Source organism: Physella acuta, unplaced genomic scaffold (assembly GCF_028476545.2).
Source record: "Physella acuta isolate Inbredline_101_S28 unplaced genomic scaffold, ASM2847654v3 ptg001545l, whole genome shotgun sequence".
NCBI classification, from domain to species: Eukaryota; Metazoa; Mollusca; class Gastropoda; family Physidae; genus Physella; species Physella acuta.
This window is the reverse complement of record NW_026733060.1, coordinates 210,964-283,052: the sequence shown is the minus strand read 5'-3', so window position 1 is coordinate 283,052 and position 72,089 is coordinate 210,964. Positions and strand designations below refer to the sequence as shown.

The 72,089-nt window shown below is 38.9% G+C and overlaps 1 long non-coding RNA gene across 1 annotated transcript; it reads right to left on the bottom strand.

The window, feature by feature from the left end:
• Positions 1–30,341: 30,341 nt before the first annotated feature.
• Positions 30,342–54,273, bottom strand: LOC131928775 (uncharacterized). Its single transcript, XR_009383837.1, has 3 exons — positions 54,051–54,273; positions 36,283–36,577; positions 30,342–30,479 (listed from the first exon to the last, which is right to left on the bottom strand). It is a non-coding gene; the product is annotated as an uncharacterized LOC131928775 (long non-coding RNA).
• Positions 54,274–72,089: the final 17,816 nt, after the last annotated feature.

Sequence of the window (72,089 nt, the reverse complement as noted above, 5' to 3'; positions counted from 1 at the left end):
AAGGGGTGGGAGGTGGGGTAAAGAAAGGGTGGGGGTGGGGTAAAGAAGGGGTGGGGTGGGGTAAAGAAGGGGTGGGAGGTGGGGTAAAGAAGGGGTGGGGGGTGGGGTAAAGAAGGGGTGGGAGGTGGGGTAAAGAAGGGGTGGGAGGGTGGGGTAAAGAAAGGGTGGGGGTGGGGTAAAGAAAGGGTGGGAGGTGGGGTAAAGAAGGGGTGGGAGGTGGGGTAAAGAAAGGGTGGGGGTGGGGTAAAGAAGGGGTGGGGTGGGGTAAAGAAGGGGTGGGGTGGGGTAAAGAAGGGGTGGGAGGTGGGGTAAAGAAGGGGTGGGGGGTGGGGTAAAGAAGGGGTGGGAGGTGGGGTAAAGAAAGGGTGGGAGGTGGGGTAAAGAAGCGGTGGGAGGTGGGGTAAAGAAGGGGTGGGAGGTGGGGTAAAGAAGGGGTGGGAGGTGGGGTAAAGAAGGGGTGGGGTGGGGTAAAGAAGGGGTGGGGGGTGGGGTAAAGAAGGGGTGGGGGTGGGGTAAAGAAAGGGTGGGGGTGGGGTAAAGAAGGGTGGGGTGGGGTAAAGAAGGGGTGGGGTGGGGTAAAGAAGGGGTGGGGTGGGGTAAAGAAGCGGTGGGAGGTGGGGTAAAGAAGGGGTGGGAGGTGGGGTAAAGAAGGGGTGGGGGGTGGGGTAAAGAAGGGGTGGGAGGTGGGGTAAAGAAAGGGTGGGAGGTGGGGTAAAGAAGCGGTGGGAGGTGGGGTAAAGAAGGGGTGGGAGGTGGGGTAAAGAAGGGGTGGGAGGTGGGGTAAAGAAGGGGTGGGGTGGGGTAAAGAAGGGGTGGGGGGGTGGGGTAAAGAAGGGGTGGGGGTGGGGTAAAGAAAGGGTGGGGGTGGGGTATAGAAGGGGTGGGGTGGGGTAAAGAAGGGGTGGGGGGTGGAGTAATGAAGGGGTGGGGGTGGGGTAAAGAAAGGGTGGGAGGTGGGGTAAAGAAGGGGTGGGGGGGTGGGGTAAAGAAGGGGTGGGGAGGTGGGGTAAGAAGGGGTGGGAGGTGGGGGTAAGAAGGGGTGGGGAGGTGGGGTAAAGAAGGGGTGGGAGGTGGGGTAAAGAAGGGGTGGGGTGGGGTAAGAAGGGGTGGGGGGGTGGGGTAAGAAGGGGTGGGGGTGGGGTAAAGAAAGGGTGGGGGTGGGGTAAAGAAGGGGTGGGGTGGGGTAAAGAAGGGGTGGGGGGGGGGGGTAAAGAAGGGGTGGGGGTGGGGTAAGAAAGGGTGGGGGTGGGGTAAAGAAGGGGGGGGTGGGGTAAGAAGGGGTGGGGTGGGGTAAGAAGGGGTGGGGGTGGGGTAAGAAGGGGGGGGAGGTGGGGTAAGAGGGGTGGGGTGGGGTAAGAGGGGTGGGAGGTGGGGTAAGAAGGGGGTGGGAGGTGGGGTAAGAGGGGTGGGGGTGGGGTAAGAAGGGGTGGGAGGTGGGGTAAGAAGGGGTGGGGTGGGGTAAGGGGTGGGGGGTGGGGTAAGAAGGGGTGGGAGGTGGGGTAAGAAGGGGTGGGGTGGGGTTAAGAGGGGGTGGGAGGTGGGGTAAGAAGGGGGGGGGGGTGGGGTAAGATGGGGTGGGGGTGGGGTTAAGAAGGGGTGGGGGTGGGGTAAGAGGGGTGGGGAGGTGGGGTAAGAAGGGGTGGGAGGTGGGGTAAGAAGGGGTGGGGTGGGGTAAGAAGGGGTGAGGTGGGGTAAAGACGGGGTGGGGTGGGGTAAAGAAGGGGTGGGAGTGGGGTAAAGACTGTAGAAATGCCTGAAAGTTTGTATGATGAACATCACTGTAAGGCTATCGCCCGCTGTGAGTCATCGAATCCAATGTATCGATGTTTTAATTGGTATCGTTACATTGGTATCGTATGGTAATTGTCATTCATTGGGCGCAGTGGCGTCGCTAGGTCAAGTGTCACCCGGTGCAGTGATTGAGGGTGTCACCTCACCCCCTCCAGCAATTTTGCGTTTTCGGTTCGGTGTCACCTCTTTCTCCCTACTAATTTTTTTTTTTTTAAATTTTAACCGGATAATGTTTTGAAAATACGTTTGACGATTGGTGTCACGCCCTAAATGGTGTCACCCCGTGAGGGCTGGACCCACCCCCACCACCACACCCGCCCCGCCCCGTAAATCATATTGTTGGGTCAGACTATGGACAGCGATACTCACATACACCATAGCAGTAGGGTATCTAAAGTCGAGGTATGGGGGTAAAGAGTGTGTGTGTGTGGGGTGGGGGTGGGGGGGGGTTGAAGTTAGAAGACGGGTGGTTCATACACGGCTAAACATATAGATCTATCTAATGTGTAACCCGTTACCGAATAAGTAGATTTATTGGATTTATAAGTTTTGAGAAGTTCATTAATTTTACGTGATGTACGCGTAGAAGCAGTGTTTCTTTCAGACATTGTTCTCCTATGATTGGGGTAGGGGGGAGCACTTTAAACGTTCAGGGGCGGGGAGGGCGGGCTTAAATTTCTTAGGGGGGGGGGGGGTGGCGGAGAATTGTTTTAGTATTTATTTTTATATAAATTATAAATTATATTTCGTTCGGGGGTTTGAGACGTCGTAAAGTGAGGGGGGGGGGGGGTAAGTTTTTTGAAATAATCTATGCTTAGGAGGAAGATAATGTTCTGGATAATCGAAAGAGTTATTGACAAAGGCGCGGCATCACTCTTTAAATGTGTTGTCTTAGGTTTGGGATGTACAGAAATGTGCCAACTGTAGAAATACATGTAAAAACATTCCCTGATGTATGGAAAATTGAAAACATTTATCGCATCTAAAAATAAATTGATTTTTTTCCCCATTTAAATTAGATTGATACCTTCTAGCAAAAGTATTATATAATCCTTAAAATTAGCAAATTGATTGCTTCTTTGTAATTTAAATTACACATACATACACTCGCAGACACACAAATATTTAACTTCAATCTTCAATCCCTCACTCAATGGATGTAGAAGAGAGTTCAAACAGTCTGTAATGCCCTTGTAGCCTTGTAGCAAAGTATTTTCTTAACTTTGATTGTGTATAATTCAGTAATGCAGATCTGAATGAGTTTTTTAATTTCTTTCTAACTCATTTGGTGCCCCTGGGGTCATCGCCCAGGGCGGCCGCCCCAGTTGACTAGCCGCCCCCCCCCCCCCCCCCCCCCCCCCGCCCACTCCACCCGAAACCTATGTAACAATGCTGATCAAAATGAACCTTTAAATATTTTTGGTGAAGAATGAAAGTATTAAAAAGTGGTTTTAAAAGTGTCTTCCTCCAGATAAATATGCCCGGCACATATGCCCGACATACACACATATGTCGGGCATATGTGCCGGGCAGATAACAGGCACTTAAATTAACTATGAGCTGAAAATAACGGTGTTAGATGTCACGTGGTGTTGGTTATTGGTGGGTGAGGGGGGGGGGGGATACGCAGTTGTAGTCCAGGGTAGTATTTGGTGGAGTTTTGGTGGAGTTTATGATGGAGGCGTGGTGGAGTTTATGATGGAGGCGTGGTGGAGTTTATGGTGGAGTTGTAGTAGAGTTTATGGTGGAGTTGTGGTGGATTTTATGATGGAGTTGTGGTAGAATTTATGGTGGAGTTGTGTTATAGTTTATGGTGGAGTTTTCTTGGATTTTATGGTGGAGTTGTGGTGGCAATGATTTTTTAACTTGCAAGAGTAACAGTAGCCATAGTAGGATCTGGGTCACTGGCCCGTTCCAATATTGCATTAGTAGGAGTGTGGTCATGTAGGAGTGGGGACAGCGTGTAGGTGCGCGCGTGTAATGAGTAGGTTACATCTGCATACACCCCCCTCCCCCCCCCACCCCCCACCCCCAATCATATATGTGAAATGCTTTTCATTTTGATGAAATATTTCACTAACATCGAGCAAAACAAGTTGACTTTTATTTATTAAAATTATCCTTGTAAACTCATCAATCGAACAAGACAATTATATCAGTGTGTAGTTTATAAATATTTATAAACACACACTTACTTACTTATTACTTGACTTGAAGTAACAAGTACCACACCGAGGTAAGACGACCCGAAGATTCGTTGAGTGATGTGACCTAGTTTTGCCAATGTGCACATCCCACCTACGTTATGCTTGTAGTTCGGCCCCCGTCAGAAGTCGAGCCACGCATCGTGTACGCCATCGTGTTTACCCGCCATGAGGCTCTGTCAGGGATACTAAAAAAATACGCCTCATCAGATATCAGAAGGTTGTGATGATTTTTTTTAAACCAGTAAAAATTGACGTAAAATCGTTTGATTAAGTTTGGGCTAGGGTTAGTTATATTTGATAAAGTTTTGAGTCAAAGTAAAGGAGATTTTATTTTAAAAAGTGACTTGTGTGTGGCATTGTGTAGTTAATGCAAACGGAAATTCGGTATGTGAATATTTTGTGGAGAGTATCTCGAATTATTTGGTACTTGTTCATAATAATCAGATAGGTATACCTACCTTTTCACGAATATATTAGTGAACAACATTCTGTCGTATATAGACTTCTACGTCCATTTCATTTTAGGCTAAGTGTTACTATTTTATACGACAAGTTTTTTTAAATTTTTTAATTTTAAACCGAAACCGTGACTTTCTGATAAATTAGTTTCACGAAACTACGTCATGTTTGCGATGTGCTGGTAGTCATAGAAACAAGGAACACCCAGTTTCCGATAGTTGCCTCTGTCAACTTTGCTCAACTTTCACATGGGACAGTCGTTAAAGGTCATTCTATTTTTAGGAACACGTGAAATGCTTTGGTAGTAGATGTAGGTGTACAGGAATTAGAATTCCGCATCAAATAATTTTAGTTGTTGTTTATTCTAATTAAACATGTATATATATATATATATATATATATATATATATATATATATATATATATATATATAAGAAAATAATCACGTTTGATTTTACTCTAAAATCAGATCCAATTAAATCTCGTTTTAATTTAGAATATTACCTTAATTTACTTACTTACAATTTCACAATTTTCATTAAATAATTATTAACTTATTTTTATTGTAACTATTCACTTCAGGGGCAAAAGTGATTAGTGTAATATCTCTGACATTATATGTTAGTTTTGTGTTTAAAGTTATGTAACATATATGTACAGTTTGTTCCTGTAAGTTTTTTTTTTTCAATATTTTAACTATATGTTTGTTATTGGATAATAAAATGATGACTGGAACCGGCGAGCATTATGTTGGATGACGTATCAGTTACTATGCTTGATGCCGTACCCAGGCCGTAACCTTACCCTGTCTTACAGGTACTATGCTGGACCCTGCATGTATGATGCCGCACCTAGACCGTAACCTTACCCTGTCTAACGGATGCTATGCTGGACCCTGCATGTATTATGTTGGATGCTGTGTCAGGTGCCATGCTGGATGCTAGACCCAGGCCGTAACCTTACCCTGTCTTACAGAGAAGTTGAAAAAAACCACATTTCTCGTTTCACAGGGTATTTTTATTGCCTGGGCACTCACCTAAGTACTGAGTACCGACAACAGTACTGAGTACTGACAACAGTACTGAGTACCGACAATAGTACTGAGTACGGTCAATAGTACTGCGTACCCTCTGGCCACACTGCTTTAAGAGCTGACCAGCACAGCCCGGAAATTACCGCCCCATACATGGGAAACACACCATTAAATGATGGGATATGACGCCAACATTGTAACGTCGTAGTGAACGAGTAATTGAGATATGACTCAACACAACATTACGTGATCGAAATCACGGAGTTTTTGGAGGTCAAGATCCCACCCTCTCCCACCTATTTCTGGAATTTACACAGGCAATTTAGTAGAATAATTCCACCATACAACAATGCACATAAAAGTATTTGTGATATGATGTGCATGGTGTGTAACTTTATGCAAGAATAACACATCTATGCACCGATTTTGTTGATACTGTGTATGTGTGTTTATGTGTGTTGTTACTATGTAGTTTTTAATTAGTCAGCTTCTATTGTGTAAGCATGTTAATTTGATACACATTTTACATTTAAATTGAAAATGCCAAGTGGTGTTAATGAATGTCATATAACATCTCAAATCATTATTTGTCGGTAACTTTAATAACAATACATTTTTCAACCGTGCAATATTTATTTTGTATGGGGTCAATATAAAGACCCGTATAGTTTTAATTGATAATTATTTAAATTAAATGTTAGATTTTTAATTACAATTTTTACTTAGTAGTTGTAACAATGTTTGCTGTTGAATAGCCCAACAAAATAATAGTTTATCTAGATTTGTTGAGACCATTGATACCGATATTTTTATTCTAAGGAGAGACGTGTTAGATTTACCGATGCTATCGGTAGTTACTTAAACAGTTAATTAAGTACGCTAACAATTTAAAAATTTACAAGCTGTACGTTTCCAAATAATTAACATCTCTTGTGTACTTTAATTGAAAAATATTAATTTAATGCGTACAGTGTCTTAATTAATTTATTGGGTCAAATTAATGTTTTTATTTAAAATCCTGCACATGAAAAAGAAGTAGCCTATATGCAGACAAACGTTTTTTTTGTTTGTCGTGTCGTTATTAGAAAATTAAGCATTGCTTTAGATCATTTTTTTGGGACTAAAATTGTATTGACCAGTTAATTTGTGCATGGAGTTTTCTGAGAAGCTTTTTTTTTTTAAATTCTAATAATTAATTGGTTTATTTGTTCACAAAGAAAACCCACTTTCAATTTTTTTCTTTCCATTTTATAAAACATTCTTATATGACACATTTTTACACATACTTGTTAAGCATATTTTATCACAATATAAATTCAATAATATTAAAACACATTTTATTACATATTTACTCACTAAACTGTATTAATTATTCATATAAGCAAAATTCAGTTATTAATTAACCTCATTTATGTGCAAAATGAGTTAAGAGTGTATTATCATAACGTTATTATGTTTATTTTTCGACAACATGTACATAACAAAACATACAGTTACTTGAACTGTGTACTTTAAAGCAAAATCATTAAGTAAATTATACCTACACGTCACCAGTAACACATTTTATTTCATCTCCATAATGAATGTATAAGTGTATGCATACACAAAAACATATTTTTCTAAATGCATTATTATATCACACATTTTTTTATACATTAACACCTTTTTAAATACATGCTTCATAAGAATAAGTTTACAAAACAATAACAAAACAGTAGAAACTTCATGTTGTTTTTACTAATTATGTAACAAGCATGACTGTAAATATAATGTTACCCGCAAAATGAATATGTAAATTTTAAACAATTTTTTGTTAAACCACTCACTGCATTTAATTAAAACATATTTTACAATTAATAAAAATTATTATCTAATAATATTGCATTGTTCTTGTGTATATATTTAATTATCGCTTCCTTTTAAATGTAGCCTATACTGAATTAATATTAACTGAAAAAACTATGGAACAAAATTATGGAAATTTGACAATGCATTACTTAAACAATTTAAGTGCATTTATTTAGCATTTGCATCTTAAATTTATTGTCGTTTGTTACTGTTGGTTTCTCTAGTTTTCAGTTATATATTAATTTAAATGAGATGACAAGATTAAAATAACTGTCTTCTCGAAAAATTTGAATTAATTCAAGTTAATTAATTCAGTTAATTTAATTTTAAGAGGCCGTAAAAGACATTTTGAAAAAATTGAGTTAGTAATTATTAATTAAATAAAAATAAAATTAATGGCCAAACAAAATGCACTAATTTGCACACTATATAAGTTTAAATAGTAATCAAATTAATGATTAATTTTAAACACTTTAATTTAATCCAACGTAATGTTCCAAGTCTGGAATACTTTAACATTTTATTTATAAATATCGCAAATTTCTTGAAGTTTGTAAGAAGAAAAGCTCATTAATTTATTGATTTGCTATTTATCTTTAGATTAGATTTTCAAAAATGGCTACATATAGTTCACTATGAAATTTCTTGAAGTTTATGAGAAATAAATCTCATTAATTTATTAATTTCCTATTCACTATTTAACTAATTTAAATTAAGATTAGATTTTCAAAAATGGCTTTATAGTTCACTTTAAAATACAATGCTTTATGTTATTCGTGCTTAATTTTAACGGCAAGTCTATAGACTAAAATCTGTACAAATGTGTTAAAATTTTTTTTATTTTATCCATTTGTACCTGATGATTTTAAATGTAATTTTGTATGTCAAAAATATCCCAAGTCTCAAAGACTCAGTGTTTGCCGGCTAAGACCTAAAACTATCTAAATTAACGCTAGTCTATCGACTGACGGCAAGCACGCAGTTAATATTTGATCGAGTTGAAAGTCAATACCCAATCTAAAAATCAAGCGTGGGGAGGGAGCCCGGGGGGATGGGGTGGTATACAGGTAGTGTGTTGCCGTGTCCTACACAGGACGGCCCTACACGCAACACACGCACGACACGCAACAACTTATCTCAGTCCACATCACCCACTGCGTGTGGCCGACCAACTAGGTGCAAAGGCGTTCGCCATTCTTTCGCCTCGTCTTTTTATGGAAATGTAGGATCAAAAAACACTCAAACCTGAGCCGCAGTACCCCCTCCCACTCCCCTCTTCCATTGGTACAACGGACCGCGCGATAGCCCCCCCCCCTCACCCCTTATTCTCAATGTTCCCATTTCCTTAGTTCCCTGTATTCGTTGATATAAAGTTTTTTTTTACTGCTAGATGAAAAGATTGTAGTCACATCCCGACCCACTAAAGTAATAGCTTTTCTCTCTAATGTTGTGTTATTGCGTGCTACCTGTTGGGTCCTGATTGGGGGGCTAGTCGATCTCTTCCTTAATCCATGCTTTCTTAGCCTGCATTAGCTACTCTATTCCCCGACGACAACTATATATATATATATATATATATATATATATATATATATATATATATATATATATATATATATATATATATATATATATATATATATATATATATATATATATACATATATGTGTATGTGTGTTTGTGTGTATCAGGGTTTCTTCCAGGCATCTTTACGGGTGGGGGCTATCCAAGCACTCACCCCCCCCCCCCCCGAAAGAAATTGAATTTATATAGAAAATATATACCTTTTTCAGTGTCCGCCCCCCCCCCCCCCCCCGTAAAATTTAGTCCGCTCCTCCGAAAATATCAAGTGACCCCCCCCCCCCCCCAACCACGGGAGAAAAAATTCTGGAAGAAACAGTGGTGTGTATTCATCAGAAAGTGTATGTGTGTTATGGACGAGACATGAAACAGGCTATACCTAAGTAGTTTCGTGTGCTGGTCAGTACTGTATTAATTTTTCCTCGAACGACCGATGCGTCATGACCTCACCTTGTGGTCAGCCATTTCATCTACTGGTATGTGGCGATGGTGTAGCTGATTCGTGGTTAGAGTTAAGCAACGCGGTTAGCCTACCATCATCAGCACGTAAGTTAATTAAGCTCGATATTTCTGAAAAAAAAAAACGTTTACAAAGATAGGCCCATCGTATTTAAATCTCGCCAGTGGCCAAAATGAACAATTTCTTCAAATTTGAGTTATAACCATAACATTTATACCATTGCTAAAACTGAAATAAAACTCAACCAAGGGCAATAATCCACATCATTCAAGGGAGGCCACACGATGTTAAAATCCACATTACCACCGTGCTCTTATAACGTTAAAAACGTTTTCCTCAAGATCCCTACCTTTCTTTGTTAGGCTTTCATCGTGACGTAGATGTAATTAATTAAGACTGGTTTATTAGCGAGCTCATGAACGAGGGTGTAGAGTAAGGGCTTTCACGATCTATTACCAGCAGCATAAAATGTCGTATGCCATTACGCTCCGGCCAACGACTTGCCGCCAGTTTATTGTCTGCGGGACTGCTTTTTGTTTTCAATAAATAGCACCACATGTACTCACCTAGGCTACTCCCCGTGGGGTGGGGGTGTGGGGGTGGGCGGCAGGAAGTGGTGGGAGGTCGTGTTAGCCCCATCCTCAATTTTTATAACTAATATTTTGGTTTTACGCTGAAAAAATTCGTGTGCTGAAACTACACAGGACCCTCCTCATAATGCTGCCCTCTCCGCGTGTATATAATACACAGATCCCTGTATTTACGACCCCTAGATCTCTGTATGTACGACCCCTAGATCCCTGTATGTACGACCCCTAGATCCATGTATGCATGCCCCCCTAGATGTATGTATGTACGACCCTTGATCCATGTTTTCTGACCCTTTGATCCATGTTTGTATGAAACCTTGTATGCCCCACCCCCATCAATAATTATATCACAATAATACTAATTTTATTTAAGATATATTGATCCCTGTATAAGTGACCCCTGAACTCACTATATATGACTTATGACCCGTGTTTGCCTCAACTTTCAAGCCAAACTTTCTGACCCATTACACTGAGACTAGTGATCCACAGACCCATATATCCACACTTTTCTTCGGTGACCCTTGGATCCCCGCCAGACAGACCCCTAGGTCCCTATACTATGTCTCACTCTCTGTGCATCCCCGTACCCACACCGAAACTACCCCTAAAGTCTGAAACTCTGGCACCGTTTGGCACTGGTCATCAGTTTCTTTCAGAGCCCCCCCCCCCCCCACGAAGAACATCTACCACCTTCCCCCTAACGAAATGCCATTTTTATAGAAAATATATAAGCCTACCTTTTCCAGTGTCCGCCACCCACCCGGAAATTCTAGTCCGCTCCCCCCCCCCCCCCCCACAATATTTCAAGTGCCCCCCACCCCCACCCCTGAGAAAAAGTCTGGAATAAACACTACTAGTCATTTCATACTTTCATCTCCGATATTGCATCGAATAACACGTTCTTTCATCTACACTGATAGTTGAACGTCTATTCTGAGGTGCTGATAAAATAAATGGAGTATGGTCGTAGTAAATTTATTATGTTGATATGTTAATAAAAGTTACATGAAGTATGATTAACAAAATCAATGAATATGTTGATATGTTGATATAATAAATCCCGTATCGTTTGAGTAAAATTACTATGTTGATAACATACAACGTTTAAAATAGTTATAAAATATAAACGAAAAAGTCAACAACATATAATAATCTAAACCAAGGACAATGAAAATAAAATACTTTAAAAAAAACTTTTTAAAAAAACCACGTTTTTCTTGTGGACTAAAAAGTAGAAAATAACTGTTTACATACATTTGATGACAAAAAACGTGGGTACGTTCACCATCAAATTTCCCGACCCATCTGCCCGACCCACGTTTTTTGTCATCAAATGTATGTAAACAGTTATTTTCTACTTTTTAGTCCACAAGAAAAACGTGGTTTTTTTAAAAAGTTTTTTTTAAAGTATTTTATTTTCTCCTTTTTAGTCCGTTGCTACACATGAAAAACGTGGTTTTTAAAAAGTTTTTTATATAGTTTATTTTCTACTTTATCTAATCACTTGATTAAGTATGACTTGACTAAGTGTTTTTAAATACACGGACTAAAAAAATCTTGAGCGACCGATACGCTTTAAACAGAGAAAGGGTGTAATTTACGTTGCTGGCGTGGAGATCTACTCACGAATCACGTGATCAAATCTCCCATAAACAAACAAATAAACGCGAAGCTGAGTTAAGGAAAAACGTGTTTATGTGTATTTTAGCATACCCAGCGTACCAACCGTGTCACCGTTAACAATGTGTTACCGTGTCCGTTCTCCTTTTTAGTCCGTTGCTACACATGAAAAACGTGGTTTTTAAAAAAGTGTTTATAAATACACGGACTAAAAATCTTGAGCGACCAGGATTCGAACCTGGGTTGTCGCGGCCACAACGCGAAGTACTAACCACTATACGATCACGGCCAGCGCGCTCACATCGATTGGGGCGAAGTAACTGTGTCAATAGGCCTCAAGTCTTGTCGGTATCTTTAGAAATCATGTCCTCAATTTTATGGTCCTTGGGGCGTAATTAAATTAAGCTAATTACGGTCACTAATTGCTAGTTTTTATGATTGCATCTGAAATTGTTAGGCGAAAGTAGCATGCATGCCAAATTTCAGGTCTCTAGAGCAATCAGAAGTGGGCTAATTTTCGATGTCAATTTTAACAACAAACATCCAAACAAACAAACAAACGCGAAGCTGAGTTAAGAAAAACGTTTTAACAAGACTTTGCCTACGTGCATATTTCTTTGGTAAAATGTAGTTCATTTTATTAACATTTTAATAACATTTTAATAACATTTTAATAACATTTTAATAACATTTTAATAACATTTTAATAACATTTTAATAACATTTTAATAACATTTTAATAACATTTTAATAACATTTTAATAACATTTTAATAACATTTTAATAACATTTTAATAACATTGTAATAACATTTTAATAACATTTTAATAACATTTTAATAACATTTTAGTAACATTTTAATAACATTTTAATAACATTTTAATAACATTTTAATAACATTTTAATAACATTTTAATAACAGAGAAACAAAACTTGGCCGACTGGGTTTAGTAATTTAGTATGAGCGATATTGTTTAGTTTTTTTTATTTATTTAATAGACAAGCAACACCGTTTGTTAACGAAACAATATGGCGATTATAACAGTTATTTAATTCTTCTCATGATATGCTGGGCCATAAGCCACATATAAACACAGATGTAATGTTACTGTAACAATAATAGTGTTTAGCACCAATTCTAGACTAACTTCTGTCTATTATGTTACATTTATAAAGAATCTAAAATGATTATAACAATATGAGGAGCCTGAAATGATTATAAAACTCTACGGAACCTAGAACTATGTAAAAATATACAGAGAACTATGTAAAAATATACAGAGCCTAAATGATTATAAATCTATACAGAATATAAAATAATTATAAATCTCTACGGAGCCTTAAACTATAAAAACTAATGGTTATAAATGGTTATAAATTATATGTAACCTAGAATTTAATTAGTATAAATCAAATTAAAACTAAAATCAGAATGTATTAATTATACATAGCTTAGAATAAATGTTAATAAACTATACGGAGCCTAGAATGACCATAAACCATCTAAAACATAGCACCAATGTTTCTACTCTACATTAAGCCAAGAGCAATGTCTAACACCAACAGTAACGTACAGAGTTTCTTCCAGGCATCTCTTCGGGGGGGCCAAACCCCCCCGAAAATTTTTTACCGCCCCCCCCCCCCCCCCCGAACGATATGAAATTTATATAATTTATATAGAAAATATATACTTTCAACAGTGTCCGCCCCCCCCCCCCCCGAAGAAAGTTTACCGCCCCCCCCCCCGAAGATTTCAAGTGCCCCCCCCCCCCCCCCCCGGAGAAAAAAGTCTGGAAGAAACACTGGTAACGTAAAACATTAATTTGTATTTTCTGCTCAAGCTGTTCTTTACACAATGTCTAGACCAAATAATTATTTATAAATTATTAAAATTGGTGTAGTTGAAAGTTTAATATAATTATTTTATTTATGAATTTTCGGATTTCTGAAAAACATTAGTCCGTCAAATGTTAAAACATGGCTATTTTAGCGGTAAGAAATGTGCCGATCATATGTTGCAAAAAAAAAAAAAAAAAAAAAAAAAAAACAACAACAAAATAGCAGAATATAACAGGCTTATTAATTTGGATATTCGTTTTGGATTACATTATCAAATCGCAACATTTAACATTATGTAACTATGCGTAAAAAAAATTCAATTTAAGTTAAAAAAAAAAGAATATCTACTAGGAAGTTTAAAAACTATAATCATCATATTAATACCACGATTTCTCGTATTAATTAATAATTTCTAATATTGCTCCATAATTCTCAGGTCTGTGTGAAGACAATAGTAAATATATTTTATTTCTATTAGTTAACAAAACCAAGTATATATTTGGCCTAAATTTATAAAAATGAAAATTAATATATTTGTCTTAAATATTTTTTCAATCTAATCAATATCTTTGCTTCTTGTGTTTTAGAAAAAAGATGTCTGATTTGGGTACCTTGTAAAAAAAGAAGAATAAAATTAATTTATGATTAGTTTGATTTGAAGTTATAATAGTAGAATAAACGTTGTATATTTTATTCCGTGTATGGTGCTTCCATATTTTTCAATACAATTTTTATTTCCACACCTGAGTCTAAATTCTAAAAAAATTATTTGCTTCAAACACTAAAACCTAAAACTAATTTTGCCAAAACCAAGCAAACAATGCATCACTTGAACGAAGAGATCAGTAGAATAACACAATTTAAATTTATATGTACCGAGACATGGACAGTGTAACCACATCATCACCACTTGACAGGTGCCATTGTTCTAACTACAGCCGATGTGTAGTTACTCAAGCATGAAGTCACGGTGAACAGGAGGGGACGTCGTTAACACGGGCTCAATGATGCGTGGTAAACCGGAAGATGGTTGGGGGGATGAGTTGATGGTTGGTAAAACTATAGGATGAGTTGATGGTTGGTAAAACTATAGGATGAGTTGATGGTTGGTAAAACTGTTGAATGAGTTGATGGTTGGTAAAACTGTTGGATGAGTTGATGGTTGGTAAAACTGTTGGATGAGTTGATGGTTGGTAAAACTGTTGGATGAGTTGATGGCTAGTAAAACTGTTGGATCAGTTGATGGTTTCATGCATCAGATTTAAGATATTTTTAATATAAGATGTTTGTAGGATGAGTTGATGATTTTAAACTAGAAGATGGTTTGTAAAAAATTAGGATGAGTTGAGGGTTTCATCCATGAGATTTCAGCTTTTTTACTAGAACATGGTTTGGTAAAACATTAGGATGAGTTTAATGATTTTATTTAGAATATGGTTGGTCAAACTATAGGATGATTTGATGGTTAGGTAAAACTATAGGATGATTTGATGGTTAGGTAAAACTATAGGATGATTTGATGGTTAGGTAAAACTATAGGATGATTTGATGGTTAGGTAAAACTATAGGATGATTTGATGGTTAGGTAAAACTATAGGATGATTTGATGGTTAGGTAAAACTATAGGATGATTTGATGGTTAGGTAAAACTATAGGATGATTTGATAGTTAGGTAAAACTATAGGATGATTTGATGGTTAGGTAAAACTATAGGATGATTTGATAGTTAGGTAAAACTATAGGATGATTTGATAGTTAGGTAAAACTATAGGATGATTTGATGGTTAGGTAAAACTATAGGATGATTTAATGGTTAGGTAAAACTATAGGATGATTTGATGGTTGGTAAAACTATAGGATGATTTGATGGTTAGGTAAAACTATAGGATGATTTGATGGTTGGTAAAACTATAGGATGATTTGATGGTTAGGTAAAACTATAGAATGATTTGATGGTTAGGTAAAACTATAGGATGATTTGATGGTTAGGTAAAACTATAGGATGATTTGATGGTTAGGTAAAACTATAGGATGATTTGATGGTTGGTAAAACTATAGGATGATTTGATGGTTAAACCCATCAAATTACAGCTTTATCCCGAATCGATCAGCAACTTTAAAACAAGCTTAGCTCTAACAATAAAAAAACCTTACATCTGTGTAACCAAGCTAATCCTTTACACAAACTAACGAATAGATTTTTTAATGTTAGAACATTATAATGTCTGCATCCATGCGCCAGAAACGGAATGTACAGGATAAATTACAAATGTGACTAGCAAAAACAGTAGAATAAAAATAAGTCTTCAGTTAAATTAAACAATAAAAGTAAAGTCGCCGCAACTTATGGTTAAATAATTAACATATCTTAACATCTAAACGAGTTAGTGATTTAACATCGGTATTGCCGGTATGGTATCTTAGATAAGGGGTCTTCTTGATGGTGTAGTGTGTAGGCTGTTTGCTGTTGTATGGAGTGTGCAGGTTCGCATTCCTACTGCGAGTGCATAAAAGACGCCAAAATAGAATAGACGTACCATCAAACACTATCTTGTCGAAATAAATGTACCATCCAACTTTAAGTTGTGTTGGCATGATAAATTCTACCGCCATCTCATTGTGTCTCACCAATGTTATATTTGTTATATTCAAGATTTCTTGAATCCTACCAAAGTAGAACTTTTGTTCTACCTCCGTTTATTTCATAGTCAAATATAATGCAGAGAGAGAGAGAGCAGAATTTTTTTTTAACGTTTATCTATTTTTATTTTTCATATGCTCACATTTATGATTGAGATTACTAAGATTATAGGTGTGAATTGCTAAATTGTGTACATTTTGAACTAACCTTCTTTAACTTCGGAAATTATTTATTTGAAATGATATTCATACACGGTAACAAAGAAATGACTTTAAATAACAAAAAAAATCGAAACCCAAAATAGGATGCCATAAAAAAAATTGACCATAGAAATATGAGTTCAAATCTTGTGCTGTGTATATCATTTAGGCCTACATCAACACTGACAGATCTAAGCCTTATGCGTTGGTACTAGCTAAATAATTCCTAAGAACTCTGATGAGGGAAACTTGTATTTTTTTTTTACTCAATGAATCATTTGTAACACACTGAATACATATGAACCGTATACAGAATTGTATAAAAGAAATGGAATGCATGAAGTGATGTTTTTATAAGATTATGTGGAATATTTTTATGTGGCTCCTCGGCTCTCATTGGCCGAGCCCTTCTATGGCTGGCCCCACACGGGGGGAGCCGCCGAATGAGGACATCCCAAAATATGATTGGGTGGTCTCCCCTCGGCTTGAAGTGGGCACAGGGGGACTTGGATTTGATGGGGAGTTAACTCTGATCCAGCGAGATAGTGCTGGCAACTGGAGCCCAGGGTGATCCCCCTTGCATTTCTTGCATCAACACACACTGGAAAAAGAATTTTTTTATTTTTTTATCATAAAATGGGCGGGCGGTATCTTTGTTTCATAGAGAGAAAAAACTGAATCCTGGGAAGATGGCGAACGGATGGCGTTAAGGGGTGTGGCTGAAAAATGGTGAAATCGCTAATGAAAGGAATTATTATATGCAAATAATCTACAGAAACTGGGAAACTTTAAAAATGACACGATTTTATCTTCTTCTCATTTGCATATTTAAATAACGTCACGTTTTCACGCATGCGCTATCGCACATTTCGAACAGCGTATAATAATTTTTTGTCACATGGCTTTTATCCTTGACCACGTGATACAATCAAAATTAATCGCCAATGCCAAACGTATTGGGTAACAATGCCAACAACTAGATCGTCTGCTCAGAGATTAAACTATTTGCATTGAACAGCCCCTGACCGTTAAATCGCGAAATTCACAGTGCAATCTTAGATTCGGTATCATCAACGACAAAAAAAAAAAAAAAAAAAAAAAAAAAAAAAAATTGTTCCAGGTTGGATTAGAACCACGGCCCCGGGAGCTGTAAAACACAGCTTGATTGTTTCTCTTTACATATCTTGTCAGGCCGCGCCATTTGACAGCTGTGGATGATGACGTTACTCTGGTTTGGCTGACAAAAAAACGTGGTTGTATATGGATACTCCATCTTGCTGTTGAGGGAGGAACTGACGTAAGCAGTCACGTGATTTGACACCCGGCCTTGATGGATGTGTGGGATGTGCTGTGATTTTTATGTGCGGGGAACATGGGTGGGGGGTCACGTGATCGGATGTGATGTATATTGATCAGTGTGTGTGTATGTTGGCGTGGTGGGATGAATTTCTAGAAGGGGTCAGGGATCCACAGCATGGGGTGGGGGGGATTGTTCATAGTTAATAAGCGTGGGGAGGGGGGGTCTATAAGGGGTCTTGTGAAAGGTAGATTGTTTTTATTGGCTTGTGAACTTTGTTAGGGTTACATTGTTAGATCTATAGGTGGGTCTCGTGCATGATAGGTGGTGACTTGTGGTAAGGGGGGGGGGGGGTCGGGCGTCAGAGATAGAAGACCCCTGAGTCCACTCAGCTTTATTGAATACCTGACATAAATTTGGGACTGTAAGGCTGCTAACTACCCACCCCTACAATACACAAGAGAAACTTATTTTTTATGATTTAACAGTGTTTTGAATTAGTTGAAAGATGAAGGATTTACTTCTGTATGTGGAGGTCTGGCAATGACTGATATGTTTGTCAAGTGGGGGTGGGGTGTGGAACAGTGTGAGTACTAAAGGAGAGGCTTAGCTTGGTGCTAAATTAATGGGGTAATATATGTTTAGCTCCATTTTGCCTCGGGAGACAATGGATGCACCCAGAGTATAGTAATTCAAGAGGCGAATACCAGGGAATAATATAAAGAGATCATTGGTAGCCCTAGCACCGGGATTCCTCTCTCGGTTTCAGAGGCGTAGCGACCCTTCCCGGCGCCCGGGGACAAACTTTCGATTTGCACCTCCCCACCCTCAAGCTTTTTATTTATTTTTCCAACCCATTTTGGCGCCCCCTAAGGTCATATGTCCTCCTGCACCCCCCCCCCCCCCCCCCCTCCGCTACGCCTCTGCTCGGCTTAGTCCATATGAATGCTAAGGAAACACATTTGGTACCCGCTTCAGTTGCAGAGGTTGCCGAAAGTAAACCAGAGTTGGTAATACTATTGCTAAAGAAGTTCCACTCTTTTTTTTCATTTCCCAGTTGTCTCTCCTAGATGGGTTGCTGTCCCCAGCTAGCAAACCTCATCTACCAGCGGGTTAAATCTCGAGAATTTCGTGTTAACAAACATGAGCTGACCCCCACCCCTCCCTCCGACCATGGTATATATTGTAAAGTCATATCAAACATTAATGGTTGTCAATGCGTCATTATAATACTGTCTAGGCAACATGTTGATTTAATTAATTTTAAGAATTAATTTATTTGATTGTTTCCCTTTGTACCAGGAGTTTTCTCCTCCTAATGAGATAACAGAGTGGAGTTACCTGTGTTTTAAAATCGAATTAGTTTTATTTCATTCATTATAATTGGATCCAACGCGTAATTAAATAATTTTAACTCATCATTTAGTTTACAGACATTTCCGATAAAAGAGCGATAATATGGTCATATACAATAATACATTCAATAAAACATGATTTAGGTGATTGGGTTTTACAGGTATAGAAACCCGTCGTCTATTGTTCGATCTTAGCCATATCGATCCTTAACCCTAGTCATAAACCTGATACTATCCTTAACCTTTGCCATAAACCAGACACCAATTAAAGCCAGTACACCAAAAAACAACCAACGATTTAACCTTACGATGAGCTATCGTTGCTAACACTGCTGCATCACATCATAGAAAGGAAAATTTTCTGCTTTCATATTTTACCCTGATTCCTTATAAATGCATGTTTAAATTAACGATTCATAAAACGGACTAGTGTACCTAAAAAAAAGTTAAAGAAAAACCACTGGTAAAATGGTACGGTTGGGTCGAGTGATAGCGCACACGTACCCCGATGCTAGAGTTTTGTGTTCAGTTCCCCTGTAGTGGGGCGCCCCTGCAGGACACCCCAGCAAGCAAGGTAGAATATGAAGGCAGTTGGCATTAGTGCTGACCACATCAACTAATTATAGAGCCCTGACCAACTCTGCTAATCCTGTCTGAAGAACCGTCATGAAATTGATCGCTTACAAAACAAATTTAGAATATTAAAATCAGGATTTTCAAGGCTTTTTTTTTAAATTTAAATTTTGTAAAAAAAATGTTTTACCGAACATTATTTTTAAATCTCTAATTCAGATGAGTTTTCCTGTTCCTCCATTTGTTTACGTATCTACACCCCCCCCCCTCTAACCACTCTTCTCCTGTCAATACATACCCCTCCTGCTCAACATATTCCCTGCATTCCTTCACCCCGGAACCTTCCAAATCCTCCTATATTTAACATATTCGCAGCGACACCTATTGGAAAGATCCGATTTCTCCAGATCTCACCTGAGCTAGGGCCGTCTTTGACAGGCGCAGACGTCAGACTTGCAGGCTTTTAGCAGGTCTGCTCGTATATTCGAGACAAGGTGTTAAACCCGGCTACAGCCCGCCTGCCTGTCTTTCAAGCCAACCCTCGCTTGGACTACAGCTCCCAGAGCCGTGCAACCAGACACACCATAAATATTCATAGGGCTGCCGGCTTTGAGATATGGTATATGGGGTATGGTATATGGCTCGTGTGTTCTTCGACTTCTTGCTTTGATTTCGGGAACGCAATGCAATTTTTTAATTCATAAAAGCTTCACCGAAGCTAGCTTCTTATTGTTGAACGAGCGTAGCTTCAAAAGTAAAGACACTATATGGGGACAATAAACATGTGGTTGGAATATTTTTTTTACCAGAAAACAAAAGAAAAAATATAATGAGCTTGTAGATTCAAATTCACTGAGGCTTAACAATTTGCAGTCTAAATTCAACACTTTCTACGGCGTTAAGCGAAATCATAGCACTAAAAATAATGGTATTAATTTACCTGTTGCTCTATGTTACGCTGAGGTCGAGTCCACCCGTTTCATGGAAATAATCGGATGGTGAGGGCTATATACAGATGTCGCTCCTACCCAAGATAGGTACCCAGTAAAGCTGAGTGGACTCAGCGAGGTATCAAGATACAACCGCTGTTAACACGAGCTTCGGGTTAGTAGTTGACTGCTCTACCACACGGCCACACTGCTTCACAAAAGTTAAAAAAATTAAAACCGTTTTTGGTTCTAAATGCAATCCCGCTCAATCAGAATATCAACCTTTAACCTAAACTAAAACCATTAAATTTACTAGATATCCGTACGGATGCTTTATGCTTTAAATATAACACTTAACATATACGCATATAGGCATATATATATATATATATATATATATATATATATGTTCTGTACCAAAAAATGTTTAAAAAGTTTAAGATTTCAAACGACACACCGACGCATCATGTGACGTTTGTGTCTTTATCTTCCTGTGTACGCGAGCTATATTTAGATACTCACTAAAACTTTATCGACACACCGCGACACATCACTCAACACACCCCGACACTGGCCTGACGTTAAAGGGGGCTGAATCTTCAAAGTCCCGGCCAGGCGTTGCCCCGGCTGTATAAGATACATTTACATTTTTAATAGCTGGAAACGTGTTGGGCTGGAATGTTGATAATGTCTTCAAACCTTTTTATTTTACCAGCAGCTGTGCATGGTGATATTTGTTTTGTTTTTTCTGTTTTTGTTTGTTTTAAATTTGACCATTTCTAAAAATAGCCATGTGCACATGTTTTTGTACGATTTGTAACATCACTTAATTTATTAGTCTCTGCACTCTGCTGTATCTATACATTTTTTTACTTATTTCTATGTAATAATAATAATAACAACAACAACAATAATAATAATAATAATAATAATAATAATAATAATAATAATAATAATAATAATAATAATAATAATAATAATAATAATAATAATGATAATAATGATAAAAATGATGATAATAATAATAATAATTATTATTATTATTATTATAATTTCCAGTCTAACTTTATGTATATTGGTGAATAAATATTCATGACAAGAGTCTCCGTTTCTACCAAATGAGCTACAATACTAAATGGTAAATTCGTAGTTACCAACATAAGCATGTATTATAATACTTTTTTATGACGCTGTGGTTTCAACAATGAGTTTTACCTAAAGCTCTGCAGCATATTTGAAAAATTGATAAAAACATGAAATTGTACTACACTCTTTTCTCCAAATGACGTTTGACTAATGCATACTTTACTGTATATATTTTTATATTTAGCAAACGATTAATATTAAGCTTGAACTAATAAGTTGAGGGGTGGCAGGAAAAAACATCAACAGTCTTGTTTAAAAATGAAATCAGTATAAGAAAATAAAGCAAGTTTAGACAGTGATGCAATTTTATACTCAGACGAATTTACAAATTTGTTGTTTTAATTATCATATTTTCCCTACCATATCCCAAACACACACTGACACACACCAGAGATATGTTTTAACAGTACATTACATGTTTTACACATTTCATTCGCCGAATTATTGAAATTTAATTCCACTTTAGAAACATGACATTGTATCATATAGCTGGAAAAAAATACATGTGTTAAGAACTTGTCTGATTTGACAGTCTCAAATTTCTTTTTTTTTTTAGAACGTTACCGGATTAAAATATTTGAAAGCTGCACGACAATTTACAACTGTAAACAAATATCGTAGCCTGCGATACTGAATTATTTAAATAAAATCAGTGCCTGCGATACAGAATAGTTAAATAATGTAGCCTGCGATACTTAAATATTATAGAAATATTGTAGCTTACGATAATAAATTGTTAAAACATTGCGACATTTTTTTGGTGAAGAAAAAGAAATAAACAAAACATGTTAAGACAGTTAAAGATACAAGACCTTGTACTTTAGTAAATGTATGAAATTATTACTTCTAAACCAGTAAAATTTGTCCCATAAAATTTAAATATGTACTTTAATCATATTGTTAAGATACAATGTACTTTTGTAAATGTATGAAGTAATTACTGTCATACCTGCAAAATTGGATCGATTTAAATATAATTATGTGCTTTATTGTTGAAGATACACCGCACACCTTATCACCGTGACATACATTAAACGCGACAAGAAAACCACTAGTGTCAGTGTACTTTAGCCTGACGTCATGTGTATAGTGTCACTCGCTCTACCCACATGACACTGTGACATACCGTTAAGGTGACTTACGCCACAAGAAACACACCCGTCCATGTAGTGGTCAACAACCCCACCTGTCTTCCATTGTCCTCCACAACAATCCCCATCCGTTTTGACGTGGCACCAACTTCTCTGATCCTGTCTATGTAACCCCCTCCCCCCCCCCCTCCACCCTTTGTCTCTCCTGTGTCCCAGCTCTCCAGCATTCTCTCTGACCACTCCAACCCTCCCCCTGACCACTCCAACCCTCCCCCTGACCACTTGTCTCCCCCCTTCCCACAACCCACCACACAATACCCGCCGTTTCTAATTGACGGTCCCCGCTAGTTCATCTCACCTGTCCGCCATTAGCGTGTCCGTGCCATCCCCGTCTTTCTCCCCTCATTTACCTGCAATTATGTCGTAAAATTTCCCCCTCGTCTTAAACTTTCTGTAGGTAAAAACATCCCGCACGGACGCCGGTCACCTGGCCGGCTAAGAAACACACCACGTGACTACACTTTATTGAGTCGAACCGGACCCGGCACTCCATTACAAACCCCTGGCCGAAACCGCTCGCTAAGCCGGACAATACGGCCGGACAATTGACCACTCGTGGTCCGAATTTGTCATGACCGTTCTAACGATTTGACACGAAGATGATACCGGCTCTAGTCCTTGAACAAGCAAGTCACTTTCTTCAGATATTTCTAATACCCCCCCCCCCCTCCTTCTACCCGGGCTCCGCCGCTGTCATAAAAGATGAGAGACTACGCCCCTAGTACCAACACAATACACATCCGGGTAACATTGTATCAGGGGCGTTTGATCTCCCCAGCGGGTTCGACTTAAACTCGCATATAGTATGTTAATGGGAATACAATACCTCGACTTACGAACACAGGAACAGAACGTAACGCAGTACAGTTAAACGTTGGCTGAGATCTTTCATCCTTTGAATCTAAAGCTTGGGCCGGTATGGAGCCGGCCTATAACTTTACACAGACGCTAACAAGTTTATCCTAGGTAACAAAATCACTGTTTGATGGTGGTTCTAATCTGGGTATAACACGAACACCCGTTATGTTATTGTTATAGGTACCGTTATACTGGACAAGTCACACGGCGCTGATGAATTTTGTATGTCAATTTGAAACAAACTGACCATTAAAGACCAACTGATTCTAGAAATAACAGATCGCATGTTCAAATCAAGGGAGTTTAGTGTTGTTTAAAAAATTATCGAGATCATTTGTTATCTGGTCATTATGTTGTTGTGTCTACATTACATAGGCAGATGATTTAGACAATAATGTTACATTTGTTAACCTAATACATGGCGAGAGTAATTGAAATCCATGTTTTTACATGTAGGGCTACTCTGTTTATTTGGGTGACAATAATCTACTGTCTACAGCAGAGGTCTCCAAACTACGGCCCGCGGGCCGGATGCGGCCCGCGATATTCTCTCATCCGGCCCGCGGAGATTTTTATGTTTAGAGAAAAAAACGTTTGTTGGTGATGGCTGAGGAACTTTGCCTAGAAAAATCAAAGACATGCCTGAAAGAACCTGGCCCCCGAACTGAAATTTGATAGTTAATGCGGCCCTCGGTCTGAAAATTTTGGAGACCCATGGTCTACAGCAATAAGCACTGATTCTCTTTGTGAGTGCGGGAGGGGGGGGGGGGTAGGGGTAAAGTGGGAACTATATAGGTTACGACAAGAAATGTAGCAACTAAGTTCTTAATTTCTTTACCCGTTTACACAAGGGTAGTTCTTTAGTTCAGATTTTTACATTTATTTGTGTGTAAATATTGTTACCCGTTTCAAATGTATTTTGGGAATATTATGATTTAATAATAGTAGATTGAATTTTTTTTAACTAATTACGCTATATGACATCATCCCTCCCCACATACATCAACTTACACCGAAAACATATGCTTCCAACATACACCTTCAATGTGAAGCTACAACCTACTTATTCAACCTACATCTCCAACCTACATCTCCAACCTGCATCTCCAACCTACATCTCCAACCTACATCTCCAATCTATACCTACAGCCTACACCCCCAACCTACACCTGTATCCTTCAACCTACTTCTCCAACCTACAACTCCAACTTATACCTCCAACCTACACCTCCAACCTACACCCCCAACTCCCCAACCTACACCTCCAACCTACACCCCCAACTCCCCAACCTACACCTCCAACCTACATCTCCAACCTACATCTCCAACTCCCCAACCTACACCTCCAACCTACATCTCCAACCTACATCTCCAACCTACATCTCCAACCTACATCTCCAACCTACATCTCCAACCTACATCTCCAACCTACATCTCCAACCTACATTTCTAACCTACATCTCCAACCTACATCTCCAACCTACATTTCTAACCTACATCTCCAACCTACATCTCCAACCTACATCTCCAACCTACATCTCCAACCTACACCTCCAACCTACATCTCCAACCTACATCTCCAACTCCCCAACCTACACCTCCAACCTACATCTCCAACCTACATCTCCAACCTACATCTCCAACCTACATCTCCAACCTACATCTCCAACCTACATCTCCAACTCCCCAACCTACACCTCCAACCTACATCTCCAACCTACATCTCCAACCTACATCTCCAACCTACATCTCCAACTTACATCTCCAACCTACATCTCCAACCTACATCTCCAACCTACATCTCCAACCTACATCTCCAACCTACATTTCTAACCTACATCTCCAACCTACATCTCCAACCTACATCTCCAACCTACATCTCCAACCTACATCTCCAACCTACATCTCCAACCTACATCTCCAACCTACACCCCCAACTCCCCAACCTACACCTCCAACCTACATCTCCAACCTTCACCTGCAACCAGAGTTTCTTCCAGGCATCTATATGAAATGGAATTTATATAGAAAATATATACTTTCGACAGTGTCCGCCCCCCCCCCTCTCCCGGAAATTGTTGTCCAACCCCCCACACACCCCCGAACATTTCCAGTGCACCCCGGAGAAAAAAGTCTGGAAGAAACACTGCCTGCAACCTTTACCACCAACATTCAGGTTCAATGAACATCTACAATCTACATCCCTTATGTGTAGGTATGGCCAAATCGATAGCACGCCTGACCAGTTGCCATCAGAAATATGATCCAGTTCAGATCTCACAACTAGATTGTTTATTCGATATTTTTACAAATCTAACCAGAAATCTGTTTTAAATTGAGATTTCAACTCACGCTTTTTTGAGTTTAAGAAATATCGACCTACCGAGTGATATTCAGACTAAAATTGAGTTAAGAAAATGTTGAACTTAATGTTTTATTACTTATTTTTTACAATTGAACCGTAAACTCTAGTGTGAGCGACGATAATGTAAATTAAAATATATGATCCTAGTTCTCATAGTAGTTTGTTGACTGTGTTGTTTTTTTTTTGACGCAATTAACTCAATGCCAGTTAAAGTATTGAATCTAGAAAAAAAATTATATTACTAATTCGCAGGAATAAATGTAAAAATAAAAAAATTAATTACAGTACGAACTTTTACAATAGTAGATTTAGAGAAAAATTACGGAAAAAAATAAAAGTACAAGAAAATGAATGTTCGTGGTTTTAAATAAAAATAAACAATACATATTTACATTAAGTAAAATTTGTTTTTGAGCTATAGCTAGTTATGATTTTAATATCTAGTGTTTCTTTCATCTTACAGTTTATTTGTATGTGTGAGTTTGTGTATGTGTGTATGTGTATGTGTTGGCAGAGAAAAGTGGTGTGGGGTGGTGTGGGTTATGATTGTGTGGCCTTTCTATTATACCCAGCGAACCAACACTGTGACACGCACATCGTCACATTAAGTCACGTGTTACGTCACATGACAAGACAGATCGATGACATCAAAAGAAAACAATCGAGTTTTCTGTTTGTGTGTGAACATTGATTTTTTTTTTTGTTTAAATAAGTTTATTCCTTTAGCTTGGTCGGTTGCTATTCTTAAATCTCTCCCATTTTTTTACCTTGTTTATATACCTTTTATTTGCATAACTCATCTTTATACATGCCTTTTCTATAATTATTTTCTTTATATCTGTCATCTTTATATATTTTTTCCGATGTCTTGTATTTATACCTCATATATTTAAATATATTTCTTTGTAATTATTAAGTTTATATCTCGCGTATATAAGTCTTGCGATGATATATTTTGAATTTTATATCAAATGTCCGTATGCATCTTGCTAGTCACCTACGTAAAGACTATGTGAAAGTTTAGTGTTCTTATTTTGACCGTTTCATCTGTAATAAAAGCCATTCTTGCCGTTTTTTAAATTTGGTTTTTATCTCCACCAACCCATATATTCACTACGTTTTCATGTGTTTTAACTTATCCAAAACTCCCCACCAACATATCCCACTACCCACTAACACATTCCCTTCCCACAAACCCATCCCATCCCCTCCCCACCAACCCGTCTCCCTTCCCACAAACCCATCACCATCCCCACAAACCCACCCCTCCCCACAAACCCATCACCATCCCCACAAACCCACCACCTCCCTGCAAACCTATCCCCACCTACCCACCCCTCCCCACCAACCCACCCCTTCCCAAAAACCCACCCCTCCCCACAAACCCACCCCTCCCTTCGAACCAATCCCATCCCCACCAACCCACCCCGTCCCCACCATCCCATGCCACACGAATCAACCCACCACAACAGATGTCTAGTGATTCTCTACGCCCCATTAGATCCCCACCACTGATCAAAGTATCAAGAAAATCAAAAACTTTAATCTCACACAAGCAATCAAAAACCTTAAATCCTCGCCGCACATGAAAGGAAACAAATTTCTCCTGATACATTTTTAACCCAGTCGTCTTTCTATGATATATTCGTTCAAAATGTAACTAATAAAGTATTTAAATCGATTAACTAACAAACAAATTGCTTATCTCATGTGTTAGTGGTATTGTTGTTTCTACTGCTAATAATCTCTCTAGTAAAGCTAAGGAGTATAACAACTAGACGCTTTGAAATTCAGTAACAAAACTATACGTAAATTATGATATGTATCTAAAACTAGGCGCTTTGAAAATCAGTAACAAAACTATACGTATATAATATGTATAAAAAACTAGACGATTTTAAATTCAAAAACAAACTATACGTATAATATATGTATCTAATACTAGACGCTTTGAAAATCAGTAACAACATTATACGTATATAATATGTATCTTCTACAAGCGTTTTTAAAGCTAAACAAAAAATACTTCAATTGCCATCTAAAAACCTCACTAAACCTCAACAAAATTCAATAAACAAAAACATATACCGTATCAATCTGTAGCAGTATGTCTATATCACGATATAGTTTAGTTATTATTCCAAAATACGTGTTTAAATGTCCTTATATGTGCCATATTATTGCTATAATTTCACAAACGTTGGAAATGAGAGTTAATCGTCACAGATCTCAACGATGTCTGTTAATAATTTCACAACCAACAAATAATAGCGATAATATATAAATACACCCCCGTAACATTAATTTACTCAACCCTCTTCTTATATTTATTATATATAGGATCACAATCACACCCGCCCCCACACACACACTCAAACAGACACAACATCTAAAATATCACCAACACCACATAATTAGTTCCTTATTTCAGTTCTTCCATCCCCCTTTACATATATTAAATACATGTAACATCATAATTATCCCCTACCACATATTCATAATTTCCTCCAACCCCCAACCCCACCACACACATACACACACACACACACACACACACACACACACACACACACACACACACACACACACACACACACACACACACACACAGAGTTACTGCGATATCACAGTCGCTCGTGTTTTGTTTTCATTATTTCTAAAACCCCCCACAAATTGGATCTAAAATAACGCAAAGAATGACGTTTTAAAGCCACAACATCCACCTCACAGAAGACGTATTATAAACAGTTTTTCTGCAAGTTATAAACTTAACTAACCCAGGAGATGGGTACAATCTAGCTGGGTAATTAATTAACAACTTCGGTATAAACGATTTAAGGTGGGTAGGATTTATATGTGGGGTGTGTGAGGATATGGTCCCAATTATCCTGATTACATGAATATAAAAGGTTAACTTCATGACGCTATGATGGGTAGTAAAAACAACGAGCTGAACATTATATTAGATTATGTTCACGGCATCCACCAAACTGCTAAACCTGGTTACACAGCCAGTTATAGCATCATTTGATTAAAACACTAGCCTTATAGATCAAACCCAAATGACCAAACGAAATGACCAAACGAAATGACCAAAGCAAAAAGTCCCGTGGGAAATAAACAAACGCGACCTACACTTCTTCCCACAACGCCACAAAAAAAAAAACACCACCAATTCTCATTATAACTGATTAATAATCAGCGAAGCGCGTCCACGTAATGGCGGTATTAATTAGAGGCACCGCATCCCGCGTTAACACAAACCTCTAATTAGAAAGAGATTATTCTCTATTTTTATTTCAATTTTCTGTAAAACGACATGTTTCATCTCATTTCTAATGCGACAATTCATAAAAATGATTTTTTACTTTTAACACAAAAAAACTAATAAATGTTTAGGAAACGGTTTTGAAACGGTGTTCCAATTGCGCAGCAAGCGCGTTTTATATACTAGATAATTATTTTAAAATGAATTTGTAATTAACATGGTTTCGGTTGCATCCAAAATCTTTCGAATTTATGATTCCCGATTTCCTACAAATTTTATTTTCCCATGTTGCATTGGGAGGCGATGCGCATGCGCCGGCGGGTGGACTGGGCGTCGAACCTGGAACAGTTGTCGATTGTTTTGTTTGGCATCAGAGGGACGACCAACAAAAGCCCCTGGCCACTTTGATGACCAAATTCTGACTAGAAACATTAAAAATATTTGCCAGTTTGGGCGTTAAAATTTTTCATCTATTCAGACAGCGGGCACAAGGAAATAAACAAAAAAAAAATATCAATCGCAGAAGAAGAGAATAATAAAAAAAAAATTAATTGCTGGAGACTTGAAGCGGGGAATTTGATGAGAACGGGACTTTGTGCCGGCAGTGGGAGATCAATGTTTCTTTTCGGTTCTTTTTTTTTTTTTCGGGTCAAAGTTTTTATCCGCTTGTTACGGTTTAATACCTTCCCTGGATTTTATTCCGCGTTCCCTTTTTTTTTTCCTACACTCCTAAAAGCTGAGATATAAAATTTTGTGACCAATGAAATATTTGGCCTGGTATGATGGCTGGTCGCCTGGGCCAATGAAACGACGGCAGACAAAAGCAGGGAATTCTGGGGAGAAAAACAAGAGTTCTGGACGAGAGGATGTTTACAATGTTTCGTTTTTATGTCTTCGTGATTGGTCAAGCCGAGGCTGGTTCGGCAAGCTGGCTGAGGGCGGACGTCCAAGAAGTCCACTAGAAAATATGCACAAATTTTAAATTGTTCTTTCTTTAGATCTACGCTTTATTAAAATAATACTAAATCTACTAAACATTAGTAGTTTAATAAAATTATAGTTTGTGCACCAAAAAAAAAAAGGAAAAGAAAACAACACAATATGAATTTCAAAATTTTTAATCCAGACAATGCACATGAAAGCTGGGAGAATACAAAAGAAGGGCGCTGTATTTTTATGACTGTCCAGGACCCATTCTTGTTGTTTCCCTTTCATGTTCCTCATCATGGAGTGTGTGACGGTCTAAACACCGGATCAAAGAAATCTAGAGAAAAAAACAACTACTGTAAAATAAAAAGTTGAGGAAATATATAATTCGATAATAAATTCTTAAATTAAAAAAAACTAAAATACACATATTACAGCAAATCCCATATTGAAATACATTTTAGTAAGCTCATAATTTCAACTCTTATGATTTATTTGTCATCAGTATAGGCACTTTCGGAAAATATAGCAAACAATTCATAAAGACACAGAAAACATTTTCCGTAGGTTTGTTATATTCCGTTACTTTTTTTTTTTTAAATTAGCTGTTAAAATAATGTTAATTATAACTAGATTTAGGAAAGTCATAAAACAGCTGAGCACATAATATGGCCAGTCAACTGTGACTTAAGTCATGTTTGTGGACCTGGTTTTATAGAACACTTTTGGCTCAGGTGCCTCTGTCGAGTCAGCCCCCCCCCCTCACCCCTCACCAAAAATACACACCCAAGACCGTGCACAGTTAAGTGCAGCTTTCACCCATGGATGCCAGAAAAGACAAATTAGATTCAGATTAATTCAGATATTCTTGTGTCTGTAATGTTATTGATGGCGTGGTCGAATGGTAGCGCCATCACGTCTTGGCTCTATCACTAGTTAGTGCTTGACGCGAGTCTGAGAAAATATGGGTGGCTTGACTTGGGGGGGGGGGGGGGAAGTACCACGACATATACATAGGCTAAGGAGGGAGATTAACTCTACTTCAGCTACTTGTATAGAGATGTACCATATCACAAGGAATCGATATATATATATATATATATATATATATATATATATATATATATATATATATATATATATATATATACGTGTGTATGTATGTGTAGATGCAACAAGTACTCAAGCGTGGAGAGCTTCATCACGTACTTCCTGTTGTATGTAACTGGACCTACAAAGGCCCCGGGCCCATATCACGTGTGTGGGGGCCTTTCGTGGTGGCAACTCGACGGTGGTTGGAGTTAGGGCTAGGGTTAGATCTGCAGGCAAGGCGAGCGCATCTATCGCGCTTGCCGATCTCTCACCTTGTTGATTTATAGCCCTGCCCTCCCGGCAACAATGGACCCTGTCGTCTTCTAAATGCACCTCGCATATCGCGGCTTCAGGTTCCTAAATATGATAGGCTTATGCTGTAGTTGGGGTCGGTGTGTTAGAGAGAATATCCTCTGGTTTATGGGGAGTTTGTGGGAGGTAGGACTAGTACCTCAGTCCCCGTGGGTCCCGGGGATGGCTGGGGATTTGCAAGTTGGTGGGAAAGTCGTGGGGCCGGGGGTAGGTCGGGTGGAGACGAGGGGTGATCGTGTTTCTTAACGGGTCGGGTACGTGTTGCACGGGTGTAACGGATATACCCTAGGGGAGGAATGTGGATGTATGGGATATTACGGGATGAATGGGATAATAGGGGATATTATGTCACCTGGGATTAGAGTGTGTTGCAGAGCCCGGATATAAAGGAGTATTTTTTTTACAAAACAGAAAATATTGGACCCAACTCCTTCACTTAAATTTTGTTTCGATATTTAGTTAATTTTTTTTTCTGTTAGCACATATCGGGCAAAGGAGGATAAGTCTCTACAGTGTTTTACATTATTACAAGTGTATCGTTGTTCTTATGTGTCTTTCTTTTTGTAAAGTAAAAACTTCACGATAAGGTGATTGATTAGAGGCCTGGGTTATGTTGTTGGGTCTATGATGCATGGGTACAGGTACACCCAAATCTGTGTTGTTATGCACTTACGACAGTGTTAGTAATAGGCTAACATTTAACCCTGAATTTAGGTCGTGTATGTCAATCAGCTTATTGGATACGACCATTAGGATATATATATATATATATATATATATATATATATATATATATATATATATATATATATATATATATATATATATATATATATATATATATATATATAATATATAATATATATATATATATATATATATATATATATATATATATATATATATATATATATATATATATATATATATATATATATATATATATATATATATATATATATATATATATAATTTTTCTATTGACTAAATTTATCAAGAAGAGCATGAACACATCAAACCAAACCAATACCAAGATTGAAGGTTAACGTGGAGATCGACTTTTGCAGACAAGACTAACTGAGAATCTTCACCAAGTAGAACCCACTAAAACACAACTAATCAAACACATTCATCGTAAACCTAAACAAATTCCCGTGTATTTTTGACAGTGACTGACAGGTGGCAATTCACGACTGACCTCTTGGGGGTTCGGACATTCCCGGACCTTATCAAACTTTAATGACCGGCCTGCAAGACGGACCATAAACCCAGCAGGACAACAAACCTGGAACCGTCCCCTCGGACACGTTGACAGGGGCACAAGATGGAGAAACAGGTTCCAGAACTCGTCTAGGCCTAAGACATAAAAATATTGTGTCTGGATACTCTCCCTGTAATGATGGCACTCAGCCCGACTTTTGAATGCTAATACGAACTTTCTCTTCCAATATTCCCGGCAATAAAATATAATAAAAGAATTTGGAATGTATCCTCAAGTTATCCTATTTCTCCAATCCCTGATTGTATAGGGAAGGGTTGGATAAAATATGCACATGCGCAATAACTCTGATATAAAATGGCCGTCATATCACGTTCGCTGTATGAGAATCCTAATATTACGACCTGAAGCTGTAATATTACAGGGAGACAACTGCGCATGTATATCCAAAATGTAAAGCATAACTTTAATATGTATCTCACCCAACGGTGTAAAGACAAATACCAATCAACCACTGATTGAAACCCGCGTAAAATGATCCAACCACAAATTATTACCCACGCCTGCCAACCCACTTTCACAATCTCAATAAACAACATCCTACAACCTATCATTTTTTACAAACACTACATTCTAAACTTTACCACACTCATATACCAGTCACTATATTACGCAATTCCACAGTCAACACATCTCACCCAATTTTACGTTACCAACAGCTTAAACACCATCTACATCCATTACACCATAGCCTACCTACCATCGACATCACATACAACATGTTATCTCCCACGCATAAACCCATGCCCCTCCTAACAGCCACCTACTTATGATTTCACAATCCTAACCTCCAATCTATTTCCTCCGAACTCTACTCCTACATACCCTCCTATCCTAGTCTTAACAACAAGGGCACCCCTACACACCCATAACTACATTTTAAAAATCCCCTAAACTTAACTGCCACAACAAGAACACCCTTACATACACCCCCTTCCCACTCCCACAACATCCCTCACATCAAGATCACCCCTACATACACCCCCTTCTTATCTTCCACCACTAACCTAACCAGCCGTTAAACTGACCACCCTACATACCCCACCCCACAACCCCCTTAACTTACCCCTCTCACCAAGATCACCCCTACATACACCCCCTTCTTATCACCCACCAGTAACCTAACCAGCCGTTAAACTGACCACCCTACATACCCCACCCCCACAACCCCCTTAACTTACCCTCTCACCAAGATCACCACTCATTACTCCAAGAAACCTCGGATACTCCCAGCCCACCAATTTCTCCACGTTTCCCCTCAGCGAGCGGCTCTAAAAGCTTCACCCTAGATAAGGCCGCGGCTCGCAGATGTACCGGGGGGAGGGGGTCCCCGGGGGTCCCCCGGGGTCTGTACTCATTAGCCTGCTCAAAGAGGACTCGGCCACAAGCGGTCTTAAAACGGACATAAAACCGGACCGGACGCAGGAGAACACATGACGTGTAGCCGTGACCTCAACGGACATTCGCTATCGGGTCTCACATAGTACCCCCACCCCCACCCCTTGAATATCCCAAAATTTCATCCATTCCCAAGAAACATCTCTCAAAAATATTTGCATCCAACTCTCTCAAAGGTAAACTCTAGAATATTTAACACCCCGCTCCCGATTCAACCTCTACTTGTTGCCTTTGACTAATCTATTAAAATCTCACCCCCCACCCTTCATAACCCCCACCCCCCACTCTTCTACTACGTTTCCGATAGCCTCAATCTACAGACAAAGAGGTTTAGGAGCAGGCGCCAAGCACTTCGTGTTTGTCCAGAGTTTTAGTACCTATTCACCAGTCCTGCCTCACGCTCCGGCCATCACCCAGACGCCCCAGTCTGGGGGCGTCGTAAAAAGTCGGCACCGGGAGATTAGCATTAATGGGGGCGCGCACGTCTCTGCCCATCTCCCCGGGTTTAAAGCGGCATACACGACCCCACCGCCGGGGCGCCGGGGCTACGGCCAAGTGCTGACTTTTATACCGAGCCGCTGATGAAGAAATAAATTGGTATCACACACTCTTATTTCATCTTCGTAAACGATACTCTCTACAAGGGGACAGGGTAGGGGGGAATCTTAGACGAAAAAATTAACACAAGAAAAGATTCAGTGAAAAGGCAGGATTAACGGCTATAATCCATACAGAGATAAACCTCTCACTTTTACGTTGACGGTCAATCTTATAATGAAGATATTAAAAATTCCAAGTCTTTTATCTTGGGGATAGACAAGGGTAGATGGTTACCATTTATGAAATAGAAAAATTCGACACCTATATTGCGTATAAAATGTATAAATAATAACTTCTTAATTTTTTTTAAATATTTGTCTTAGTATTAACATATTTAAATCAGATAAAATTAAATTTTGAAGAAAATGTATGTTCTGTTTTAACGCTTTATCATCAGTCTAAAAAACTTTAATTCTAAGAATGATGTATACGGGAAAATAGACTATTTCGTATAATAGCCTGTACTTTCAACCCACGGAATCTATAAAGCTAATTATTTCATTTCATATACATAATCGTTCTAAAAATAGATACTTATTAATCAAAGTTTTAGTAAAAGTTTTGCCCTCTCATACATGTTGAAAACACAATCTTCAAACTGATCCTTATAAATCAAGTTTTAGTACAGATATTTTTAAAAACAGAATCTTCAAATTTAACTTTCTATTTGTGTAACACAAAGTAGGTTTCAACTTGGATGTGATTATAACTTTTCGTAGCTGAAGTAAAGTATTCATATTTGATTTTGCACTCCAAAATCAACCTAATTTATGTACATATACGATTAATTTAATTTATTTTGTTTTACATAACTTTTGAAAACTGAAACAATTTTAGAAATCTAAATCTTGTTAAGCAAGTAAGATGGTTAATTTGAATAAACTACTTCTACGATAATAATCACGCGATTTCTGAGAATTCTCTGTTTATCAACACCCACCCCCGTTCAACAGGCCACACCCCACACTACACACACCATCATACTTCACACAACACCACATCCCACACAAAATGCACACAATAAATATAACACCACTCTACGCAAACCACCACACTCCCCACACACTACACAAACCACCACATTCCCCACACACTACACAAACCACCACACTCCCCACACACTACACAAACCACCACACTCCCCACACACTACACAAACCACCACACTTCACACACCACCATACCCCCACACACTACACACACAACCACACCCCACACACTTCACACACACCCACAACCCACAAACACTACAAAAACTACCACACGTCACACGCCACTATACCCCCACACACTACACACACAACCACACCCCACACACATCACACACACACCCACAACCCACACACACTACACGCAGCACCACAATTCACACACCACCACACTACCACATCCAACCCACACTACACAACAACACACCCCCACACACAGCACACACCCACACCCCACACACACTACACACCTTGGTCCTAGATTTCAAAGAGAAAACCGCCGACAAGCCGCAGACTCAGGTGACGACAGGTGAAATCTCCAGGTAAGATCTCATCAAAGACGGCCACTTTCTTCCAGAACGTTCCTGTTTGTTTCAAATTTCACCGCGGGTCTGCCCGGCGCCAGCACCACCACATTGACACCACATCCCTGCCCGGCGCCACCCAGACCACAGCGACGCCCGACAACAGCAACACCGGAGAAAGCACCAGGATTTTCTCTGCTGGTCCGCATTGTGGAGTTTTTAACCTTGACGTCACGGTTACCTAAAATAAAAGAGATTACGTTTCAATTACTAATTCCACGTTAATTACATGATTTATTTTGTTTTAAAGACGATACGGTGCCATTAAACATGATACACAAAAATGGTAAACTCAGTTTTCACTAATCATGATACCTAACCCTAACCTATCTCAAGTCCTAATCCTTATCCAAGTTTTAAATACAATACTTAGCAAAATCTTAACAATTTTTTTTTTGGTGTGGATTTCAAGGAAATAAATAACATCTGAAATTAAGGACAACGTTAATTTAAACTTGACCTTAACTTTTAAAAAATATAACGGAAGTGACATTGTGCGAGACTATATTTGTTTGGTCAAATCTCGTGCTATGTTTTATATTATTTACATTCAGTTGTGTCCCCTTCATAATGCTTGTGTATGGTGTCCCCTCATAATGCTGATAGTTGTATTTTAATGTTCGATTTAAACTGTATCACTCTTTTGGTTAGTACGATGAACATAATTTGGAGATTTTTGTGATTACCCTAAACGCTGGAAGTATTACAACAATAAAATGTTTAACAAATATTTTGAAGATTTTAACCTACGCCCAGAAATTCGCCATACTTTTCTATCAATTTAATATCAGTCTAATGATGTAACTAAAAAGTGCAAATTGAAATATAAAATCCACACTCACTTCTATAACATTTCTTGTAACAAAACATAACACCTTTTTACCATTTCCCTTAACCAGATTTTCACCACCAATATAAAATACGTGAACTTTGTTTGCATAACAACAAATACAAATTGTGAACCATCGTAGTAGGATGATTTAAGTCTATGTAGAAAGTACAATGTAATCTGGTATTTGACCATGCCAATTTTCATTAAATTTTTATTCCAAATCTACTACATAGATTATGTACACAGTCAATGCATCAACAATCAGGTTTAAAAAAAAAATCAGCTAATTGTTTTTCTGGTGGGAGGGGGCAGAAAATGACCAGTAATCAATGAAGCAAAGGTGAATTAAGTTTTCCACAAAGATATATTAATATAAAAAAGTGAGCATAGAAAATTCTACTAGTTATATTCTACTACAAAACCACTTGATAAATTCGGAAACCATTTACATTTTTCTTCCTCTGTGGTTTGACCGGAAGGTGTCCAGTTATTTGATTCTAATTCGGACACGCCGTCAATACTTAACTCTTAACTCGCCTCTTCCCTTTCCCCATCCCCATTCCCGAGGTATAAAAGCCTTTCATCGGTCCTTGGTTCCTTGCGTTTTATCTTAGTTCGCATCCTTGGAACACCCCCCCCCCCCCACGGGTTTGGTATACCGGAAAACCTACCAACCTGCTACTAAACTGCTACGGGAATCACGCTAAACAGATGTGATGTACCCACACAGCTGACCGTCCCACACGGACACCTTATGGGCCTGGGTGACTTAAGGTGACCCTCCCACACAGGTGATGAGTGGGGCACCTTATGGGCCTGGGTGACTTAAGAAGGTGACCCTCCCACACAGGTGATGAGTGGGGCAATGGGCCTGGGTGACTTAAGGTGACCCTCCCACACAGGTGATGAGTGGGGCACCTTATGGGCCTTGGTGATTTAAGAAGGTGACCCTCCCACACAGGTGATGAGTGGGGCAATGGGCCTGGGTGACTTAAGGTGACCCTCCCACACAGGTGATGAGTGGGGCAATGGGCCTGGGTGACTTAAGGTGACCCTCCCACACAGGTGATGAGTGGGGCACCTTATGGGCCTGGGTGACTTAAGGTGACCCTCCCACACAGGTGATGAGTGGGGCACCTTATGGGCCTGGGTGACTTAAGGTGACCCTCCCACACAGGTGATGAGTGGGGCACCTTATGGGCCTGGGTGACTTAAGAAGGTGACCCTCCCACACAGGTGATGAGTGGGGCAATGGGCCTGGGTGACTTAAGGTGACCCTCCCACACAGGTGATGAGTGGGGCAATGGGCCTGGGTGACTTAAGGTGACCCTCCCACACAGGTGATGAGTGGGGCACCTTATGGGCCTGGGTGACTTAAGGTGACCCTCCCACACAGGTGATGAGTGGGGCACCTTATGGGCCTGGGTGACTTAAGGTGACCCTCCCACACAGGTGATGAGTGGGGCACCTTATGGGCCTGGGTGACTTAAGAAGGTGACCCTCCCACACAGGTGATGAGTGGGGCAATGGGCCTGGGTGACTTAAGGTGACCCTCCCACACAGGTGATGAGTGGGGCACCTTATGGGCCTGGGTGACTTAAGAAGGTGACCCTCCCACACAGGTGATGAGTGGGGCAATGGGCCTGGGTGACTTAAGGTGACCCTCCCACACAGGTGATGAGTGGGGCACCTTATGGGCCTTGGTGATTTAAGGCGACCCTCCCACACAGGTGATGAGTGAAGCACCTTATGGCCTGGGTGACTTAAGAAGGCGACCCTCCCACACAGGTGATGAGTGGGGCAATGGGCCTGGGTGACTTAAGGTGACCCTCCCACACAGGTGATGAGTGGGGCACCTTATGGACTGGGTGACTTAAGAAGGTGACCCTCCCTCACAGGTGATGAGTGGAGCAATGGACCTGGGTGATTTAAGGTGACCCTCCCACACAGGTGATGAGTGGGGCACCTTATGGCCTGGGTGACTTAAGAAGGTGACCCTCCCACACAGGTGATGAGTGGGGCACCTTATGGGCCTGGGTGACTTAAGGTGACCCTCCCACACAGGTGATGAGTGGGGCACCGTACGGTCCTGGGTGACTTAAGAAGGTGACCCTCCCACACAGGTGATGAGTGGGGCACCTTATGGACCTGGGTGACTTAAGAAGGTGACCCTCCCACACAGGTGATGAGTGGGGCACCTTATGGGCCTGGGTGACTTAAGAAGGTGACCCTCCCACACAGGTGATGAGTGGGGCACCTTATGGCCTGGGTGACTTAAGAAGGTGACCCTCCCACACAGGTGATGAGTGGGGCACCTTATGGGCCTGGGTGACTTAAGGTGACCCTCCCACACAGGTGATGAGTGGGGCACCGTACGGTCCTGGGTGACTTAAGAAGGTGACCCTCCCACACAGGTGATGAGTGGGGCACCTTATGGACCTGGGTGAACCAACTTAAGAACGCGTCCGTCCTACCCGCGGTTCTTAAATCAAAATTTTTTATGACCCGTTTACGGGTTCACGTCAAGGCTAGTTTTGCTTTGATAAAACCGAGCATTGGTTAAAGCCCTGACACACCCCCTAAGATGTCCGGACGGACAAAACGAAACGAAACCAGCGCCCACAAGGCCCACAATCCAAAGCAAAAAAACGGACACAAAAAGCCCGCCTTTTACCGCGGCTAAATAATAAGGACGGGATTTGATTGCTCTAAATTGAAGAGGAAAATAATTTCGTGTTGTCGCCCTTTGTAGGCCCGGGGTTAGGGACGCGAGGGTGGGGACAGGAAGCTACGGTTAATGAAAGGGTAGGGGACGGGGAGGGTTGGTTGGGTAGGGGGTAGGGTTAGGGCATGGGGCGCTGTAATAGTCTAGGGCCACCTCTATGACGCAAAACCAGCCAATTTTTTTTTTAAAACATTAATGAGCAGTCACTGTTCTCTTGAATTATACTGGCATACGACTAATGAGTTATGCAACTTATTCATTAATCGAAAACTACACTTGTAATTAAAGCATAATAAAGATAATTCATACGTGTATTAAAACTTTTCTCTCGAATTTATCGTTTTAATTTCAGCTTTATTTACCTATTGGAAAAACTACCGTAAGCAAGGAAGAAATACTCGGCTTAATGGAATAATTTCATTCAGTTTCTTCCAGGCATCTACTCCCCCCCCCCTCCCCCACCGAACGAAATAGAATTTATATAGAAAATATATACTTTTACTAGTGCCACCCCCTCCTTCCGGAAAATTTAGTCCGCCCCCCCCCCCCCCCCCCCCGCCTGAGATAAAGTCTGAAAGAAACACTGCGTTGATTGCTTGCAATAGAAACGACTGACTTATCAAGGTATGGTTAACTAAAGAAAAAATATTTTTTTACTGTTTGGGAAACGTGTACGGTGTGCTTCCGTCTCCACCCCCACCCCTCCCCCACCCCTCCCCCTTCCTCGGAAACAAGCAGCTCAACCGTTCATTGTATTTGACCTACTTTGACGTGATATATTGATGTAACCGAATACTGTTGATGTCGTCGATAGGTGTATGCTAAACAATATGTGTATGGTTGTGTGTCTCAATTTTCACGTATAGCAAGTTGGCTTAGAGAGTACACACAGGAAGAGTTCATTACAGTGGGGGGGGGGGGGGGGGGGTTCAATACGACAAGAGTTCTTTAAAACACCAAAATCCCCGTGTCCCCAAACAAACACACCCTCACTCAAGCGGTTCACACACACACCACACACCCTCACTCAAGTGGTTCACACACACACCACACACTCTCACTCAAGTGGTTCACACACACACCACCACACACCCTCACTCAACTGGTTCACTCGCACACCACACAACCTCACTCAAGTGGTTCACACAACACACCCTCACTCAAGTGGTTCACACTCACACACCACACACCCTGCGCCAAAACACCCTAAAACATCACAAATGTCATCATTGTCTATAAACACCATTACACACTAGACTATAATCATCAATTATGTCCATACACACACACACGTACGTTCAAACACACTCACAAGAATGTCCCTCACATAAGACCACTCACATACCCTCACACGGGAAGAGTAGTCCCTCCACCTATGTACAGAAGTACACGTTACACATCCTCACACATTAATATGCCTACCCCGACACACTACACATTTTTAAAATCCACCACACACTACACGATCCGAAAAAAATACACCTTACACACACTACACACACGTAAAACGACCCCCCCCCCCCCAAACCACCATAACTACTAAACCATCATAAAAAACCTCCACACACATACTGCACCCTCATAAACTCCCCCTCCTCCACACACACTGCACAATATAATAATACCCCACACACTACGCCCTCCCCCCCCCCCCCCCCCCCACACACACACATACACGTATACATGAGTTGTTTTACTCTATTGACTTTAAAGCCTGCACCTCTCGAAAGATGATTGGCTAGATACCACGTGGGTTTTAGACAACAGCTTGCCAGATTTTTCTCGCCGACTGTCGTCTGGTCATAGAGAGCCGTGTGCAGGGAAGCGTGACGCCATCGCACAACTGTGACGTTTGACTTGGGTTTATTGATTTCTGCAACATGATCGGACCGCCAGTTGGTATCAATTATGACTTTTGTACATCATAAAATCAAATTATGACTTTTGTACATCATAACAACAGATTATGACTTTTGTACATCATAACATCAAATTATGACTTTTGTACATCATAACATCAAATTATGACTTTTGTTTATCATAACATCAAATTATGACTTTGGTACATCATAACATCAAATTATGACTTTTGTACATCATAACATCAAATTATGACTTTTGTACATCATAACATCAAATTATGACTTTTGTACATCATAACATCAAATTATGACTTTTGTACATCATAACATCAAATTATGACTTTTGTACATCATACCACCAAATTTTGACTGTTGTACATCATCACATCAAATATTTTTTTAAAACTATTAACCCAAGACAAACCGAAACAATCTGAATCTCGTCAGATCAAAATCCGTCTAAAACTAAAAAAAATATTTAAAAATTTAAATAGTTAACCATACGTTTTCTTAACAAATAATTGAAAACGTTATATTTAATTTCACACATTATGCTATTTGTCATTATGTTAATATCAAATATGTCAAAAAAACTCAACAAAAGTATCCGAAAACCTCATACTAATGAAAGTAACGTAATAAAGGAGTGTTAATTGACTGTTAATAAACTATAAGTAAAAAGTAAGTAAAGTTCCCTTTCAAACCTGACGGTCTATGGGGCAAGTGAAGTAGAGTTCACTTGTTTCTGTGACCTCGTCATGTGAAGAGATAGTGTGGTCAGCACTATGCCCAGCCGCCTTTACTTTCCCTAACGTGAGTTTGGTACCCATTAGAGTTGGGTGGACTCAGGGACGCCCTACTGACTTGAACCCGGATTCGAACTCGAGACTTAGGGACTAGCTATAAGCTAAGCGAATTTGTCAATGACAGCGCTGACCGTATCCATGACCCAAACACAAAAATAAATTCTACCACAGCAGTAACCCTTTAATAATCGTATCTCTATAACTGGCATGACACTACGATGAGCAACCTAACACACCCATTTTTGGCAGAGTCCATTGTCAGCCACTAATAGAGTCAATACTCCATTGTTATTATATTAACTTTATTATGATATTACTTTCTGTGGATAATGTGGTCGGATGGTAGAGTCTACGACTGTCAACCCCAACCAAATCTAGAGTTCGGATCCCATCCGCCATTGTCCAATCAGCTTTGATTGGTTTCCTGAACAGCTTAATAGAATCTAAGCGACATAACATTGTACTGACCACACATTCTCTAGATATGGCGAGATTATTGAAACAAGTAAACTCTACTTCCTCTGCCCCATGTGTCTTTGGCACGAACAGGAAGAGATGATTCATATGTTTTACATATAATCATCATACACATCAACATACACATCAACATACACATCAACATACACATCAACATACACATCAACATACACATCATCATACACATCAACATACACATCAACATACACATCATCATACACATCATCATACACATCATCATACACATCAACATACACATCAACATACACATCATCATACACATCATCATACACATCAACATACACATCATCATACACATCAACATGTTTATCACCCCACACACCACCCTAATACTAATACCCCACAATGACGTACTCTCTTAGGAGAAAAAGTTAGTGTGCAATGTGAATTTTGTGAGCACAGTGTTCTAAAAGTCTTTTACAAGGATATATGTATTTTACTAAATAACTGCACTGCCGCGCAATCGCACAGCTTAGAGAAAACATGGCCTCCCTACCCTCCCCTTATCCGTCGTATTTTAACAATTCAACCAATACTGTTACATCTCTCCAACAATACTCTCACCCTCCCCAAAATATATTTTCAATCATTCAACTCCCCAACCCGCCACAATTATTTATCAACCGAGAAAAAAAAACATTAAAACACCCCACCGCCGCCCCAATACAGCATCGGTCTCAAATCCTACCGATTCCATCATCTCCGCCTATATCGCCTGTCATCCTAACGCCACGCCCCTCTAAACTCTAAACACACCCCCAAGACACGCCCATTATACACCACCAGTCTCCCTCTGCAGATCATTGCATTGTCTTAAACCCAACCATATATACATTAATTACACATTAATTACACATTAATTACACATTAATTACAGTTTAATTGTCTAATAATTGACTGGGATTATCTTCTGTCTCAGAGTAACCCTACATACCAAACCCTTTGAACAAGTTTTAAAGGCTAATCCTTTAATCTGATCAGGCTGTATCGTTAGAGTGGATTATATTGTATAATCTTCTCGTATTTTATTAACTCTTTAAACTATGTAATAGTATTTAAATAATAATCATTAAAAAAGTTTTAAAAAACCCACGTTTTCTGATTGAACTAAAAAGTAGAAAATAAATACTATACATCACAATAATGCAAGCGATCACTCTACTATAAGCGATGAAAAACGTGGGGCGCCGAAGTAAAAGTTATATTACTTTTGATTAGATAATACTATTGACTTTTATTAGGGAGCTTGTAGAGAGTCGACAGTATTAGAAACTGTAAGAAAATCACGGCACCCCACGTTTTTGATCGCTTATAGTAGAGTGATCGCTTGCATTATTGTGATGTATAGTATTTATTTTCTACTTTTTAGTTCAATCAGAAAACGTGGGTTTTTTAAAACTTTTTTAATGATTATTATTTTCTACTTTTTAGTCTTTGTCTGTTTGTTTGCATTAAAATCTTGCTATCGATTTTATCTTTTCACTTTTTTTGGGTAAACGAAGACAACTCGTAAAAAGACAACTCGTAAAAAGACAACTCGTAAAAAGACAACTCGTAAAAAACACGTTGTTTGAATACGTTACTGACTAGAACACATAGATTTGAACCCGTGTCGAGTGGGATAGCAATCGTGTGCCCAACCACTCGACCATATCGTCTCCCCCAAACTGGACTACCTCCTGTAAGTTTAAACTCGGTTCAAGCTAAATTCTCTGCCCCTAAGCCTGTGGCGACATGTGATCGTTCGCTTCACTGCGCGCGAGGTACGCGTCGCTGGTTTTTTTTCTAATGGCTAGCAGAGGAGAATTATATATATAGATTATATAGCGGTCTAAAATGCTCAATAAAATGTTTCCATTGATCAATTTAGTAATAATAACAATTGAATATTCAATGGTCATCCAAAAGAAAGCTTCCCTGAAAATTTCAGCGCGCTAGCTATCTGGGAAGTGCCAGAAATTTCGATCGCAAGATTTGATTGGAAAGACAAACAAACAGAGAAAGCAAGTTAAAGAAAACGTGGGAAAATATTTTTGCTGACTATATCGGCAAGCTGTGTTAAGTTTGTTCAGTTTTTGTCTTTCGCTCAGGTTAAGCTTAATAAGTTGCATTTTGTTCTGGCATAACTTTCTGTCAAATTTAGCTGGTATTGCCACATTGGCAAGAGTAAAATCGAGATGCCGATTTATTTCTTCAAATCTAATTTTTAAAAGTTGCTGGAAATAGCATCGATTGTACGGAGGTCTCTAGTATACAACAGGACATTTTAGGGCATTAATATGTACACACACGTCAAAGGCTATTTAAGGATCAAATAGGACAATCACAGATGCAATACGTGTCACAGGACATTTAAGGACCATATAGGACAACCACAGTGCACATACATGTGTTAGCTTTGCTAGAGCAACGACAAAACTCACAAAATATCAAATGGCAATTTACTACTACCTAATTAACTACTGTGTAAGAAATACACATTTTTTACTAGAATTTCCCTTCATTGACCGCTGTCTAGAGCAACATTAACTATTCGATAGCTGACATTTTAGAGTAATTCACTTCAAGTATTTTGCAAATAAATATAGTAAATAAACACTAGCAAAATGATATCAGTTGTTTATGTAGACTGTTTTATATGACTGTGTTGTCTAAATGAATAAATGGATTGGAGTCTGACTTTGTTCTATCAATAAAAACAAATTCGTTGTTAAAATGATTAATGTTTCTGCAATAAGTTTAAAAACTAGTCTTACAAATATATGCATAAGAAAATATATACAAATATTTATTAAAAATTCTTATTCAAACAAATTACATTTTAAAACATATTTTTTTATATTAAGAACAGACAAATATTATGTCGCCTTTACAAATGTTTTAGTAAGAAGACATTTAACGTATTGATATTTGTTAAAAAGCAAATACTTGAATACACCTTCAGCCAGTGGCATAGCGAGGTCGGGTGTCACCCGGTGCGGCACTTAATGGTGTCACCCCCCCCCCCCCCAGAGGCGTAGCGACCCGTCCCGGGGACAAACTTTTAAATCTTTGATTTGCACCCCCACCCCTTAAACTTTCGATTTGCACCCCCCTCTCAAGTTTTCTATTTGCAACACCCGCCCCCCCCCTCCCCCCATCCTCAAACTTTCGATTTGCACACCCCTCAACTTTTTCTCCATATTTTGTTATTTTTGCCTTGGTGTCACCCCCCTAAATAGTGTCACCCGGTGCGGTCCGCACCCCCCGCCCCCCCCCCCCCTCGCTATGCCCCTGCCTTCAGCGTTGTGCTCATATTATATTATGTAATTCAAATAATCCGATTCAATATAATCTACGCACAAATATCCACAACCAACATAATCCACCGTCAACTATCAACAATCAACATAATCCCCAGCCAACATAATCCACCGTCATGATAATCTTCAGTCACGATAATCCATAGTGAAGATTAAGTCACCATAATCCCCAACCCATCGACCCAAGTATCGATCCCCGTAAAACCTGATCACTGGATCTCTCGTCTAGACTATTTTAGCCATCAACCACTGGGGCGTGACCAGACGGGGGGGGGGGGGGGGAGTTAACGGCCTTAAAATGACCTGAATTATCCATCCTATTGATCGGTAACCTACCCATCAGTCGAAGCTTTGTTTAGAAGTTACAACAAATAGTTACAAAAATTATTTTGTTTTAAAGAATACACTACATAGAACTAATGCTAGCAGTGCTCAAAGGACAACAGTCGGTAATTTTTGTAAGCAATGTAGGTTTGAAATTATTGTATGATTGTTTTAAAGCTATGTTGGTTGGGCATTTTTTCTATAAATTGTTTTTTAAAGATAAGGTGGTTGGAAAATGTGCTATGATTTTTTTAAAGCTATGTAGTGTAGAAGATTTTCTACATTTTTTTAAACAATGTAGAGTGAACAGTTCTCTATGATTTTTAAAAAGCTGCGTAGGTTGTAAATATACGTTCTAAGCTATATAAGGTTGACAGTTTTCTATAATTTTTTAAAAAGTTCTGGCGATAGGACACTAACCAATGCTTATAGATCTAGTCAGCGGATTAATCTGGCTTAAGTCATAGACCACCAAGCAAACTAAGAGCAGCCCAAGTTACTGATACTACTAACAATATCTTAATACCACGAAGGTGACACGTCCCTGCCTAGTGCATACAGCTAGATTTACCCACATAAGGGCGTCTACCAACAATTCGGGTACAAATCGTGTATTGGGGGAGGGGGGGTGTTTGGACTTAAAGTGAAGATGTGTAAGAAATAAAAAACACTTAAGTCAGTGCATTGAAAACTAGACACTTTGTAATGAATTTTTTGGACTCCATTTCGGTTTATTACAGATTAAAAAGCAAATAAAAACTGATTAATATACCTAAATTTGACCCGGATTTGTTCAAATCGTCAGTGTATAATAATAATTATATCTGTTAAAAACATTGTAATATATGGGTTAGGTGTGCCTGAGGGGTATGTAGAGGTGGAGGGTATGTGCGACAGGAATTATAAATCGGCCAAAACATGATGTCATTTATGTATGACCTCAAACCACAAACTTCTCACTAAATGACAATTGATACACATATGAAGCTAAGCTTAAAGGTGTTATTATAAAGCGGCCAGATTAAACCTTTAAAAATATAGCCAATAATTCTAAATAAATCAAATTATCAACAGTAACTTGAGCTTGACTTGCATTTTTCATAGTTTGTATATTTAGCTACTTTTTTTTTACCTTAAATCCTGCTAAGTTGCATCAGCCGGCAAATAACTGCAAAACATAGTACACTCTCACACCTAACAGTTCAAAGGAAGATGAAGTAGAGGACTTGTTATACTGTCCACAACGGAAGAAAAGATACTGTGTGGTCAGCACTATGTCAAGCAGCCTTTACTTTAACGAGACACAGATACCCAACAAAGCTGGGTGGATTTGTGGAGGTTCTACGGATTTGAATACCGATTTGAACTTGAGACTTTCAGGTTAGCAGTCGTAGGCTCTACCATTCGACCTCTTCATTCCACTATGATTACGAGAATATCTCAAAATTTCAGACTTACTAAATACTAAAACCACGAATAAGAGCCGGTATCTGGTTGCTAGGTAACCCCCAAAATTTCCGATCAGACAAAGCCATTTTCCGATGACGTGGCAGTTGCTGTTTACGACCTGCCACACTACGTCATCACCATGCACGTGAGTAGACTTGAGCACGGTCCGCGCGTGGCCCAATCAACCTGTCTCGTCCATCACTGGTCAGATCGGCCGCTCCGATTTCGCTGCGGATTTTTATTTCCGTCGTGGTCATCCCGGAGCCAGCCGTGAATGAGGCACCACCTGACCTTGTCAGTTTCAACTTCCGGTATGCGCGCCATCTGGCGATGACCGAGGGAGGGGGAGACATAAAGTGGAAAGTTCTGGAGATCTCCAGGGGTAGATTGGGGAGTGGATCAGTGGATGAGGTCATGATTTTGGGATATATGATAGGATAACATCTGACCAGGTTGACAGATTTGGGATTGGGCAAGGGCAGGATAATATATGCAGCGGACAAGGATTTTGGGATTAGACAAAGTATTATCTGAAATGGTCAGCGATGCTTGGATATGAAACAATAATATTTGAAGCATCTAAGGGTTTTGCGATAGGGAAGAATAATACGTATGAAGCGGTCTGGGAATTGAGAATAGGAAAGAATAATATATGAAACTATCAAGGATTTTCGGACAGATTGCGTTTAAAGATCTAGCTTGGTCAAGAACCTTCAATATAAAACAAACCATAATCCTGAAATTTCATAATTCGGACTCTTTAATAAACTGACCACGATACACCAGAGGTATCATATCTTTTGGTTGACATATGAATGACCATGAGTCTCTACATTAAAAAGCGCTTTTCGTGTACCTTTTTACTTTCTCGTATATAGAGTATAGAGGAAGTATTGTAATCGTGCACAAAAATCACATGAAATTATGACAGTTGTCATCGTTTTACACCTTAGTGCTTCATCATACACGGAGTATAGAGGACTTATTTTAATCGGGAAAAAATAATAAATGCAGATTTATCAAAATTTCGGCGTTTTATGCGTAATCGAGTCGTAAAAACTGAGCTTTGCAATGTCTGTGTGTGTATGTGTGTATGTGTGTGTGTCTGTGTACACGATAACTTGAGTACCGTTAGAGCTAGTTTGGTAACATGACGATATTTTTCTTTTAATTTAAAATTTATATTAATTGAAAATGCTTAGAGAGAAGTAAATAATACAAAAACCATAAAAATAAAAATAGTATTCAACTAATTGTATATTGTAGACGTAAATATATATTTTAAAAATGAAAAACCCTTTTTTAAAGATACCTGAGAGATTTTTGTGTGTGACTATTTGTGGTTTAAATGATGTTTTTTTTTCCCAATTGGGTGAATCGATGAACAACAGAAACAGCTACATTAGGGAAACAAACCACAGACACGACGACAAATGTAGGAGAAACCAAACCAGAGGCCATTAATTAAAACTTGCCGGCCAGCGACTTTAAAATGAACGATTTGCGCACCAATTACGCTTCAACAAAACGCACCAACTTTCTCATTAAGCCGCCCTAAAGTACCAGGGCCGGGACCACCATCGCATTACACGTCCCGCATCTAGTGATAGCCACGAAGGTCGAACGCCGTACGACAACTCCAATTTTATTATAGAATGGCTCAATTTGAGTCCGCGGTCGACTCAATTATTGAGCAGCACTAACAGCGCCGGTGTAGCTAACATAACGCTGCGTACGCCCAAGAGGTTACCTCTATCATTAGTCGCTTTTTGGGCGCCATGATGGGTCAAACCGGAAGGGAGGGCCATTGAAAAAAAAAAAAAAAAAAAAAAATAAGGTAATGTTTTACAAAGCTACTAGTTAAAATTGTGGTAAACGGGATTTGGTAATTTAAAACGGAAGTAGAAAATGATCAAAATGGACGCTATAATTGAGAGTAATGTTGCGGAAGGAAGACAAAGAGAAGATAATTGAAAGTCAAGTCATGTGATTTTACGGGTGTTGTCCCTTAGTTGAAGAAAGTGCATTCACGCATGCGGGTCTTCTGTTTTCCTATTTTGGAAATAACCAACGGAATATGAAGAGCTTAACTCATTTATAAACTCAGTCAGGAAAAACAGAGACGGTACTTCACTGACAAAAATACTTCACCTACGTCATACAAATTTCAGCTTTTTTCCGCGCATGGGCAACGCGAAAGATACTACTTCAATGCGGGCATTTGCCATGAAATCAACGCTAAAACGCTAAGGGTTGTTTATTGCTGCTAGAAACATTACGCCCATGAATAGAACAGCTTCCAGTGTTAACTAAATTCCTCGGGTTTCTAAGTAAAGTAATCATGCATAAAAAAAGTCTTTTCACAAGGTTTTATTTAACTAATTTTTGTTAATGTTAAAATGAATGTTTAGATTTTAAAATTGTAGCTTTTCCCCCAAATCCTAACTCGTTGCTCAAATCAGGCGTGCATTATTTAAGCTTTTACTTAGGTGCAAGGCATATTTGTCTGTTGATGGGTTTGTGGTCAAATATTTTAACCCAGCTCTACAATCACAATTTCGTTAAAGTTTTCCAAATTAATTAGCTTCTAGTGTAAATGCAAGAATATCCAATTTAAAACTAATTACATATTAAATATGACATTACAGATCAAAAGATTCTAGATTCACATAATGAGAGTCGAGATACAGGATCAAGTACTTGTGATCGATTATGTGATTAACATGAGTTGTATTCACAAATCATGGTACACCTCAGAACAGAACACCCACGACAATAGGGCTGTGGAGTAGGTCACTAACCAGTTCTACGGCTCAATAAAACCTGCATGAGCCATAGAACTGGTTGGTGACCTACTTACCAGCCCTATACGCAGCAAATAATTATATGTGAGAGTCAAGATAGCAAGCTACTGATCTAGTTTCAACGAAAAGAATTTCAACTTAATTTTAAAATGACGGAATTGAAAAAAATAAAGCGCTAATTTAAAAAAAAACAAAAAAACAATGTAATATCAACTTACTATTTTGACACTCTAAATTCGTAATTTCTAAACGATAAACAAATGAGAAAAAAATCGTTTATATTTAACATTTGTCGCCGGAATTTTTCAATATTTCAGGAACGAAAATGTTTTCCTATTTTTATTTATTTTCTTACTTTCAGTGCATTTGAGAGCTTATTGAAAGGACGGTAGAGCGCTAGACGGCTAACCTGAAGGTCCCGAGTTCGAATCCGGGTTCAGTCAGTCGATCCTAACTATGAGGGAAAGTAAAGGCGGAAGAACATAGTGCTGACCACACTGTCCTTTCTAATGAAGTGTCACAGCAGCAGGTGAACTTTATCTCACCTGCCACTTCTAAACGCATATTATTATAAAGGGTTTTAACTATTGATTTCTAGATCATTCGGATACTCACTTTCGGAATAAGACAATTGATGATTCAATAACAATGTATTTTTTAAAAAAAAGCAAATAGTCCAGTAGAAATGTGGGTGTTTGTGTGTGAGAGAGTGGGGATGTGGGGGGTTTAGGTGTGTGGCATGGTATGAATTGGCATGTAGGTGGAGCAGAGTGTCTGTGGTTAATTAATGAACCAGCAGTGTGCTTTGTCAGTTTGAAAATAATGTCCTTTTAACTGACGATTGTACCCAAGTGTCAGTAAACAGATTACTAATAACAAAACAAATGTTTACACCAAAATTTAAAAACATAAAACGTTGTTTGTAAACATATTTCTCGACTAATTGTTCATACCGCGGATCTAAAAATTATTTTAAATCTTTCAAATCCCAATTTTCTATATTGCCGATGTTTTATTCTTAAGGCTGTGTTTGATGTAGCCAGAAATAATCGGTGAGTTAAATGCTGATCTTAATGAATCATTGTTTAAACAGTGTTTGTTTATCTCCAAACACACCTTGAAAAAACATCAATAAGGTATTAGTTACATTTCTCACAATAGTTTCTACTGAGAACTTCAATAAGATTTGTGTACACAGGCTAGTATATTAATTGCAATTCTAATTTTTTTTTCAGAAATAATGAAAGTTTTGCAAAGATAGAAAAAATTAACTTTTTAAAATAAGGCGGCCTAATTTGAAACATTATTTCAACTACTCTAATTAAACACTATATCCAACTTTCTAACTACATGTATCCAAGTCTTCGATTTTCTAATTTCGTTTTAACATTATCCTCCTTTCTGATTACTAAATTCATGGCATAAAATATTGAGGGTTTAAACAGCGCTAAAACAGCTGCCAAGTGAGATGGGTAGACTAGTTCCTTGAGTCAACTCTATTAATAGTATCTCACGATTCTCGAATTTTACCAGCAGATACATCTACCAGTATCTACCATCAGATACATCTACCAGTATCTACCATCAGATACATCTGTCAGTATCTACCAACAGATACATCTGCCATTATCTACCAGCAGATATAAGTATTACCAGTGGTGGTTAGTCTTGGCCCAACCGCAACACACCTTATCACTAGTACAGGAAGTGTAATACAAATAACTCATACACGGAATTGTTACAAAAATTAGGAATCTTCATAAAAAATAAGTATGAACAGGAGATGAACAAAAAATACACACGGAAGTAAAACAACAACAAAAAAAAAGAATAAAAAAAGAATAAAAAACCCATAACATTGGGAGTGGGGAAAGGGGAGAGTCGTTGGAGTAAAAACAGCTGATTGATTTTTTAAGTAATTTTTAGTCATTTTTCTCGGCACTCTGCTGTTAAAAGTAATTCTGATACAATGACATTTATCAACACTAAGACTTAATATTTTTTCTGATTAAAAAGGTACAATCATAAAAGTTATCATACGGACGTATTTAAGCCACACCATTATTTGGAAGGTATTTTATTATAGTTAAAAATGTTCTTCTTCGTGTTCTATCACAATCAGAAACACAACACAAAATAAACGAACTACATCAGCATGATGTAAACAATGACCCAGACTATAACAACTGTTTCATAACAAGCAAGATATAGGCCTAACGATTAAATACCAAACAACTACACAATCTTCAACAATTTCATTAAAAAATGTCATAACAAACATCATATAATAATTACATAACAAACATTGACACATTCTATAATAATTTGCAAACAAAAACACAATAACAGTTTCATAACAAAAAGTCTATTAAAATTTAATAGCGAACTATTATAACAAGTCTACATCAATAACATAACCAACTATGCTACAACACATCTAAATAAATCACAACAACATTAACATAACAAACAATACTACAACATATCTAAATCAACCACAACACCAACAATAACATAACAAATTATTCTACAACAAATTTAAATCAATAAAAACACCAACAATAACATAACAAACTATGCTACAACACATCCAAATCAACATCAACACCAACAATAACATAACAACTTATGCTACAACACATCTATATAAACCACAACACCAACAATAACATACCAGACTATGCTACAACACATCTAAATCAATCAAAGTAAAAACAATAACATAACAAATTATACTACAACACATCTAAATCAACATCAAAACCAACAATAACATAAGCTACAATACATCTGAATCAATCACAACACAAACTATGACATAACAAACTATGTTATAGCACATCTAAATCAACCACAACAATAACATAACACACTATGCTAAAACACATCTAAATCTACCACCACACCAATAATAACATAAGCTTTGCTACAACACTTCTAAATCAACCACAACACCAACAATGATAGAACATTTCGTCATTCAGTCAACCACCACCAACAGAACTCGAGCCCGTCTTTAACTAAATCATGAACCAAATCTAGATGTACTAACCTATGTGTGAAACATATCCCTTTCTTTTTCTCTCCACTTCTCCCAATCTCATTTAGAAAAACAAAATTAAATAAACAATGCAGTAGAGTTGAGCCAAGAGGAGATCCCCGGGTGTTTGGGGCGAGCCAGGACAGAGCCGAGCTTTTGTAGGCTCCTGTGTTGAGGTATAAAATTTTATGCAGAATTTATACCAAGGCGACGCCGAGTTAAGACGGACATATAAACACGGTTATTCTTGTTTTAGTGACGGTGCTACGGGTCTGGGCCGGACAATTAAAAACAGGAGAAGGTGATTGTCTGAGTTCTGTTGCCAAAAGGCTAGATAACTGGGGGGTAGGGGTGGGGGGAGGGGTCAATAGATTTGTAATTAAATTAGTATTAGTCTATCTGTATAATATATTCGTTAAGGTGTTTTCCGTGTTGAAGTATGTCTACAGTAATTAGATTAGCTGAAGTGACAACGTTATGAATGAAGAACGTTGTTTCCTTTTGCGTTCAACTTTTCTATCTTGTGTACTGGTGCAATACGTATAATCAGTTATGGCTAGATACCTCACTCGCTGTAATCTCTGTACAGAGTACAAGGGAGTATAGAAGTCTATACAGGGAATATATGGTAGTGGAATACAACTATATGAACTAGATACACTACCAATACCTTACTTATTCCTCACCATGCACACATTATATATATATATATATATGTATATATATATGTATATATATATATATATATATATATATATATATATATATATATATATATATATATATATATATATATATATATATATATATATATATATATATGCACTTAATTGTGTATACAATAATTGGACTACAGATTCTCATTAGATCATTCAATTGTTTTTCACGTATTGTCTGTTATATATATATATATATATATATATATATATATATATATATATGCACTTAATTGTGTATACAATAATTGGACTACAGATTCTCATTAGATCATTCAATTGTTTTTCACGTATTGTCTGTTAATAACAGTCCCACCTATTCACCATTAACATAAGATTTTACATATTTTTTGGGATATTTTTCATACCAAAATATGTTTTACAAGAAGTGCGTACACCAAAAGCTAGACCAGAAAACTTTAAAAGCTGACAGAAAGGACGAGTATTTGTGTCTGGTTCTTCTATTTAGAAAACAAAGAGAAATGTCCACGATATTATATTCAGCAATATAACTGGCCATCCATTAAATATGTTTTGAATAGCGACATTCGGACACGAGATTCTAAAAAATCTGGCCAATTTGTCGGTGGCCGAGCGCCATCTTGGGTGATCTTTGATGTGCCGTCGGGCCAGTTTAACGCCCCCATCAGCAGACGTTTTACGACCAGATTGGTGGAACATCAAATTTTTAAATATCAGAGGATGTGTTTGCATTTCAAACGTGGGGAGGGTGTGGGGATAGGAAGGGGTGTGGGGATGGCGGAGGGGCGGGGGTGGGGTGGGTTCACACGAGTGGCATTTAGTGGAACACAAGTTCTACGAGAAAAAAAAACCAGACACCTAGTTCTTCGATATACACTTCTGTACCAGAATACACATCTATAAACATACACATATGGACGTATACAATTTATACACTCAATGAAACAAAAACTGAAAAACACATTTGGAGTACATCACATATGCACACATACACATCATTTAAATTCACGCTTACACTCATTTAAACAAATGTATACACACATAGACAGGTATTTATGTATACATATATATATATATATATATATATATATATATATATATATATATATATATATATATATATATGCGTGTGTGGTGTGCGCGTGGTGAAGTAGCCTATAAGATGGTGTGATGAAATCCTCTGAAAACGAAACAGAATTTAGAGTCGAGAAAGGTGTCACAACACTGAAGCACGAGCAAAGAAGGGAGGTAATTCTCAGAGCTGACAAATGCTGAGTTATCGCTCTAAGCCACGGGGATGGGGTGACACTTGGTCCTACAATGGGGGCCAGTGTGTGTGTCCCCCAACCCCCCTGCTCCCTCACCCCCGGGAGTTTATGGTTGAGTCTTATTACAGCTCGCGATAAAACCTAATCACGTCATTATGCTAAACAAAAATAAAAATAAAAAAAACTGCCTAAATTTAGGTATTTAAATAAATCGTAACGATTTTCAAAAATTCGATTTTAATTAAGTAATTTATGTTCTTTTTATGTTAATTCAGCTATACATTAAAAACAGAAATCGTTATTTATTTTTTTTTCACGCGCGCTGGGGGAGTAGAGTTATAGGGACGATCACGTGGTGTGGGATCCGATCTGCCCCTGAATCTATGGCAAGCTGTGTCTAATCAAGCGATTAGAATCTTGTGTTAGGGATTAGTCCAGGATTAACTGGCGATGAAGATTCGGTGCTAATCCGACCCGGGGTTGCCAGTATTGCGTATGAATAATTTGCCAGGGTGTGAAAATCAAACACGGTCGAGATAATCCACCCTGACCCCGACCCCGACCCCCAACTTAAGAACGTCAACTCTTTAACACGTGATACGGGTATTGACAAACAAGAATTCAGTTGGAAAAATCCAGCTCAAAACCAGCTAAACAACTTTTCCATTGAACAATCTGTTGACTGTTGGTAATATGTATCTTAAACAGGCAAAATTTAACTGTATTATCTACAATTAGTACACATTTTAATTGATCTTAACAGTACAAGTTTGTCAATTTACAACTGTATTCATATATCTATCAAACTAATGTATGCAGTCCCTATATTTACATATATATATATATATATATATATATATATATATATATATATATATATATATATATATATATATATATATATATATATATCTACAGGCAAGTGCTTATATAATATTTATATTCTAAAAACAGGAATGCCCGGAGCTATATCAGGATTGTCCGGTGTATATTCTAATGTTGGGCGAAACTCAAAAACGGTCAGTTTTAAAAAAATATTTCTTTAAGTTATTGTTTATAATAAATCTATTTGAATATTTCAATTTGATCTTTCGCTCTCAATGTTCACAACCCACCCACCCCCCAACCCACCCACCCACCCCAACTCCACTCTCCCTTTTGTTGCGTGGTAACAATGCTAGCTGTTACATTAGGCAGTGTGTAGATATAGCTGTAAGATACAGACTTCAGTACCTTGTATTCTATATTTATTTATGGGCTCTCAGACTACTGATTGAGAATCCACGCCTTAAGTACCACTGTTTGACAGGATTAAAATCTAATTACCTTACCGACCTAATTAGCACAGAGCGACATTTGTCTGAAAACACAAACCATCTAAAATGATGTAATTAGGTTAATGAATTTGTCAACCCCATCGAAAGATCATGTCAAATTCCGTGTCACGATGACCTCAAGTTAACCGTTTGGCTTACTTGAACTATCTCCAAGATTTATATTTAAACATCAAATTTCACGCGCACCTGGCGCATCCGGGGCCGTTAAAACGTTAGGCCCTAAACGGTTTTATCTTTGAACAAATCCCCTCCCAAATACGGACGTCCCCTATTTTTATTAACGTCTTTATAATAACATCATCCCGAATTTATGACGTTATTTCATTGAACTTTTTCGGACAGATTTCGGATGGTAAAAAAAAAAAATTGACCAGAAAAAAAAAGTAAGCTGTTACCGAAATAAAAATTTATCGAAAAATTAACGCAGTCTCTTCCATACTGTAAGACTACAGCTATTAACCCCCACCCCCCTCCACCACCCCCTCCACCGGTGAGGCGCGCGGCCCTTTGCAGCTGTACCTCCGAGGGTCGTAATTTAAAAGATTTGCTCAACAACAAAATAAAACTGAAACCATTAAACGTGCCTAGTTTGCAGACGATTTCTTGCGTTTTATTCCGCTGTCTTAGATAATGCCCGGACCGATTAAAGCGCACGGCTTAACAGGACACTGCAACAGCAGTGCGCCCATTCAGGGTGCGGCTCCTGGGCCCATGCCCCACCGTCACGCTTCAGACTAATCATAAATATTTATTTAATTAGGTTTAAGCTGGGAAAAAATCCGACATATTTTTTTAATTATGGCTGATTTAAGCAATCGTAAATAGAAGAAATGGTAGGCGTCGGTGACAGTTAAAAGTAGAAATCTAAGTTCTAAAAACATCTGTATCTTTGAGAACGGTTAGGATTTAGATAATTTTAAGCTTAGAAAACAATTTTATTGCGATATTTGAAAATCTGGCAACATTTCGGGCTGATGGGAGGCCACGTGGATGAGAGATAAAATTTTAAAAAACTTGGATCGGTTTGTTTCTTTACTACGGTGTGATGTTTTTGCTTTCCTCGAAAAAAAAATTTAAAGTGATATTGGTGTGTGGCAGATTTGGGAACTTAGTTCTAAAACCACAGGGGGTAAACATTTTCTAGATTTTAAATGACTTTATAATTTTGTCAAATGTTTAAATTATTCTTCGCTAATGTGTTTGACTTGCTGTCTGCGTTTCTAAATCAAATTAAAACATGCACACCGTATTTTAATTATAGGAATCTCACGTGGATAGTGTTGAATTAATGTTCATTATGTGCTGAATTAATATTGACTGAGTGTAGGATGAGTCTGGAATGAAATTTGAATGATGTTGCATGTGTCTTGGTTGAATTTATAATGTATCTTGAATGAATGTTGAATAAATGTTACAGAATATTGAATGAATATTAAAATGGTCTTTAATAAATGTAGATATGTCTTAAATTGGTATTCAATGAGTGTTTAATGATAGTTTGAATATTGTGTGGTTGTTGAAAGATTGTTGAGTCAATGTTGTTCGAATATTGTGTGATAGTTGATAGTTGAGAGATAGTTGAATCAATGTTGTATGGATAGAGTGTGATTGTTAAAAGATTGTTCAATAATGTTGTATGAATAGTGTGTGATTGTAGAAAGATTGTTGAATCAAGGTATACTAAGCAATAAACTCGACAGCAGTGTGTGTGTGTGTGGGAGTGGGGGGTGGGGGGGGGGGGGGCACGTATACAGCTATCTGTACCTTACACAGTTATACATTACAGATGGTAGCTATGTTGAGTAAAATGACGTGACTGTCTCACGCATGAGACCCTTATGTCGCTAACAGAAGGTCAGTTGGCTGTCTGCAGACGTGCACATGACCAAACTTGAGCGTTTCATCTCTAACGAAATTATTCTCATGAAATAATACACACCCCTCCCTCCGTTTGACTACCCTTAATGTGCTACAAGCAGTCAAGCTGTTCCTTCAACTGCTGTTCCCCTAGACGTGCTACCAAAATTTGGCTCCCTTAGAAGTGCTACTGTTACTGGAAGTGATACAATTTTTAGGTTCCCTTTATCCATGTTACAACACTTTTGGTTCCCTAGAACTTCTATGGCAATTTGGTTCCCCGAAAAAATTCTACAATAATTACATTCCCTTCAACGTATACATCCGTTGGTTCCTTCTCCTCAGACGATACAAGCATTTCCATTCTCCTAGAGTGTTACACCCCTGAGCACCCCCTCTCTTCGTCTTACTCCTCTCAGAACCTCCACCCCTCATTCCCACCCCCACCCCTTCACCCCCTTCCTCTCTTGTTATCTTCTTGGCTCCCATTCTTCATCGGTTCTAAATTTAACTATAAAGTGGGGTCTAATCTAAACAAACTTTTACGACTAATTTGCAGGGTATCAGACGCACCCCCGCGCGACGCCCCGCCACCCACACAACCCTCCGCCACCCACCGCTCCCCCCACATGTCGTGGCCATCTCGCCTCCACCCCTGAGTTCTACCTCTCCTCCGTGTCCTGCTCCCCCCACTCATCTTAACCCTACGGGGAGACCTAATCTCAGAACCCACTTTTATGACCATTTTACACCCTAGCGCCCACCGAGTGAACTGGGAGGGTCGGGATAAGAGGCTGAGGGGGCCAGGCGCCATCTTTCACAAAGAGGAACTCAGGAGACAATGTAAAGAAAGTTCGCTTAAAAGCAATGGTCGTCTATTGCCTTTTGTAAATATTTGCTTTTTCAAAGCAGAAGTTCTTTATGTACAGTATAATATTTTACTTTATGCAAAAAGCGGGAGTGATCTCCCCGAAAGTTTCCCTTTGTATTCTTATATACAAGTAGGGGGATGGTACTTCCACGGCTAGAAATGTTTTTAATTATTATTTTTTTTTATTCCTTAGTGACTACTACTTAGTCTTGTATGAAACTTCTTGACATTAAACATCGAATGTCTAATAAATTAAAATATATAGAATAAATAAATATGGCGAATACTATAAACAAGTAGTTTTGATTATTTTTAAACACTTAGAAGCAAAAAGTTCTCATAATATGCTGCTTTTTAAGAGTATGACATGAAATATTAAAACGCTGAGGGCTTTTTAGAGATCCGAATGTAAAGTACCACTTCCTGTTATCGGAAATTTGTCAAAAGTTCATAGAATCCAAAGAATAGGATCAAATACTTATTTGAATTTTCGTCCACTTTATTAAAACAGTACTTCAGTTATCGTGCTTTGTCCAGATTTCTAAAAAAAAAAGCTCGATCTCTTCATTTTTGCGATTTTGATATGCCTCCTAAATCAGTACACAAGAAACTATAGACTCACACACACACACAGTAAATTAAAAAACAACAACAGATTTTAGTACTATATACAAGTTTGCAGGCAGCAGACGAATTCGAGTTATCTCAATTATTAATCATATCAAATAGTCTAGACACGAATACTTGCGATTGAAACACAATTAATTTTTATTAATTTTTATAATTAAATGTTTTAACAACATCATTAGAGATTATTAAAATATGTCCCATCTTACGCAGCTAGACAGCCTGTTAAACGCTGCATATTCGTGCCACATACGGTTTACATTTCATATCAGTTGATGTTCATGTCTGTCTTACTATACACGATGGCATTGCTAATAGTATTTTAGATGTGAAAAGGAATGCTAGAATATCGAAGTAAAGATTGCTTATCTATTTATACGATTTGCACTTTAATACAACATATAGCTACTAGATCTAATTTTTTTTTTAAATGAAGGTTTACAATAATCAAAATTGACTTACTTTAATTGTCTACACACTAAAGATTCAAACACATTTTAACTAACATTGCAATAAGTAAAATATATTCGTATCCTCAATAAAACCAGTAATTGGATAACTCAACACCCATACTAACAATAACATACTTATCGGTCACACATAACCCATATCTCTAATTAACACACGAAACATATACTAACGATGAAATAAGTAGGGATATTACAGCCCTCAGATTGAATTTTTTTTAATTCAGTGGTTTGAGATCTCCTTACAGTCGTACTGATTACATATGTAACCATAACAACTCGACATAGGTTAGACGTGTCATTTACAGTTTTTATATATATCAACTATCAGCACCTAATTCAGTATCATTTGTAAACAAATAGTGACAAAATAAAAGAAAAGCTACACTATCGGATCTGACGGGTAATGAGGCAGGTGAAGTAGAGTTCATGTGTTTCTCTGTTCTTGGTAAATGACATTAGTCAAGTGCCCGTGAGGTATGTACACACACATGCACACATAAACACACCACACACAGATAAATGTATATATTTATTTGTGTATAAATATATATTTATGTGGGTATATGTGTGTACAGGAGCGTAGCGAGGGGGGGCGGGGGGGGGGGGGGGGGTGTGGACCGCACCGGGTGACACCATTTAGGGGGGGGGTGACACCAAGGAAAAAATAGCAAAATATATAGAGAAAAACTTGAGGGGGGGGGGTGCTAATCGAAAATTTGAAAGTTCGGCCTCGGGAAGGGTCGCTACGTCTCTGGGGGGGGGGGGGGGGGGGGGTGACACCATAAGTGCCGCACCGGGCCTCGCTACGCCACTGTGTGTGTATATTCCTTTATATGATATATGTATATATATATATATATATATATATATATATATATATATATATATATATATATATATATATATATATATATATATAGTAGTGTATATATAGACGATGTAGGTGTATGAATGAGGGCAGTTGTAGCCTTGACACAGGAACCCTCCCCCCTCCCCTCCCCGTCAGTAATAAACTCCATTCATTCTCTTTCTTTCATTGAAAACTCATTTCATTATTTCTCATTTCAATTATCATTACGTACGCCACGATGTCAATCGGCGAGGGGTTAAATCAGGATTAGGTTTAAAGGCCGAGCCAGTTAAACTACGTGACGACGGCTCAGCGCGAGAGAATCAAAGTTATGAAAGACAAACACAAATCCTCCCGTATGATTAAAGTTTCCCTCCGTCAACAGGAAGTAGTGAGATGTAACTGTACTGTCTTTTTTTCTTTTTTTGATGATCAAATTTCGTACTTGTCTTTGTGAAGCTGTAATCGACTTACGGCAACCCACAGGCCTCTGGCATTGTCTGACCCTTCCGCTTCCTACGCTGGTGCCTAATCAAGCGTATTAAAAGACAATCATAATTCGAAAAAATCAAAGAGGACCCGTATGTGACGTCTTCATGAGATTTTCTTCCGTACCGGTTAAGACCGGCAGCCGGCTGCCGTACGGTTGAGCAAGTTGCCGTAACTTGTGGGTTAAGCTGAAATGAATTTCGAGTTAAATTGGTGAGTCTCAGGGTTAGGGGGGTTAAAGTCCTGACACGGATTTAACGGGAGGAAGGGAAATTAAAGAGTTAATAGGAAAAGGAGATTTAAGAAATAAAGCACCTCAAAAGGTTAGCTGCTCTAAGTGGTACTAAAATATGTTTTTTTTTTTTATTCACTCTTGAACTGAGTATAGAGGATGTATTGCAATCGTACAAAAAAAATCGAGATAAGATTTTAAGAAATCCTATATAAATACGATAACTTAAGTACCGTTCCAATTAGGTGGACGAAAATTTAAATATGTATTCGATCTACTCTAAGGATTCAATAAAATTTTGACAGATTTCCGGTAAAAAAGAAGTGCTACGTTACTTTCGGTTTCTAAAAAGCCTTCACGGTTTTAATATTTCACATTCTATCATCAAAAAGCACTGTATTATAATTTTTTTTTTACTATTGTTCCATCAAGATTTTATAGGCTTGGAACTCAGATGTAAAATTATTAAACAAAACGGAAGAAAATATTCATCAAATAACTTAAAATAAATTTTAACAAGAAAACTGAATGTACACTACCTTGTTTTGACTAATGTTTCAGTAATCTGAATTGTTTTATGGTATTTGAACTGTTTTACTGTGTCTTAGACTTTGAAAACAATGCATATTGTTTTGATTTATATTTTAAAGCATCCTTTGATTCTTTGTAGATCTACTAATATCTATATATATATATATATATAATTCTCTTCTTGGAGACGCTAGAAAACAAGCTGTAAGCGCGCTCCCTACCACCCCCACCCCTACATGGTCCGGTGAGCTGTGGTTCACGCTAAATGTTTACAAGCAGAGCCAGGTTTAGTGACGACTATTAGGGGCAGATAATTTAGTTTGAAACGATTTTAAACGTAGGGGGGAGGTGGGGGGGGGGGGGGTAACTAAGTGGAGTTTACTTTAACGGAGGGGGGGGGGGAAGGATGGGGTGGGATTATCGTCCTTAACGAGCTACTTATAGTGTTTTAAAGAAATATTTTCAGTGGCAGCGTTGGTACTGTCGAATTCACAAATTATGAATTACTGAAAATTAAAAAAAAACAACAACAACTAAATAGCGGCGTATGATATGCCGCGGGTCGGCTCGTATTACAATATTTTATTTCATTTCTTTAGTATTATCTGTCCGTGGCAAAAATATATAGATATATTAATATAACTAACTACGTTTATTTGTTATTTCACATAAACATTTTCTCAAAAGAAATTGGTAAGGGGAAAATGTGCAAGACATAATGTTGATGTTCTGCTTGAGGTGTCTGGAAAAATTTACATGAGGCAAATTCAATGTTTCCAGCTAATACAAGTTTAGTAGCTAAAATAAACCGGGAGTGATCTCCCCTAAACTTTCTCGAATATTCTTATATAAAACAACAGGGGATGGGAACTCGGGCTATAGACATGATTTTTAATCCATTTTAAATACTTAAAGTTTTAAAAATAGAATAAAATCTCGTAGACAAAAGATTTGCACACCAAGTGAACGCCAAATTTAAAAAGTGCATAATACTGCGCAAAATTATTAGTACTTTAAAAATTTACATTAGTTTTTTAAGAAATCGAAAGTAGCGTAAATTACTACTTCCGTTCAACGGAAATGACTCAAAATTTAACAGAAGGTAGAGAATTAGATCTTTTACTTACATGTGAAATTTCGTTCATATATCTGAAATAGTATTCAAGTTATAGGCTTTTGAAAATTTCAAAGTAGGGAAAGTACCACTTCCGGTTATCGGAAATCGCTCAAAAGTTGATACGGATCTACGATTTTGATAAAATACTTATATATGAAATTTCATCAACCTAGCTGTAACGGTACTCAAGTTATCGTGTTTACACACGGACAGACAGACAGACACACAAACATACGGACAGAATTGCAAAGCCCAGTTTTTCAGACTGGACTACGCATAAAACCTCTTAATTTTGATAAATCTGGATTGTCAATTTTTGCCCGATTAAAATAAGTCCTCTATACTTCGGATGTGATGAAGGACTGAGGTGTGATACGGTGAAAATTGTTAAAATTTCAAGTGATTTTTGTGCACGATTACAATACTTTCTCTATACTTCGTATATACGAGAAAGTAAAAAACAGAAAGAAAACAGTTACACACATAACCACGTACATTCATGCATCGATAAACAAATCTTACATATCCTCACATATCAAAAATTCCCTCACACACTTCAAGATACATACGTACCATCACACACACCGAGACAAAATCCCACATACACTCACACAGTCATAATCGACAAAACACACGCTCACCCATCCAGATCTGCAAACTAAACCCTCACTCACTCACACTCTCACTCACACACCTACACACAGCCCCTCTCTCTCACACATCGAGACAATCATACACACCTCGTACAGACACACACATCCACACACACTCTCACATTCTCTCACACTGAAGAAAATCAAACACACCTTGCACAAACACAAGCTTCCTCACACTCACCCCACCACACATACAACTAGATTCACGAGCGCATCCCGAGGGTGGGGAGATGGAAGGGGGGGGGCGCGTCTCCTGTCCTCGCCCTTGACGTCACGTCTTTTAATAGTCGCCCGCCGGTCGGGGCGCCCATAAACCAACTCAGCCATTAGAGATAAACAAGGGAGGTAATTACTCTCGCCCTCCACCCCACCAACATCCCACCAACATCCCACCGACATAAAATCTTGCGCCGTGAACACAATCTTTAGACTGCCATTTAATTTCGTCGGCAAAATCAATATATTCCATTTAGCGCTTCAGACTTTCCTAAATAGAAAAATCACATTTTAATTAACGTTTCACAACAAACCAAAATTAATTTTATTTTTTGTCGGCCGTAAAATCGACGAGCATGCGTAGGGCATAAAATTTAGGAGGGAAAAGATTTTAAACATCTTTAAGTGAAGGCAGATTCAGGTCTTATATTGATCAAACTTTTATAGTCCTAGGGTCAAAGTTCAAGTTTAAAAAAAAAATTCTTTCACATTGTCTTTCTGGCTGACTGGTCGTGTCTGATGTTGCCAAGATTTGATTCGGGTCAACCGGGGTCACTCGTGGTTCCAGAACTCACTAGTTTTACTTGTGGAACCGTCCCTTTCAGCTGGATAACGTGTTTCGATGTATTGTTTTATTTTAGTCTTATAAGTAATTTACTTTAGAAGAAATACGCATGTGTTATTGTTGATATCCCTTTGTCTATGCTGTCTAAATTTCATTTAAATATCTTCGTCCAATATATATATATATATATATATATATATATATATATATATATATATATATATATATATATTATATGAGTGTATGTTTGTTTGCACTATGTGTTGAATGGTTACATTGAATTATGTACCTTACACAGACCTCTCTGAAACCGGAAACATATTATTCTGTCCACTCTCTGTTCACGTGTGACAAGACGAATATGACCCACATTCGGTTGGACGGTAGTTCACAGTGTAAATATTTAAAAAAAAAACTTGCAAAGTTCCCTAAACCCTCAAGACGCCCCTCTCCTTCCTTCAAGTCAACATGCGCGGCTCTAAGACCGCCATTAAAACCCACTCCGGTCCTTTATCTCGGCGGCCATCAAATTGTGTCCCTTGGTTGTCTTCTGAGGCGGGCTGAGGCTCAAGGACCGTCTCCACGGGTTCCTGCAGTCTTAAAGTAGGAGTCGTCAAATAGATGCTGATAAGGCAGCCTTAGGTGATGTAAAGCTGATGGGGGGGGGGGGGTTGATTGGTGGTAGCCGATAGCTTCATTGTATCAAGTGAAATAAGATCCTTAAAATCATTCGTCATGAGATCGTTTGTCCTGTCCAATATATATATATATATATATATATATATATATATATATATATATATATATATATATATGTGACTAGGGTAGGCCTAGCTACTAGTTACAAATCTGATAACGAACGAGAAGCCGAGACGCAGTATTACAGTCTGACGCAACATAGCAGGTGGCTTATTGGATCGGACTGATAACAACCTCAAAGCCAACGCGTGCTATTTTGGGAAACGGTACAAGGAGATTCAGACGGCCTGTCAACTTTGATTGATAGGATGCAGATGTTATTTCACGGACTGTACGTAGAACTGCGCAACTAGTGGTCGGAGACATCGAGTACAAGTATCGATTACGGAGGAATACAAGTACGAAGACGAGTACGGATACAAGGCATAAATAGGAGGGGACGGCAGAACTCGCTCTCTTTCGATAGCTCTTCCTCTTCATCGCTCGCTTTAGATCAGTCAGTCTGTGTGACATATCAAGTTGGTTATATTGTGTTAAGAAGGACAATAGACATGTGGATTCAGTTATATGAAGCCTAGTGAGGACTGTTAGGGGTCAGTTGATTCAGACTATTATTGTGAAACATTCCTGTTGATTCATTGTGTTATATTGAAGCATTTCTTGATTCATGTAATAAAAGGATCAATAGCGAACCTGCATCTTCGAGTCTTTCTACTGTAGTCGATGTTGTGTAGCATGAGTGGTTCAACTCGTTACAATTGGCGTTGTCGGGCAGGATAGACTCGGGGAAGGTCACATTTGGCGTTGCGAGCAGGGTAACTGTTCGCTCGTTACATTTGGCGTTGTCGGGCAGGATAGACTCGGGGAAGGTCACATTTGGCGTTGCGAGCAGGGTAACTGTTCGCTCGTTACAATTGGCGCTGCGATCAGGATGAATTCAACTAGACTTGCCGTTTGAGGCACCCATAGTCAACCTTGTGCATAACTGTGTTTTGTGTGTATGTGAATTCGGACATTCAGGAACTGTGAAAATTGAGGAAAATTTTTTCATACACACACGGTAAGAAAGAACTCTTTTGTTTTACTTACGGGATAAAATGTCTACTCTGGACGAGAAGCAGACCCATATAGTGGTCCTACCCAGAGAGTCCCACATTAACAAATTTTACGGGGACGGGGATCCAACTTTAACCAACAGGTTCAGTGAAGAGGTCAAAGCGGCCTGGGCCTCGAGAGGCATGTCACCAGAGGAAAGATTAAGACTGCTGATGGGCAGTATAGGAGAGACGGTTAGGGCAGAGGTCAAATGCCACGATAAAACCGTCCAATCAGATCCAGATAAGGTGCTGGATCTGATTATGGAGACCTTTGGGGAGAGACGGTCGGGATCGCAACTGCTGGCAGGGTTCGTAGGCTTAAGGCAGAGATTGGCGGAGAGTGTGATGGAGTACTCACACCGGATGAACAGGGCCTTTGATTCGGTAAAGGTAAAAACACCTGACATTGATGTGCGCCTACTGAGGGACCATTTCATTGAGGGGCTGGCAACCCCGATCCTAAGAAGAGAGTTGAAAGAGGAGGTCCACAAAGACCCGCAGTTGACCTTCCTTCAGGTCAGGAACTCAGCGATCCGCAGGTCCGAGGATGAGGACCAATCGAACTGTTCGGTGGACAAAGTCTCTGTGCCTGAACAGAGACAATCCCCACCCACAGGGGCCGACACGATGGAGACCATGATGGCTCAACTGTTGGCCCACCTAGATAAGGTTGACCAACGTTTGGAGAGGTTAGAAAGCAGGTCAACAGCTGAGAATCAGGAAAAGAACGGGACAAAACAGGGACGGGTTGGACGGCCGCGTCCTGCCAAGCCATCACTCCAATGGACGGCCGACGGTCGACCAATTTGTTTGTCTTGTTCACAACCCGGACATATGGCACGGTACTGTCCGGTGAAACGATCGCCCTCTGTACGGCAGGTCAAGGCTACAGAGCGGCGAGGTAATGACTTGGTAAACAAAATGACAAAGAAACACAGTAAGGAGAAAAAGAAAGGTAAAACACAACTAATGGAAAAAATGAACTGTGAAATGAACTTGAATGTTGAAAAGTTTCAAGTGAACAATTTGTTGGTAGAGAAAAATGATGATAAGAAGAAAATTGGTAGACTTAATAAAGGAATTCAAAGTCTAACCAGGAAACTGGATAGGAAAAGTTCATGCAAATTAAAAGCACAGGAGAAATGTTCATCTTTAAAGTGTCTGTTATCGGAAGAAGTAAATAAAAATATTAGACAACAGAACAGTATTGGCAAACTAGAAAAAGTATCAGATATTGAAAAAGAACTTCAAATTACAGCAAAGTTGGGATCCATCGAACAGCGATGGGCAGCAGAATTGGCACTCTTTGACCTGGAGAGAAAATATCGCCCAGGGCAGTCCAATGGTAATGCTGACGCGTTATCAAGGAATCCTTACGAGAGACCGGGCGATGGGGAAGAAACGCTGACAGGAATATGTGAGGTCAGAGCGTCAACAGATATCCCTCATGGGGTACAAGTGATGCAAAACGGGCAGACCGGGGTGGAGCACATATCCACAGAGCCCGAACATATGGACAGTAGTGATTTTAATTGCCTTAATCACAAAAAGATAAGAGATGCCCAGAGAACGGATAGTGGCTTACAACCGCTATTGAAATACGTCCAGAAACAAAAATTCCCAGGAAGAAGGGAAAGAGAACAATTTGGTCGAGAAACAAAGAAAATACTGAGTCAGTGGGACCGTCTCAGTATAGAGGATGGTGTTCTCATGCGGAGAATTCATGACCAAATTGATGGGACAATACACCAGGTGGTGGTGCCTGGACAATTACGAGAAGAAGTGCTAAGGTTGGCACATGACAGGGCAGGACACCAGGGTCAGGACAGGACGCACAAAATATTACGACGGAGGTGTTACTGGCCCAATATGGAAATGGAGGTCAAACGCCATTGTGAGGCTTGTGTGAGGTGTCAGCATGCGAAAATGCCAGTTGTCAAAATGAGACAGCCATCAGGACACCTACTAGCGACAAAACCACTAGAGATTGTGGCTATGGACTTTACGTCGTTGGAGCAATCATCGGATGGGACGGAACATGTGTTGGTAATGACTGATGTATTCACCAAATGGACGGTGGCGGTGCCCACGCGAGATCAGACTGCCAAAACAGTGGCAAAGGTCTTAATAGAACATTGGTTCATCAAATATGGCATACCAAGACAATTACACTCTGACCAAGGAAGGGCTTTCGAGTCAGAAGTAATTAACCAACTGTGCAGCCACTACGGGATCAACAAATCTAGAACAACCACATTTAATCCGAAAGGAAACGGACAGTGTGAACGGTTCAACCGCAGCATGCATGATTTGCTGCGTACGCTAGAACCTGAACAGAAAAAACGTTGGCCTGATTTTCTCCCAGAGTTGGTATATCTATACAACTGCACACCCCATGCCACAACCGGCTTTGCGCCATACATGTTGCTGTTCGGACGGGAGGCTCGACTCCCTCTTGATTTGTTCCTAGGAAAAAGGGAGAGTATGACTGGCTCATACACCGCACTGGAATATGTGAATGAACACATGAGAAGAATTAGAGAAATGTACAGGGTAGTACAGGACAGACTAGAACATGAAGCACGGCGAAGGGAACCGCCGGTACAGACAAAGGACCCGCCACTCAAACTGAATGACGGGGTATTACTGCGTAGCCACCCGTTAGGCAGAAACAAAATCCACGATCTCTGGGGACAGGAGATATGGCAAGTCGTGGAGATGCCTAAAGGAGCAGGTGGCCCCTTTAAGATAAGACCCATCGATCACGCCAAACCGGATCGGTGGGCGAACATTGCTCAATTGAAGAAATATTGGAATAGGCAAGAAGAGCAGTTACACACAGAGAAACCTAAGACAATTAGGGAACCGGAAGTTACAACGGAAATTCACATACCCATCCCGGAACCATATCACCATCAACAGAACAACGGCGATATACAAGTGGAGGATAACGGCAACAAAGAGGATCCTGTTCCTTCCAGAAGCAGAGAGACAGTAGACCATCAGATAAGTGGTCCGCGGAGAAGTTTGAGGAACAGAAGGAAGACGAAATTTTTTGTCAGCAACCATCAAGTCTTTCATGGTCGCGCTGGTATGAGAACAGACGGTTCAAAAAGCTATAAAAGTGAACTGGTGAAGGCACCAAACGAAAAGGGTGGATGTGAATTCTAGAACTGTTTTGTGTCTCAGGAAGATGATGTAGACACAGTTAATATGTGAAATAGGTATAACTGTCAATCGTATACGAATGGGACGTCGTGGACAGTGAGTGGAACAATAAAATTTTTTTTTTACGATTGTGCGATTGACTTTGGAGGAGTGCACCTGCCAGGCGTTGTTTGTGGTTGAAAACACACAAAAAAAGGCAGGGGTGGATGTGACTAGGGTAGGCCTAGCTACTAGTTACAAATCTGATAACGAACGAGAAGCCGAGACGCAGTATTACAGTCTGACGCAACATAGCAGGTGGCTTATTGGATCGGACTGATAACAACCTCAAAGCCAACGCGTGCTATTTTGGGAAACGGTACAAGGAGATTCAGACGGCCTGTCAACTTTGATTGATAGGATGCAGATGTTATTTCACGGACTGTACGTAGAACTGCGCAACTAGTGGTCGGAGACATCGAGTACAAGTATCGATTACGGAGGAATACAAGTACGAAGACGAGTACGGATACAAGGCATAAATAGGAGGGGACGGCAGAACTCGCTCTCTTTCGATAGCTCTTCCTCTTCATCGCTCGCTTTAGATCAGTCAGTCTGTGTGACATATCAAGTTGGTTATATTGTGTTAAGAAGGACAATAGACATGTGGATTCAGTTATATGAAGCCTAGTGAGGACTGTTAGGGGTCAGTTGATTCAGACTATTATTGTGAAACATTCCTGTTGATTCATTGTGTTATATTGAAGCATTTCTTGATTCATGTAATAAAAGGATCAATAGCGAACCTGCATCTTCGAGTCTTTCTACTGTAGTCGATGTTGTGTAGCATGAGTGGTTCAACTCGTTACAATTGGCGTTGTCGGGCAGGATAGACTCGGGGAAGGTCACATTTGGCGTTGCGAGCAGGGTAACTGTTCGCTCGTTACATTTGGCGTTGTCGGGCAGGATAGACTCGGGGAAGGTCACATTTGGCGTTGCGAGCAGGGTAACTGTTCGCTCGTTACATATATATATATATATATATATATATATATATATATATATATATATATATATATATATATATATATATATATATATATATATATATATATATATATATATATGTATGTGTGTGTGTGTGTTTGTGTGTGCGTGTGTTGGGCGGGAGTGACGCCATAAAGTGGGCGCTACACTGCCTATTGTCGACATTGAACTATATCATTTTGTTCATTTCACATATATTTTCTTTTTGATAACAAATAGTTATGGTTATTTCTAGAAAATAAAAACGCAATCGAAATCGACGTATTCCTTTGAGGGA